A 72,089-nucleotide genomic window follows, 5' to 3' on the forward strand; every position below is an offset into this window, starting at 1 on the left:
GTGTCGCCAGATCAGAAGCACAGGCGTGCGGCTATGAACTCCTCCCCCATCCCCCTACTCTCCTGACCTTGCACCCTCTGATTTTCACCTCTTCCCAGCCATGAAGTTGTTTTTGAAAGGAAAGCGTTTCCCAGATGATGCAGCATTGATTTCTGAAGTCACGTCGTAGTTGGAGGACCAAGCTGGGGTCTTCTACTAAAACGGTCTCCAGAGCTGCATCAAACGATGGGAGAAATGCGTAACTCTGGGTGGCTCCTATGTAGAAAAAGACAGTGCCAAGTTTCGTTGCTCTACTGCTATGGGAAGTGGGTCAGGGGCATTACTTATTGAACGCCCCTCGTATATATGCGCGTGTGTGCGTGTGTGTGTATACATATATATTAATAATGATAAGGAGAACATAATTTAATCAAACAGTTATTTACATTATTCTTTTCTGGACCTACGTGCGTTTCAAATGCTTCGACTGCTTACCGTTAGATAAGCATCCTGGTGTCATTGTTGGTACAGTTTCACCAGGGCATCTGCACACTGCCGTTTATATGCATATATATATATATATATATATATATATATATATATTATATATATATATATATATATAATATATATATATATACATGTGTATATGTGTTTATAGCCGCATGTATATATATATACATACATTGTGATTTTCTCACATGCATGTATGTTATACATATATTTTACTCACGAAATACGCTCATAGAATCAAAAATAAATATACTTTTATAGTGCTATTCAAAAGCTTATACCTGTACTTAGAAAGGTATCAAATTTTTGACATCTCTACAGCGAAACCTAAATATATTTTTGAAAAACGGAAATCTTATCGATGTCCCTTCGCGGAGGCATTTTGAAAAACGTTTTAATTCCATTTTTTGCAACATTTCTATATTTTAATTCTTTTCATAATAGCAAAATAGAACGGATCAAAGATGTATTAGAAAAGAAAAGATAGAGGAGTAAAGAAGCAACTCAGAGCTACGGTTCCATTTATAAATAAGAAGAAACTAAAACTTGCTATTTTGTTTTCTGGTTCTATAACACCAGCCATCCAAACAAGTCAATATGAAAATATTCGTTTTATACTAAGTAATCTTTGCATATTAATTTACCAGTGAGTGTGAGCGTATACACACACACACATATATTTATATATATATATATATATATATATATTATATATATATATATATTATATATATATATTATATATATATATATATTGAAACAAAGAAAGATATTGATGGGATAATTATATGTATATGTGTGCATATATGTATATGTATATCTATCTATTAATCTCTCTCTCTCTCTCTCTCTCTCTATCTCTCTCTCTCTCTATATATATTATATATATATAGATATATATATATATATAACATTTTATCTGGTGAGTATGAGAATGTATATATATATATTTGCGTGTGTGTTTCTGAATGCGTTTACTTTTACTAATATCTAACATGTATATACATATAACTGCATTATTATATATATGGATATATAAGACTAAATATTTAGATAGTTATATACATAGGCACGCACACAATGCCTCCTAGACACGGATACACACTCACAGATGCACATTTACACACATCCACACACAAATATATATATAGTTTTACTACATATGTGGGAAATTGTCTCTGCATACTATGAATTGTTATTATCTCATATTTGATTAGCCTGTTATTACGTAAAATGCTTCACGATTTTAGTATACATATCCTATTAGTATTTCCTCCTATGTTCTATGTACTCTGGGAACGCACTAAATCCCTTTTCGGGGCCACTTCTTTTGAATTCTTACCATCGGGTAACTAATTTCATGCTGTTACATGACTAATTTCACAATTTGAGTATTCATAACTTATTGGAGGAATACTTAAAAATGAGATACTGTGTATGGCAGTTCGGTATTCTCTGTAAATGCACAAAATCCGTTTTAAGGGCTATATACTTTGTGTTGTTATTGGATCAGCGAAACAATTATGAGAAAGGAAGCAAGGGATAAGCCTCACTTTCCCGGGAATTATATATATATATATATAAATATCAGGTCATTAAGAATGAAGTGTCCAATTTTGAACTGATAGTTTATTTTACTTTATCTCAACAAAAAGCAATGCAGTTAATCAAAATATGCACCAAAATTATCAACACAGTTTTGCCATTTTATCGGTAGCTTATTTATGCTGACAGCGAAGAATTCTGGAGAGCAAAAGGTGATGAAATCATGAATATCTGTCTTTGAAACTTCTTTAGATTTGAAGTTTTTTCTTGCAAAATGGTGTCTAATGCCTGGAAAATGCGATAGTCAGTTGGTGCAAAGACTGGTGAATATCGTGGATAATAGAGTACTTCCGAGTTCAGTTCCTGTAACTTGAGCATTGTATTTTTGTGAAACATGTGATCGAGCATTGTCTTGCAAGAAAATAGCCCTGTCTCTGTTGATCAATCTTGGTTGTTTAAGTTCATTCATCATTTCCTCCACTTGGTTGATGCATACAACCGCTCTAATGGAGTTACTAGGTCTCATGAAGCTGTAGTGGATGATGCCAGCGCTGGACCACCAAAAAGATGCCATTAGCTTCTTTTGGTGAATATTCTATTTTGGATTGTGTTTTAGCACTTCCTCTCTAACCAATAACCGTGCAGAACGCCTGCTATTGTTGAAAATACGATACAAAAATGGTTCACTGTTATGCTGTGACAGCAGAGAACAGCAAGTTTCAAGACAACTGATGCTCGTTCAGGTCGTGTAGCGCCCACTTGTCCAGCTTCTTTACCTTGCTGATTTGTTTCAGATGGTCTGATACAGTTGGATGCTGCTAACTCATGCGTAGCATGAATATATCTGCTTCTACTACAGTTTCCAGCTCCTTATTCACCTTGTTCCCAGGTCTTCCTCGAGGCTGATTTTCAAGAGTAAAGTCATCTGACCGGAACTTCTCAAACCAACGACGTACAGCGCTCATTCGTCACATGTTCACCAAACACCTCATTGATGTTTCGAGATGTCTGGGATGCGTTCCACGTCGGAACTCATAGTCATAAACAACACGATATTTTTATCTCTGTGTCCACAAAAGAAAACGCACAATATAATCAGACACCTTGAATTTCATTTCGAAAAGTGATGATGTAAATCTTCAATGTTGTAAAACAAAGAATTGTGAGGATAAATCTTTAGATTGAACGACTATCAAATTTTATGCATGAGAAAATTGGGCATTTCATTCTTAATGACTTGATACACACACACACACACACACTCACATACACACACACACACACTCACATACACACGCACACACATACATATATATATATATATATATATATATATTATATATATATATATATATGAGTAGTGTGTATTTAGGTTTGAGATGTATGTGTATGTACATACGTATGTGTGTGTATCTATCTACAATGTATCTATCTATATTCTATAAATTTACAGAAAAACAAAAGTTGAAGACAGGTGTATGAACAACAAGCGGGTGTATTAGACTGACACTTGGGAAAGTGGGAAACTGTTTTTCGTTTAGAACCTACGCTCTTGAACAGAAAGGAATAAGATAAAATAAACAGAGAGAGAATAAAAAATAATTCTGGTGCGTTGTAGTTCGCTTGAAGCGTTGTGATACTGAAGAAGGAAAAGAAAATGCAAAAGAAGAAAGTTTGTTGGCAATTCAGAAATTTTTACAAAAACCTTGATATTTCAGGCGCAAAGTCCCGTTCTGAGACGGAAGATATGCATGTATATATATATATATATATATATATATATATAATTTATATATATATTATATATATATATATATATATGTATATGTATACATATATATATATATGTGTGTGTGTATATATATATATATATGTGTATATATATATATATATATACATGTGTGTGTATGTGCGTTTGTGTGTGCGAGAGAGCCCCCTGGTTATATATTTTGGGTAATTATTTTATAGATACGAGAATAATTTAGCACTTTTAGCACTTCCTATATTTCAAATATATTTCGAATGACAGTTCTTTGTGCTTTCCGGAAAACCCTCGTTTACCCTATATTTTGGAGGTTAACTACACACTTTCAAATGACTCTATTTTTTGATCCTGAGACATTGTCCCTAAGACGCTGAAGTACTTTCGAATTTCTATAAGAATTAAGTTTAGTCAATGGTACAGAATATCGAGAATGGTGTATCAGACGAAGAAAAGTTTGCCTCTCTTTGCTCAGTATTCTGCCAAAATTTTCCTCTTTACATTAAACTACTCCTGTGCCATTGACTAAGCTTAATGTCAAAAAGATGAACATTAAGACAATCTAAATAGAGCATTTGAAATATAAAATTCACAAGCAAGGTGATTCCCATATATTTCAAAATCTAATTTCATCAGCTGATGAGAGTTGCAGATTTTGATAAGCTTCAAGTGAACTGTCTCATGAATCAAGAGAATGTCATATTTATTAGTATCAGTGCGAGCATAATATTTGCTGACAAATATGGCGTTGAATCAATTTTGAAGGATCAGAAGTAGTCTGTTGTAATAAATTTACTCAGTCATAATTTCTGGGAGAGAAGTTCATGAAGTTAAACTTTTTCAAACACTTATACAAAATTGGATCTTTGTTTACAGTGGGTCAATTTAAAAGATATTTTCTGAATATACCTCCCGATTAGCTGAACAAAGTAGTAGATTGGGCTCTGTTCCGGATACCAGTGGCGATAGTTAGCGCATTTGGAAGTGTAGGTGGAGTGGAAAAAATAGGAAGAACTGTGTCTTCATTGCGATAAAGCGACAAAGGATAACAAAGAAAAAAAAAAAGAAAAGAAAAAAAAAAACTTGTGTGAGAGAAAAACTTAAAGACAATCTGTTGAAACATGTTTTAGATCAATTTTAATTGACTTTATCCTAATATTTCACAGATATGTCTGAGTATTTTTAGAAACACACTAATACACGATTTTTGCAGAGGAAATTATCCGTTGATTTTAAGATCTCTGCACATACGCGATGCTCAAGCTCGTACAAAACTTTAGAATCGAAAAGACGTGTTGTAACTAGCTTGCTTACCAACCACATGGTTCCGGGTTCAGTCCCACTGCGTGGCACCTTGGGCAGGTGTCTTCTAATATAGCCTAGAGCCGACCTGTTTGTATGTTTGTGTTTGTCCACCTAACATCGCTTGCCCGCCGATGTTGGTGTGTTTACGTCTCCGTAACTTAGGGCTTCGGCAAAAGAAACCGATAGAATAAGTACTAAGCTTACAAAATATAGGTACTGGGGTCGATTTGCTCGACTAAAGGCGATGCTCCAGCATGGCCGCAGTCAAATCACTAAATCAAGTAAAAGTATTACATTAATAGGCTAAAACAAAATAGTATCCGTCATTCATCTATTGTTTCCTTCTAGTTGGCAGAAACGTTAGCGCGCCGGGCGAAATGCTTAGCGGTATTTCGTCTGTCGTTACGTTCTGAGTTCAAATTTTGCCGAGGTCGACTTTGCCTTTCATCCTTTCGGGGTCGATAAATAAAGCACCAGTTTCGCACTGGGGTCGATGTAATCGACTTAATCCCTTTGTCTGTCCTTGTTTGTCCCCTCTGTGTCTAGCCCCTTGTGGGCACTAAAGAAATATATTTAATGACTTTTTGCATACCCTATATTTTAAAATACATAAGTGATAAGGTTGAAAATCATATAATTCTGCTTGTTATTCCATTAGTAAGATAAACCGTGTGTTACGATCTGCTAAACAGTTATCACTAAAATTATGTATTAGTATTAAGGCGGCGAGCTAGCAGAATCATTAGCGGTATGTCGTAATTCCTTACGGTCTGAGTTGTTGACTTTGCCTTTCATTCTTCCGGAGTCGATAAAATAAGTAACAGTTGAAGACTGGGGCCAATGCAATCGACTTACCGCCTCCCCAACAATTGCTAACCTTTTGCCAACATTTAAAACCATCATTAAGGTGGCGAGCAGGCAGAGTCGTTAGTAAGCCGGAGAAAATCCTTAGCGGTATTACGTCTCGTTTACGTTGTGGATTTATATCTCGTTGAATAGACTTTACGTTTCACGCATTCGTGACAGAGAAAATAGTACCAGTTTAGTACATGGAAGAGATGTAATGAATAAAATACCGGTTTTGTGCCTATATTAGAAATTATTATTATTATTATTTATTATTATTATTATTATTATTGAGTGAGAGAGCAGTGCATGCCATCAAAGTGACACTGGGGTAAAATATACGAAGCCCAATATACCCATCATGACTACCCGTCTGATAAGGGTACACCAGGCACATGCATCACAACCATATGTGCGCGACATGGTGATCTCATATCAAGATAAACAGCACATGACCTTGCAGGTGGGGCCCAGTTAGAATTTTCTTCAGGTTGAGTAGTCCATCCTGCTCAAAAGGTCCCTGAATAAGGGTTGTTTAAGGATGTTGAAAGAACCACCCATGTTTCCAGAGGTGAATTATTCAAACCCCAAAGAATCCCTGTCAACACATGGCTATGATGCTCCCTCCCCCACTACTTCTGCTCGTGATCAGAGATGCACATATCGTCAGCCACTAAGGGACATGCTCAAATGGTTAAGGTCAAACAACTGACAAGCAAATCTGTGGTATTGAGCAGAATATTTGCTGTAGCCCATCTTTTATACCAAGACAAAAAAAATTTACATGATAACACTTCCAATCTATTATTATTATTATTATTATTATTATTATTATTATTATTATTATTATTATTATTATTATTGTTGTTGTTGTTATTATTGTTGTTGTTGTTGAGTGAGAGAGCAGTGCATGTCATCAATGTGGCACTGGGATAAAATATACGGAGCTCAGTATACCCATCATGACTACACGTCTGATAAGGGTACACTAGGCACATGCATCACAACTAAATGTGCGTGACATGATGATCTCATATCAAGAATAACAGCTCGTGACCTTGCAGGTGGGGCCCAGTTAGAATTTTCTTCTGGTCGAGTAGCCCATCCCGATCAAAAGGTCACTGAATAAGAGTTGTTTAAGGATGTTGAGCGAAACACCCATGTTTCCAGAGGTGAACTATTCAAACCCCAAAGAATCCTTCTCAACACATGGCTATGATGCTCCCCCATTACTTCTGCTCGTGATCAGAGATATACATATCGTCAGCTGCTAAGGGACCTACTCAACTGGTTAAGGTCAAGAAACTGACAAGCAAATCTGTGGTATTGAGCAGAATATTTGCTGTAGCTCATCTTTTATACCAAGACAAAACAACGTACATGATAACACTGGCGCATGGCTCAGTGTTTAAAGCGTTGAGCTTACGATCTTGAGGTTGTGAGTTCGATTCCCGGACCGGGCTGCGTGTTGTGTTTTTGAGCAAGACACTTTATTTCACGTTGCTCCAGTTAACTCAGCTGTAGAAAGGAGTAGCGACGTCACTGGTACCAAGCTGTATCGGCCTTTGCCTTTCCCTTGGATAATATCGGTGGTGTGGAGAGGGGAGACTGATATGCATGGGCGAATGCTGGCCTTCCATAAATAACCTTGCCCAGACTTGTACCTCGAATGATAACTTTCTAGGTGCAATACCATGGTCATTCATGACTGAAGTGGGTCTCTATTATTATATTATTATTATTATTATTATTATTATTACTATTATTATTATTATTATTATCATCATCATCATCATCATCATTACTTGCAAGAATACCACCCTCTGGGTGGTTTTCTGCTGGTGTATGGTTCCATGCTAAGTGAAATATATATCGTTGATTAGAAACCACTACCTCCTGAAATACTACCAAATAAAAGAAAATCTGTAATAGCATCTCTCTGATAGTGAATTAACCTTTTAAATTCCTCTAAAATAAATTACTTCATGTATTAGTTTAGGTTCAGTGGATCTACGCACATTAATGAGATGATCACAACTTATTCCTGTTTATAGCAGTGAGGGTGAAAGAGGATACAGATAGATGAAATCAATAATGAAAATAGAACGATTAAGAATTCTCAAACAACATATATCAGCACTTCTGACAGATTTGTCCTGCACACAACCGATTCTGAATTTACATTTGAAATACCGGTTTCTTTTTATAACATCTCGATTCGAATTACGGCATCAAAAAGAAGAACGCTGATTATTTTTTAAAAATGCTCAAAGCTATTTCATTTAATTCTGGACAGTATTACCCGTATAATTGCAACTTTAAAATATTCTCAAATCCGAATCTATAACATCAATTAGACAGTATAAAAGCGACTACTTAGTGCGAATGATCGTTTTAGCGTTGGCGATATTGCGAAGTTAAATTGGTATGTGCATGTATGTGTGTGTGTGTGTGTGTGTGTGAGTGTGTATGTGTGTGCTTGTGTGCATGCGTGCGTGCGTGTGTGTGTGTGTGTTCGTTTGTGTGCGTATAAATTTCAGACATCACTTTCAATTTCCCGATCCTCAAACAACGAGAAATTGGACATCATTTCACTTAATATAATGGAGTAATTGAAAAAAAAAAATCCGCACCTCACAAAAAAGAATATAGAATAAAATAAAATAATATCAGTCCAAAGTGCACGCAGGTGTGTCAAAAAACAATAAATATATAAAATAATGTGATAATGAATGAAATACATGAATATAACAGGATAAAATGTAATAAAGCATCAGAAAATTTATACAAACTAACAATTGGAAATAGACACAAGAATAAACTATAATAATGTTTTAACATTGCAGTTAAGTACCAATTCTATAGTGTTTTGATTTGTATAGAAAAATCCTTTATTTCAAGTGGCATTCATATGATAATACAATTTGCTTTGAGAGAATATTTTAAGTGTAGTTTTACGCGTGTAATGTATGCACTTTTCATCAGAGAGAACACCTCTTCTCTCTCTTTCATTTAGCTGTTCATTTGGATGTTTATATAGTTTCGTTTTTATATTTGCTTTCATTTTTATCTTGTTTAGCAAGCAAACAAATCAACCATATATCAGGTTTGTGTGATTAGTGAATACCCAGATTAGACAGATAAGTATAAAAAAGATATATGGCAGACAAAACAATTCAGCACTATATCAAAACTATAAGTAAATTCACAAGAAAAGAACACACAGGCATACATATAAGCGCACACACATTTCATAACTGTATGTATATGCATATATACGTTGTATGTGTGTCCATGTGTATGTATATATATATATATACACTTAAAAAGATAAACACCCTCTAGATTTTGGCTGTTGGAATGTGCGCACCCTTATTGATGACAAATTGTGGAAGAGGCCAGAAAGGTGTACTGCCCTTATTGCATGTGGGCTTTAAAAATATTCCCTTGATGTAGCTGAGAATCTTGTGTTGGGTTTACTCTCAAGAATTCATTAGTATCCTCCATTGCAAAATTTGGTATATCTGAACGAACCATGTCATTCTGTATAAAACTGACAAAGGCTAGCTTTCTGTTGTCAGTATTTATGCACCAACAATGTCTCATTCTGATAAAATTTAGGATAATTTTATGACGATCTAGCACGATTATTGAGGTAAGTGACATTTTCTGACAAACTGGTCATATTGGGAGATCTCAACGCAAGAATTGGACTACGTTTCATAGCCTGTTTTAGGCCGGAATGGGACAGGAAAATGTAATAAAAATGGAGTAGCTCTTTTGACGATTTGTACTGGGAATAATCTGTTTGTTACCAACACTCTATTGAAACAGAAAAAATAAATATAAAATTACCTGGATGCAACCAAGATCTAAGGATTGGCATCTCATAGATTATATTTTCATCAGAAAACGTGATATGACAGATGTTTTTAGTGTTCAAGTCATGAGGGGAGCAGAGAGCATCTACTGCATGGAGAAATAAAATTTTCGGTAATGCCTAAAAGTCGACAGTCTGGTCCTAAGGTACCCAAAAAGTTAAATGTTGCAAACTTCCAATTACCAAGCAACTTGCAAAGATTCCACGATGCTATAGAATGTATCCAAGTAGTCTATGGGAAGATTTCAAAACAGAAGTATTTCAGGCTGCAAGTTCGTCAGCGGGATTTAAATCGCGTAAGTTCAGTTCTCAGGCAAATCAGCAGACATTCATGATCTATTTTAAGAAAATCAAAACTTAGGCAATCAATACGCTTCTTTCTCATTCCTTGAACCCCAACTCAAACGACGTTTACAGAAAGCTGCAAGGGAAAGTGCAGACTATTAAGGAAAATTAAACAGGAATAGTGGAATGATAGAGTAAAAGGGGCACAAGAAGCAGCTGATAGAAATGATACCAAGGGTTTGTACTCTTATGTTAAGGAGGTATATAGCCCCAAATCCTCTTCAATAGTTCCAGTGAGAACATCAGATGGACGTTCGATTCTGACTGATACCACTTCTAAATTATAAGCGCTGAGTAGAACATTTGTCTGCAATTTTGAATAGACCATCATCCGCTGACATGAGGATGATATGAAAAAATCGAACTCCTTCCAATTATAGAGGAGATGGCATTTGAACCAACTCTAAATGACATTTATTTAGCTGTGAATAAGCTGAATGTCAAGTCTCCAGGGTGAGATGGAATCTGGGCAGAGGTCTTGAAATATGGGGTGAAAAAATGTTTGAACTCTAAATATATTAAATTGTCCTTGTTAGAGAACTGAGAAAGTGCCTCAAGAGTAGATTGATGCCATTTTAGTCTCCTTGTATAAATCGTGGACAAAGGATCTGTGCGGTATTTTTCGTGGAATTTCGTTTTTGTCTATGGTTGGAAAAGTACTTGCCCGCATTGTGTTAGAACATTTAAATACCTTCATAGTTCCAAATATGGTGTTTGTGTCTCAATGTGGTTTTCGCTCCTCCAGGGACACAGTTGATTGTATCTTAACTATCAGGCAATTTCAGGAAACGTGCCTTGAACAGAATCTTGCCCTATACCATTGCTTTGTTGATTTGAGAAAAGCATTCTCTACTGTTAATCGAAATGCTCTACTGTTAATTCTAAGGAAAATAGGTTGCACAGAAAAATTTGTAAACATGATCAGGGCTTTGCATCAATATATGAAATCTAGATTTAATTTTGGTGGTAGGGACTATGATTATTTTGCCGTGGAAAATGGAGTAAGGCAAGGAAAACTTGATGCACCCACCCTTTTTGCAATATATTTTGCTGTTGTGCGGTCACACAATTTTCAAGACTCCGAAGAGGGAATTTACATAAGATATCGAACAATAGGGGATGTTTTTAATCTGACCAGACTGAAACTCAAAACTAAGCTTTTTACTTCACTCATTAGGGAACTTTGTATGCTGACGATTGCGATCTTGTCAGGCATTCTGAAACAGGTCTGCAATCTCTTTTATCTGCATTTGAGTCAGCTTGTGATAATTGGCATTACCATCAACCTGAAAAAAACAAAACAAAAACAGTTGTAATGTATCAACCTGCATGTGGGGCTGTTTGTAACCCCACTGACATTTTTGTTAATGGTACGTTACTTGAGGTTGTTGATTCACCTACTTCGGAAGCTCTGTACAAAATGATGAATATCTGAACACAAAGATGCATCTGCAAGATCAAAGGGCAGCACAAGCTTTTGGTGGTTTGCAGTCACGCGTTTGGCGCCAACAACATATAAATAGCAACACAGAATTGGCTCTTTACGAATCATTTGTCTTACCATATCTGTTGTATTCTGTTGAATGATGGACATGTTATGAAAGACATTTCAAATTGTTAGAACAATTCCACCAGAAATGCCTTCATCGCATTTTAAACGTTAAATGGAGTTCTTTTATTCCGATGACCTTGCGTCAGCAGGCATCACTTCAATTAAAACAATGATTCTAAAAAACCAAATGAGTTGGTGTGGCCATATTGCTCGAATGGCGGATGAACGCACATCCAAAAAGCTGTTATATGGTGAGCTTGCAGAGGGGAAACACTATCAGTGTAAACCTAAAAAGAGTTTTAAGGACGGCATATAGACTACCATGAAATCCCTTAGAATGGATCCTTTGCTTTGGATCGAGTTGGAGTGAAAAACGTGTGAAGTGATAGCGTTTGAAGAGGCGAGGATAAAACATACATTACTCAGAAGAGATTTAAAGAAGAATGTTACCATCCAGAAAGTAAATCACAATGACATGTTTGTGTGCAGATTGTGACAGACCATGCCTTTCTTTTTCTAGGTTCAAATATAATTTACGGACCCATGAAAAACAAACCTCCACCAACTATTCTGCTTAATTGTCTGTGCACGCATTTCAATGCCATGCATGCCATAAGGTCTGTAAATCTAACGGAGACCTCAAAAGTCATATCCTGATCCACAAAGATCAGAATTTAACAGCAGATCTTAGTGGGGAAGATCGGATATGCTAACTATGTGGGTGTCTTCAAAATATTGTCTACTTTAAAAGCAACATCAGACGCCATGATGGATCTAATGTGTAGGTATGGGAGGTGGTCAGATTCTGCATAAGGTGTAGACAACCACCATTTATATATATATATATATATATGTGTGTGTGTGTGTGTGTGTGTTCGCGTGCGCGTATATGTGTGTGTATGTCTCTATATATACACACACATAAAAATTCATGAATATTTGTCCATAAATATATGCATATCTAGAAATAGTCAATCTCCACCGGCAATAGATATGACAGAAAAGCACATACTGTTCATTATGTAAATATAATAGGCGAAATCTTTCTGACTCCATGATACAAAATTTAATGAAAGTGTGTTATCTATCTATCTATCTATCTATCTATCTATCTATCTATCTATCTATCTATCTATCTATCTATCTATCTGTCTGTCTGTCTGTCTGTCTAAATGCATCTGCGGGTTATACATATATGTCTATACACAGAATTATGCGAGCATATATATGTATATATATATGTTTCAGTATGTGTGCGTGTGTGTGTAAACGCAAGCGTGTATATGCAAATATAGATACATGCATATATACATATATATATACGTATATTTTATATATATACATATATATTATATATATAAATATACATATACACAAATGTGTGGTAATTAGCTTGCCTACCAAACACATGGTTTCCGGGTTCTGTCCCTCGGGCCGACCCAAGCCTTGTGAGTAGATTTGGTAGAAGCCCGTCGTATATATGTATATGTATATATATGTGTGTGTTCGTGTGCCTGTGTTTATCCCGCCAATATCGCTTGACAACCGATGCTGGTGTGTTTACTTCCCCGTAAGTTAGCGGTTCGGCAAAAGAAAACGATAGAATAAATACTAGACTTACAAAGAATAAGTCCTGGCCTCGATTTGCTCGACTAAAGGCGGTACTCCAACATGGCCGCAGTCAAATGACTGAAACAATTAAACCAGTAAAAGAGTAAAAGAGTAAAAGGGATATGTATTATATATATATATTAAAAAGAATTAATTATATATATATACTAGCAGTATCGCCCGGCGTTGATCGGGTTTGTAAGGGAAATAACTATAAAGCATTTTTAGAGAGTTATAGCCAAAAAATAGCAAAAAAATGGGAAAAAAAATGATGGTAAATTTTTTTTTTTGATAGTTAAAAAGGTCGAGTTGCGTCCCCTAGAATATCTGTGGTTTGTGTTTCTGATTGTCGACCCCATGTCGAATTTATCGATCTTTTTCAGAACTGGGGGAACTTTTCAAAATTTTCGCTGCGTTAGTTTTGAATTATGACATTGGGCTATGTGTGTGTCAAGTTTCATCAGAATCGGTTGAAAGCCGTGGTCAGAGTGAGGGTACAACCAAACAAACACACAGAAACACACACAGACAAACTGCCGCTTTTATATAGATATATATATATATATGTGTGTGTGTGTAAATATATATGCATGTATATGTACATATACATACATGTACATACACATACATACACATATACAGACACACGTATTTATATCTGAGCGCGAGTGTGTGTGTATAATTGCGTATGTATGAGTTGCGATTTATAATATGTTAAATGAGATAAGGTCTTTCTTCATGAAATTAGCTCCCACCGTTTTCTATAATTTCCAAGATATTTTGCCTGTAACACCATCGATCTACCTACAAATATACGTCTTATATCAATACTGAGAACATCTTTTGTACCTTATACTGGACTGCAATGATTTACACCCCATCTTTCAAAAGTTTTTATATTCCGGACTCCTCCTGTCTTCGTACTATGAATATTCCTTTATGCATATTTACTTTTCTTTTATATACTGATTTGATATCTGTTAACTCCCAGGTTATGTTTTGGCTTTTCTCTCCTTTTCCTTCTCTTTCCCACTCTCCCTTTCCTTTCTCTTTCCCTTTCTTATTCTCTCTCCCTCTCTAAGTGCATCTGTTTCGCACGAGATGATGCATTGTTACGAGTAAAAGGAAGATAATATTTGCAAACTTGTCATAATATGTTACCGGTTTCAGTTGTTAATAATTATTTAATAATGCAAAACGAAAAGGAGAAAACTTAAAATTTAATTCAAAGAAATTTTCATGGGAGCTGCTTTGAAATTTCACATGGTATTCTTACAAAATGCACATGCTGGTGGTTGTTTCTTTCCCCCGTGAAGCTGCTTGGTTACTATAGTGGTAATAACACTTTTAGCTGTGGCACTGATCAATTGTTCCTTTTTGTTGATGCTGTGGTAGTGGTCTACTGTTCCTTACTGGGAATTTGATATTAACCGCTGGTTCGTAAATATGGTCCAGACGTCACTTGTGGTAGTAAGAATGCCATTATTTGCAGCATCAGAAACTCTGTCTCCCTTATTATCAAAAGTAGTAGCAGCAGTAGTACTTTAAGTAGTTTTTGTAGTAGTAGTAGCGGTGGATATGGCAAAAGATGTAGGTGTTGCGGGAGTATTTAATTACTCTCCTTCAATAGCAGGAATGGGAGAAGTAACTTTAGTGACAGTAGTAACATCCGAAGAACCAGTGGCAGCAGTAGTAGCAGCAGCAGTAGCATCAACAACAGCAGCAGTTGTAGGGGTAGTAGTAGTAGTAGTAGTAGTAGTAGTAGTAGTTGTTGTTGTTGTTTTAGTAGTCATTTATTTCCATCAGTGGTTAAGAAGTGGTCGATATTTCGTTATGAATGTAGTTTCTTTGTTGACAGGTCGTGGTTGCGATTTGCCATCGGCAAATTGATATGAGAGGAAGATCGTAAAATTAGGTTACTTTATGTCTGACACACATTCCTGATTCTTATTTGGCTCGAATATTCGGTTATCCGAATTTTATTGTATAAATTTATACGTCCTGTTTAGGTTTTTATGTTGGTTTGAGTTAGAAGACGTTGGCTCATCCTGGAGGCCCTTTTCTGTGTCTGTACATTTTGAAAAATTAGGTAGGCGTTATCGATTTTAGGATTGTTGGTAGAAATTTATCGTAACACTTTCAATGTCAGTATCTTCCTTTGCTTGCTTTGTGTTGGTACCCAGACATTAATAGTTTTGGCTCGTTGTGCTTCGTCATCTATTAAATATTGTTAATATTCTTTTCAATGAGTGTATCCTTATACCCTCGAAAATTCATTATACAAAAATTTTCTCCGGATACTATTGTACCAATCATTTGGGATAGATTATGAAAGAGATTTATTTTGATATCTGGGATGATAGGAGCTGAAAATATATATATATTACTTTGAGTCTGTAAGTTTATAAGGAATATCGCTTTCTATTCGGTTGTTGACTTCTTTATTAGGATGTCTAAATTTGGGAGTTAGACTATATTCCAATGTGAAATTCATATTTTTGTTAATTCCATTGACTACAGTTTAGAATTCATTTGGTTCCATTCAGCTTTTGTTCCCAGACATTTGGCAATCATGGGCGTATGTTTTCCAGTTTCTTCTATATATTTAAAAGAATTTTTCCTATACTCTTGAATAAGTTTTAGGAAATCGTTGTTTTCTTCCCCATCACGGTCCCACATATTTGATAAAGTTCTCATTAAACACATAATAGTTATCCTTTGAAATGATTAATCCATTTTCTAGGCCTTGTGACAGATTAACTGTCCAGTTATCTCCCCAGATTTTAATGGCTTGAATTCAGTTATGAGGGATGTTTGTGCAAAGATTCATTACAGTGAAAGCTACAATCTGAGTTTATCGGGGATTTCTTCATTTAGCACAGTTTTTGACTGCCACCACGACCACACGCCTTGTCCTATCTTTATTAATCAATCATTCCTTGATATCAACATTGCCAGTAACGAAAAAACAAAAACACAAAAAAAAAACAACGAAAAAACCACTACTGCTATAACAACAAAAATATACAAATCGATCTCTGCCACTCCAAACTGTAATGACCTCGCAGCTATGATAGAGAACCAACGATCGTTACTGTGTGAATTTTGGAGAAAACCATATCAACATTCACACTGCTTTCAAGAATAATTAATTGAATTAATTTTACCGTATTTCTCTAATTTCTTATTGCATGATAAGATAGTCTTCATTAATTGCAACCGGTAGCAATTGAAATAAAACATTGTCTTCCTTGCCTTCATGATAACTTTCTTAAAGCATTTTCTCACTTTCTTTGATATATATTGTTTTATTGTTTTATTCATTTATTCTTTTACTTGTCTCAGTCATTTGACTGGAGCACCGCCTTAAGGGTTTTAGTCGAAGAAATCGACCTTAAGACTTATTCCTCGGGAGCCTAGCACGTATTCTATCGGTCTCTTTTGCCGAACCTCTAAGTTACGGTGACATAAACACAACAGCGTCGATTTGTTAAACGATAGCGGGGAGAAATACACAGACACACATAAACACACACACACACAACCATAAACACACACACACACACACACGCACACACACACACTATCGCACGCACACATATATAGATACAGATAGATAGATAGATAGTTACAACGGGCTTCTTTCAGTTTCCGTCTACCAAATCCACTGGTCCGAGGCTATAGTTGAAGACACTTACCCAAGGTGCCACGCATTAAGAGAGTATCCAAATCCATGTGGTTGGGAAGCAAGCTTCTTACCACCCAGCCAATACTGTGTCTATATGTGTGTGTGTGTGTGTGTGTATATATATTTATATATATATATATATATATGTATATATTAATGTCAGTCACTACATCAAAATGGCTGTTTCATGCTACTATCATTGTAACTCCAGTCAGGTTCTCCGCCAGCTGGTCATCAGTGCGACTCTGCACACTTTATATACAATATAATGATAGCAGAGGTAGCGACCCCCACCCTCTAGAGGTTGGCGGAGATTCGCTCCCCCAATTAACAATATATTGTATATGAAGGGTACAAAGTTGCACTGATAACTAGCTGGTGGAGAATCTGCCTGGGGTTAAACTAGCAGTAACACGAAATATTCATTTTCATGTGGCGAGTAACTTTACTTTTTAGTACAGTTACTAATCGATTTGTTTTTGAGATTTTACAACTAGCTATATTGCTGATATATAAGTAAATATATGCATTTCTATATATGTATACATACATATATATATATATATATATATATATATATATATATATATATATATATATATATATATATGTAAATGCATATATTTACACACACACACACACACACACACACATATATATATATATATATTTACGTGTATGTATACACACACACACTCACGAACACCCACACATTTACGTATATGTATGGATATATATATATATATAAATTAAAATAATTCATATATATTTCCGAATTAGACGAATGTAATAAGTTCATGTGAACACATATTCAGGAGAGGCTAATATAGTCCATATTTGATTGTATTCTCTTCTCATTCATGAATAACATATCAACAGCCTAGCTATTCATAGGTGACAACTTATATTTGATTACATTTTAGCTAGCTCTAGACTTTACTCATTTAAATTTACTAAATATAATAGGACTTTGTTATGCTTCATTTATATTACCTCATTTCTTCAAAACTGGCTGAAAGAATGCACATCTGCTCGTGGATTAGCTTGTTAATGGATTGTTCTGCTGGAGTCATTGTCTAGTACATTTTGTTAAGGCGGGAGTGCTTAGAAAACCATAGCTAACACCATTTTACTTGTTTCATAGCACTTCTTTTACTTCTACACCTCCATGTATTTAATGCTTATGTACGATATTTTTCTGTGTGCTTTGATGTTATATAATGTCATCTATCTCTTAGATCTGTCTCATCTAACATCAATTTCCACCAACTCTTTGTTCATTATGATGCATTGATTTGCATTAAAAATACATGTAAAGACATTTTCGCGTGCTTTTCACTACCTCAAAGGTATATCATATCTTAAAACGACCACGTAACAGATCTATCATATAATCGGTATATGACATGACAGATCTATGTCTATATAGACCTAGTATATCACATATCTATAATATCATATATTTGTTATAAAATATCCATTGTATATCCATCACACACTATATCGATATCATGAGAGTCCATCACATGAACATCCATCTTATTACAGGTTCATTGTCATCACTACCATCAGTTTAATCAATTGATAGTTTAATCATAGTTTCTTTCTATTACATTGTTTAAAGAGAAAGGAAAAGAACATACACATAATTTACGACGATACCAAATTTATAATTTCAGTGTTGTGTATATACAATTTGGTCAGTTGTGAAGTAATGGGAAAAAACTGTGTGAAAGATCAGAAAATTTTCTTCTTAGAGCAAAGTAATCGAAAATATTTCGTCACCGTAAAATTAAGAGAATGAAATAGAAGGCTGACACATCAGTCGGCTAATAAGGATAGTCATTTGGTTCAAAAATTTACGAATATATCTGACGAATAAATCTGTAGCATTTTTCATGACACACTAGAGTACCAAATAAATTACAATTTTGCCTTTTAAACGATATGAGTACATATAGCTGAAAGCGAAACATAAAATTAACATAGATTCTTGGCTGTTGTTGACAGCTGAGTAAGTATATTTCTTTGTCACGCATGATGAAATATTACGAACCATAAATATACGCACAAGCACACGCGCGCATGCATACATTTATGCATATATGACGACGACATATAGGCTTCAAGTCACTGTCTATCTTTTCATTATACAAATATATATATATACGTTATTAAAAAGTGATCCTTCATTTAATGTTATAGCTCTGTTTAATTATTAATCTAATGCATCTTAAATATTCTATCCTCACATTTTCTTCCATTTGTGTGCTTAATACTCTATCGAGATTATTAGTTTCTTAGTTTTAGTAAGTATATAATTCCTGTAATTCACATTATTTAAATATAATAGCACCAATTTATGTATGTATAAATATGTATATGTACGTATGTATGTATTAATACATACATACATACATACATACATACATACATACATACATACATACATACATACATACATACATACATACATACATACATATATACATACATATATACATACATATATACATACATGCATTCATACATGTCCACACATATCCGTCACTCGGTTCTTGAGAGCGTATAAGGAAATCATTGTTTTTGCAAAGAAGCATAGCAAACCTCCGCATCTTTGATACCATTTTCCTTCCTTGCAGCTAGTCTTGGCGTTCTGGAAAATGGTGAAATGTTTAGGGGTGCATTCTCTCCTGATTAAAAGATAAAATCACATGCACCTGATTACGTTATTCATTGGACTTTAATTGATTGATTGAAGCTGAAGCCGTATCGTTTAAATTCCAAACTTAATTGAAAATGTAGATGGTAACATAGAAACGACATATTGAACATCTGATATGAAAATAAACATCCTTGTAACGGGTGAACTCAGTTTACATCATTGCCTAGCAACCTACTGTTAAAAGTCTAACATCCCAATCTTTTGTAACTATTGATATAACTCTTAATTAGACAGTTTGACACAAGCTATTGATAAATTCCCACATCATGTTAGTCAATACGATTCTTGGGAGAACTGGTTGAGAAAGGTTGCTAAACTATTGTGCGTGGTATAAACATGAGAAGTGACGGAACCCAACACTATCGCAGCCAAATCAATAAGGTTTATGTTCGGTTTCAACATCTATAAATCGATGGCCATCTGCAATGATTTAACCAAGAAAGGATGCAGCTGAACGTTAGCGAATAAAAAGTAAATAGTAGCTATATTAATCAGATATAACGACATCTAAATGAGTGTTTGTAGGATGGACAAAGTTAACTGTACTCACTGATAAAAAATATACCAGAAGAGTATACTACAATATTCTACAGAATTCACAATAAATTAACAGAGATAATAAGAAGCCATTTATGTAATTACAACAATACTAACAACTCTTAACAAATTACTGCACACTGAAGGCATTAGTATTGACTAGCAGTATCGCCCAGCATTGCTCGGGTTTGTAAGGGAAATAACTATATAAGCATTTTTAGAGAGTTATAGCCAAAAAATAGCAACAAAATACATTAAAAATGGAAAAAAATGATGGTAATTTTTAAAAATCGTTGATTCATCGTAGAAATTTTTAGAGAGTTACTTCCCTTATATAATAGCGAAAAAATGCATTAAAATGGAAAACATGATGGTAAATTATTTTTAAAATCGTAGACTCATCGTAGACGCGCGCTAATACCCAGAAGCGCTCGATATGAATCACGACTATAAGGTACCCGGTTTTGGTTAAACTGCACCGCCAAATGTGGGAGTAGTTAGGAATCTAAATCGTAGGAGACATACACACTTCACTTTTATATATAAAGATTACCACCAACACCGCCGCCGCCACCACCACCACCACCACCACCACCACCACCACCACCACCACCACCACCACCACCACCACTACTACTACTACTACTACTACTACTACTACTACTACTACTACTTCAGATAAATTGTTGCAAAAGTAAACGATATTATTCTAAAACTGTAATAAGGCAATTAATTGGGGAAGATTTATCATATATATTTCAGTGGTCTAATTTTTATTGCATATATTCCTTGCACAGCCCAACCGAACCTACTCTATGTAACTAGGTTTCATGCTGTATTTATTTTGCTTCGTGTTTTTCCTTTGTATTAAAAGTATTTCATGTAATATGGGTGCAGAATTTAGCAATACATACAATATATATGGAAGACCTAATTGTTTGGATATATCTAACTTGATTTCTTGCCTCCCAGTAATTGCAAATATAATTTGTCAGATATTTTGTGTGTATTTTGCATGTAGTCATTATATTACTTTCAACACTTGCTAAGTTACTTAACGTCCAATTAAGAATATTATAACTATCTTATTATTGAGACAACTGGTTATAATGATGCCTATTAATTTTGTTCTTTTTATTTGCATTCAGCTCTGTTTAATTATTAATCTAATGCATCTAAAATATTCTATCCTAACATTTTCTTCCATTTGTGTGCTTAATACTCTATCGAGATTATTAGTTTCTTAGTTTTAGTAAGTATATAATTCCTGTAATTCATACTTTTTCTCTTATCTAACTTGACATTAGTTTTAATTAATTTTCCTCTCTTCAAGGTTGGTAAGTGTATGCTTCTTACACTAATTTCATATCAATTCTTGACAAAACACGATTAACCACAAGAATAAAAAGATATGAATAAGATAAGACACAGACATTCGCATAGACATTGGACGCTTCAACAGAAGTGAAAGCAAGAACCTAAGTTTATGAGGTTTCAGCAAAAGAAGAAATTATCTCGGTCTTTTAAATTATGTTCTTCGTTCAAGGTGTCCACGCCAAAGAAAAGAGGTAAGACGATCCGTGTATATAAAGAGATATACACCAGCGAGTAGCTGTTCGACACAAATGTACATGTCAGCAACGCTTGGAAATTGAATGAATGCGAACATAATGGGTTGATGGTGAGTCTATCAAAAGTAGGGAATACACTCTTTCCCATTAGTGCTGTCACAACAGGGATTTCTGGATGTTGTCCTTAGTTCATGTGTAGGATTTCCTTAAGAAGAACTGTTCAGTTGACCCTCATTAATGCAGAGATTCTTCGTGAAGATCTCGTTACTTTTGCACTTCATTCTTCTATACAACTCAGGATTGTCCGACTAGGAACAGACTGTAAGATTTTGAAAACATTCCAGATGCCAGGGATCCAGTTTTCTTCGCTTTACACTCTCCCTTGTAATTGCTAGTCTTCTGCAAAAATGTTAAATCAATATTTCACAGCAATATATGGAAATGAAGCGGACAAAGTCTTTAACATGTCGGATAAAATGCCTAGCGGTAGTTCTTCTAACTATTTACGCCCTCAGTTAAAATACTACCCAAATCAATTTTGCCTTCATTATCCCAGGGTCAATAAAACAAATAGCAATTGTGTAGTGCAGTGAATGAAATCGAGCAAACCTTTCGCCCTAATTTGCCAGACTAGTGCAAAAAACAAATGTAAAATATGCGGTGTGCTGGTAGAATAGAATGCTTAGTGGCATTTCATTGATCTTTACGTTCCGTGTTCAAATTTCGCCGAGGTCGGATGTGCGTTCCATTCTTTCGAGATCGTTGAAATAAGTACTTGTGGCGTACTGGGGATGATGTAACCAACAAGACCCCCTCCCCCAGAGTCTGAGACCTTGTGCATAGGGTACAAAGGATTATTATTACGACAGACAGAAAGAAAGAAAGAAGAAAGAAAGAAAGAAAGAAAGAAAGAAAGAAAGAAAGTATAGTAGTAGTAGTAGTAGTAGTAGTAGTAGTAGTAGTAGTAGTAGTGGTGGTGGTGGTGGTAGTAATGAGCATATTCTCCTCCATATAGATATTGTTATTAACTTATCTATCATTCCTCGTAACTGTTGAAAGCATCATGCATTTACATTGTTGCTATAGATTGAGGGATTTAGAATGAACGGATGAATCAGTGAGTAAGATGGAGAGAGGGAGAGAGAGAGAGAGAGGGAGAGAGAGAGGGAGAGAGAGGGGAGAGAATGATAAAATGGAAATAGAAAAACTTGAAACACGATTTCTATGTCAGACAGAAATTTTGGACATGGAATTGTTTGCAACTTCTTTAGAACTGGCAATCTTCCATTCAGGCAGCGAAAAATAGAAGAAAGTGCATCTCTGTTGAAATTAAATTTGTATTTGACACCTGTCTTATATTTGAAATTCTTTAAAGTTTCTTTTGTTGGCTCTTGGACATATAGATTCTCCTCATCTTTAGAAAAACAAGGAATGGCAGAGCATTTTCATATTCAATGTTTTTTTTTTTGTATTTAAAAGACGTTCCATAAATATAAAAACTGTAACTGGGAATATTATTTTAAAAACTCATTAGGAACGCAGAGTGTTTATGTTTGCGCCTTTGTGTCCACATGTGTAAGTATATCTCCATATACATACGTACATTTAGAGAAAGATACATACATACATACAGACAGACAGACTCACACACACATTCACACACACGCACACATAAATATATATTATTCTGCATATCTCAACGTGGATATACAGTAGAAAGATAAAAATCTATGATACTCGTCTCAACGTGACATCATCTATAGGAGTATAGCACTAATAAGGATATCTATCTATCTATCTATCTATCTATCTATCTATCTATCTATCTATCTATCTATCTATCTATCTATCTATCTATCTATCTATCTATCGATGCGTGTGTATGTATTATATAGTTCAAATTTAGAGAAAAACAAATACGAAGACAGGTGTAGTAACCAGAAAAAGGGTATAGAGGTGGGTGGTATGCAGACTTGTGGGTGGAGGGTGTGGGATGGGAATGGGAATCTGTCTGAGATTGGTGTCAAATGAAGAGAGGTGAGGTTTGTGTTAGATGAAGAGAAGGGGTTGAGCCCATGTAACGCAAAGGATCGAAGAGAGAGTATTAAATTCTGTCCACGGCGAAGGCGGTAGTCCAGATGGCCCCTGTGCAGAGAAAGACCGAAAACAGACAAATGTTGTGGCGAATGACTTGTAGAACGGAAATGGCGCGAGACCAGGGTGTCATTGCTGAGTTTGATATCATTGCGTCCCGTTTAACCAATGTACAGGGAAGGACAGAGAGAGTGATGGGTGCCTGTGGGGACGGTGGAGCAGGAGAGGTACGGGAAGGTGCTACAACGTGGGCGGGATCAAGGGAAGGAGCCAGATTGGGAGGCAGGAGAAACGAAGAAACTGTAGACCAGATCACGCAGTTTATGGGCTCAATTCAAGGAGGGGAAGGAGAGGTTAGGGAAGATGTGAGAGGTGGAGGAGATCGACTGGAGTTACGGGAGGGCTCGGAGTCTGGTGCATTGGAGGGGTAGGGTGGAGGGATGTAGGCGAGGGGAAACGGGAGACGGGTACAAGGAGGAAGAGCAGATGTGACTGGATATCCACATAAGATGAAGCGGAAAGCCATGAATTGAGACTGTGTCTCGAAATTGCGGTCTTCATTGTAGAGCCTGCGTAGACGGAAGAGTTGGGAGTAGGGGGTGGAGAGCATGGTTTGGGTAAGGTGAGAAGAAGAAACGTTATGGTATGAGTGTGAGTCAGTGTGTTTGTAGTGAACGATAAATGCGGGTTCAGAAAATTAAAGTGGTAATCATGTTCTATGGATAAAAATGTATCTCTTGAGGCATGCCGGTGCCTTGAAAACCTTTTGGCGGTACTCAGTTTGCTCGAGTACTTGTGGATCATTTACTGTGTGTTTTCTTGAGTGGACGGTAGGGCTTGCTTTGTTTCGTACCTCAAAATCACAATGACTGTTAAGGTTTCAATTTAGAAGAACAGAGTTTTGCTACCGTGCCTTCAAAGCCTGCACGAAGTTACTCCAGCTGTTGGAGTCGACTTTGCTCAATTTGAAATGAGGAGAAACAGAACTGGCGCCAGGTCCTGCGTTTTGATGCATTGCTTTCCCAAGAAGAAAAAGGAATGTTGTATTGCTTCATATTGTATATCAGTTCTTTTGGTTCTTTCAGTCATTTGACTGCGGCCATGCTGGAGTACCGTCTTAAAGGGTTTCTAGCCGAAGAATTCGACCCCAAGATTTATTCTTTGCAAGCTTAGTTCTTATTTTATCAATCTCTTTTGCTGAAATGCTAAGTTACAGCGACGTAAATACTCCAACATCAATTGTCAAGCGATGGCAGGGGACAAACGTTGACACACACACACACACACACACGTGCACACAAATACATATATATATATATATATATATATATGTATGTATGTATATACGACAAGCTTCTTTAGATTTCCGCCTATCAAATCAACTGAGAGGGCCTTGAGCACCCGAAGCTATAATAGAAGACGGGTACCCAAGGTGCTACGCAGTAGGACTGAACCCGGAAGAATTTGGTTGAGAAGCAAGCATATTACTACACACACTATATATATTTATTATTAATGTATAAATAGATAGATACTCACACACACACGAACACATGTTCACACACACTCACACACGCACACACACACACACACACATATATATATATAGTGTTTACTTGCTTCCGTTTAAAATGGTCTCCGAGATATAAAGTGAATCACTTTTTAATGGAGGATCTAGGAGTCGAAAGAACTATAAATTATATCGAGTAGAATATTGGGTTAGACATTCCTTCGGTAAAAATGGCGAAAACGTATTTCACTCGTACATACATACGAACACATACATGCACATTCACATGCACACACATGGATGTGTATGTGTGTGTATATGGATGTGTATGCGTGTGTGTATACATATATATATACGTGTGTCACGCTTGTGGATGTATATATATATATATATATATATATATATACATGTATAATTAGTTAAAAGTCGCTATTGGAAATCCTAAAATTATATGTAGGTAAGTAATTAGAAAGCAATATTTTTAAGAGACACTCTCACATTAGTGAGGCTAAATATAAATATTCGCATTCACATCCCGAACTAAAATCTGTTACAAAGAGCAAAAGCAGCATTTGTTTAAAATAACCAGTTATGAAGTGAATCTACTGTTACACTTCTCCCTCATTGGACTTAACTGGTAGATTTTAATCACTGCTAATTGCATGCTTATATATATTCCGTCACTGCTGAAAATAGCGATTAAAATATCACTGATGTTGGAATTAGTTGCCCAGCTGAAGAAAAATGCTTTATAGGCAGCATAAGCAGTATCGGATTACAAAAGCCATCCGTGCACCACACTCAACGTAGATACATCTCTAAGCAGCAAATTTGCTGCGGTATTCTAGATGTAATGTAATTCTAACTTCCTCACCGCAGCTAAAAGATAATTTCCGTCTGTTATTGATATATAGTTGCTATTTTTGCGTTTATAAACATAGTGGTATTAAGGACATTATAGCTGAACCTATAGTGAGGTAAATTTCCATTTCGCGGTGTAGTAGCATTAACTATGAGACGGGGATAGCTATTTGTATTTAATACTCCTTATGTTGCATATAGCAGATTCTTATTCAACGCGTCAGTTAATCCCAGCTGCAGCGATATTTGAATCACGATTTTCCTACACTACTGGTGACTGATTTTCTCTTAGAATCCGTTTGTGAGTGAGTAAATGCTACTAAGAAAGCCCAAAGAGGCAGAAATGTACATCCACCATTTTCAACGCCGTTGTTGTAATAGTTTCGTTTGCTAGAGTGTTTTATAGGCACAGTGTATTCATAAGAGTATTATCCCTGGATATGTACCGTTGTACTATAGTAAATTTCAATTTTTGCTGTGTATTCACATTAACTATGATATACAGACGGCTACATCCTAATTTTCTTTTATTTCAATTCATGGATTTAGAGGAAATCTTTCAACTGGAAATGAAGTGAAAAGACACACTGAATTGATTCAAGTGAAAGAGAGCTTTTTAAAAAGAGATAAGGAGATAAATGAAGTGTGCTGATAATGTGAATAACTGCTGTTTCCTATTTTACAGTAACATGACCATATATTAATACACTCACACATACGTATATATATATACATACACACACACATACACATATATATATCTATGTATATCTATATATCTATCTATCTATTCATATATATATATATATATATATATATATATATATATATATATATATAAATATATATGAATATATAGATAGATTGATAGATAGATAGATACATATATATGTATGTATATATATATATATATATATATATATATATAATATATATATATATATATATGTATATATATATGCATACATATATGCATATATGTATATATATATATATATATATATATATATATATATATATATATATATATATATATATAGCTATAGGCATATATATATTTGTGTGTGTATGTGTGTGAGAGAGTATGTGTGTGTATGTGTGTGAGAGAGTATGTGTGTGTATGTTTGTGCTTGTGTATGTCCCTGTATATGTCTATGTATGCAATCAGAATATTAAAATTTAAGAACTTGAAGCTGAATGTAATGCTTCTTTTGAATAAATCGGAAAAACATCTTTCACAAGACTAATTCACTGGTGACAGTATATCTTCTCGGAAGATGCCATCTTTGAATTAAAAATAAGCCTTTCACATGTGAGCTCACTAATCATCTATCTATACTTAACTTGGAGATCTGCTCAATATCATATTCAGCAGGATTCCAAACATTTCCAAACAATCCCCTATCTACGAATGAGGAGTCAACGTATTATTTCAAATTTTGTAGTCTCTAAGTTCGATTTACACGTTTTGCATTCGTTTTGCGTGTTTAATTCCCTTGCATCATCACTTGTACCCTTTTTGCACTTCCATTAGCATGCAGTCCATGAACTCTTACATTGCACCTACTAGTACACTGGTTCGGCAGATAGGATGTTAGCCTGAGGTTAGCAACAGTGTTTCCTCTTGATAATTCTTTCTTGCATCTTTCCGCTTCTGGTCAACCAACCCGGGATTTTCGATTATCATTTCACGAGATACAGTAAATTTCTTCATCCAATAGCCCTGAAATGTATCTGGGTTGGCAGTTTTCAGTTACTTGTGTTTCTACTTATGCGTTGAACACTTCCTTTGTTTATTTTAATATCTTCTTCCAGAGGATTTATATGGTTTTAATTTTTTTCCTGTTGCATAGCCATCCTGCGTTAGTGTTTTATTCCTCCTTCCCAAATATCTTGTTGCAAAATCGTTTAGTTTCCCCTGCATTTGGAATGCATATAGCATGTCTGCTTCTTTCTTTCCTAAGAATATATATTTTTCTCTGCCTTGAAAGACTATGTTGGTGATACTATTTGATTATTTTATCATGTAAAGTGATTTTTCGCTCCCTTGGTTTACACAAAATTAGTTCCTTGATTACAGCAGACAACCCTTTGAAATCAGTGGCATGCATGTCTTCTTTCCTTCTTCCATCTAGTACTAACAGAACACTGTGCACACTTTTAAAGTCTCTAACGCTCCTTCATTTCCACCATGTTGCATTGTTCATCCTTCTTTTTTGTCTATTTCTGTTTGTTATTGGACACCTCAAGCCATACACATATTTTCTGTTAACACTGTATATAATGTTTGACTTTATAAATCTATTACTTTCCATGATATTTTTTGTGTGTATATACTTTAAGTTCTTGCTTACTTTTCCTGTTCCTACATCACTTTCTATTGGTATACTTTCTCAAAATCAAGTACCACACCAAAGCTGTCCGTCTTCAATAACTCTGCGACTTTTCTCTTAATCTGTGACAGCTTTGTCCGTTACCGATGGCTATTTGAGCAGACTGATTTGCATCTTCTGCAATCTGAGGTGCTGTACTGACCTCGGTCACCTCTTCTTTATTACCACTGCAATTGTCTTCTGCAATGACGCTCTCTTAGGATGCTATGTTCTGAATTATTTCCAGTTTTATATCAGTTAACCAACTCTTTTCGCTTATCCTTTTGTCCTGGACGTATATCCTTTGCTCTGAGTTTCGGTTGTCCTTTTTCCTGTATCCTTTTATTGGTACTCCATTTTTATCAGTGGTTTGTTTCATATAATAATGCTCTACAACGATCCCCGGAACTTTTCCTTCACCTTTTTTATTCAATACTTGCAAGCTAGCAATCGTATGAGAGGGAGATACTACGGCATTAAATGATATAACAGAGGATATATAATAGAAAGTAGAGAAATTATAATAGATAGAATCCCCAATAGCGGAGCAGTCTACTCAGTGTAAATCGCAGTAAACCCCAAACAAAAATTTCGCATTACATGGGAAAGTGCCCTCTTTCAGTTTGTTTCCTTCTGCTTTGAAAAACATATTCAGACTAGATCCATTCAGTCTCAAGAGTCTTGCAACTGTCGACCACCTATCGATAGACACACTACAAGGCTCCCTCTACCCTCACCTTATCTTCAAATGAAACTTGAAGAAATTGATAAGGACTTGACCAGATAAGAATAGGCCTGTCTTCAAACCTTTCAGACGGGTCAACCACACAGCCTATTTTGCCACAGCCACTAACCAGAGAAAGGTCTGCCTTCTTTCTCTGCTAAGGAAAGGTGGTGCGTCAATCTTCAATATGCACTCGGCAGACAGCTGAATTAGTTTTACACGCGATAACAGCTGCTCTACACAATCTCACAACTTCCTAATTTATGGACACAGAATTATTGCATGCACGACAGTTTCGTCCCCCAGCAAGCATCTCAAGCAGGTTCGGCTTTTGGCACTTCCAAGCCTGACTCGAACGGGCAATGCCCCTCCGTAACACTCCCCAGCCAAAGACTTTTGGAAATTGACCATGATTTTCGAACCGAAGGTCCTCTGAAAGATACTATTTAGATGTTCTAAACTGTCGGGCAACTGGTTTACGCTTGACCCATGACTGTAGCAACGGTGACTTCCAAACAGTATCACTCTTTAGCATTTGAAAGTAAACAATGAGAGCCTGAAACTGACAAATTTTGGAACAAGATAGCGATAGCTAGAGCCAATGACCTATGTAATAAATGCAGTAAAAGCGTAAACCATTAAAAAGATCGTTGAGGTTTTTGTTAGCTTCCACCATTTGTTTCTACACATCACCTTGGGGAATCATATGCGCATTGACTAACCCCAATTCATTAACACTCGACAACGTACATAAAATTAAACACTTCATTGTTATCTTTAAAATTCGCTGAGTGATGGTACTTTCCGAAACTAAAACCTTATCTAATTAACTGGTAATACTTGCCGACAAAACAGTTGTGTAGAAAAATCTAAATTGATACTTAATCTTCAAAAAGAAAAAAAAATCTAGTTTGGGACAGAAATTTAGGAGGTGGAATATGTGCAGAAAGCTATTATCTACTCATTAATTTATACATTTATCTATGTATCTATCCATTTATCTGTATGTGTATGTACATATGCATGTGTTTATTTTTACGCATGTATATAATAAACCCCAAAAAGTGATGTTTATCTCGTGTATCCTGTGTTTCATTTTTAAACATCATGCAGTGATTCAGAAACCTGGTCAGCAAAATAAATACCGAATCAAATTAGTTGGGTCAATATGACTACCTAAACCCTTCAAACGCGGGTTACAAAATATTTTCTGTATAACCATTATAAGAATGATATCGATGGAATAGCTACATTCAGTTTGATGCTAAACTATGAATAAGATATTAATGCAATTTTTTTGTTTTTGCATTTGCTTTTGACTTATCCTTGTACATACTATTGTGAGTCAAATTGTAATGAAAATTTTAAAAACTGCATTACTTTCTGACTCATCCTCTTATATCCTTGGTGCAAAAATCTATATAGTGATGATCTTACTTAAATGTTAAACCAGAACACTTGAACGTGGAAATATATTCTGAATACTTGCCATCGTTCTTTCTCAAATACAATGACGCTGATATATTTCTTTAAAATCTTAATTATTGATTACAACACACACACACACACACACACACATGCAGACACGCACATACATCGCGCGCACACGTACATAGACACACACGCTCTCTATCTCTCATCTCTCTTACACGCGCACTCATATGCACACAATCAATCACAAACACATACAACTATTTGATGTTTCCATTTAACTGTCATAACTTAGAGCTTCTCATGAGACAGATATCTAAAGATTGAAAAATATACACAGATCCACGGTTATTTGAATTTGCACTAGTATAAACACACGTAAACAACTACCTGCTATAATTTTCTACCCAACACGCAATCACTCACCGGTATACAGGTTATTGCGAGTGGGTGTGAGTATTTCTGCGTGTGTGTACGTTCCTCTATGAAAATAAGTATAAATTAATAATTCAATACTATGTATTCGTTCTTCGTCATAAACGGCTGAATATTTCTAACCTTATTTATGTTTCACTCTAAATCATAACAAATTCTAATATAGCAATCATATATTCGCAAATGTTTTTGTTATTGATATCAGTAATACTCCTGCTTTTGTTAATAGTGGAACAAAATGAAGATGGCAATGATGATGATAATGATGATGATGATGATGATGATGAGGAGGAGGAGGAGGAGGAGGAGGAGGAGGAGGACGACGACGACGACGACGACGACAACGACGATGATTTTGATAATTATATTATTATTGCCAATGATATGTGACGTCGTTGTCATTGTTATTAATGGTCTTGTAGATTTTGTTGTTGTTGTTATTATTATTTTGAATATTATTACTATTGTTGTTGTCATTATTATTAACAGTAGTGATAGTAGTGGTGATGGTAATAGTAGTAGCTGCAGTAGTAGTAGAACTACGTTGTTGTTGTATGTTTCATATAATGTTTATAACTCCAGTCAGTTATATATAAATTTCAGTGCAGTTAACTTTGTATAAATCTATCAATATCTAAATGAAAAGTAAGAAATATTTAAATTTGAAAGCTGTAAATGTCAGAATGAATATTCATGAATTAAATGATTCCAAACAAACACCATTTCTCCATTCAAAATTTATATCTCAAAGGCATTTATGGAAAAGCAAAGAGCTATATAGAAATAACTGTTTTGTTTAGTTATTGATGGAAGTTAAAATGGCTGCCATCTTTGCTATATTTAAAAATCTTTTGTTAATGAAGATTAAATATTTCTTCTGGAATATTTACAAACCTTTGTTGGCATTTGAACTTAAGCAGTGTGATAACTTCTATTTCTGACTTGGAGTAAATGTACCAATGAATATTATTCAGTATAATTCTCTATACTAGAGTATTAAACATACTGTACCAAAAGAATGTTCAATTGCCATTTAGAGATATTTATCTCTGAGTAATGTATAGCAGGCTTGCAAAGGGAACTCATAATAATCTCTTTTCTTTTGTATCGTGAAGCTGCTATAATAATAATAATAACAATAATAATAATAATAATGATAATAATAATAATAATAATAATAATAATAATAATAATAATAATAATAATAATAATAATAATTATTATTATTATTATTATTATTATTATTATTATTATTATTATTATTATTATTATTATTATTATTATTATTATTATATTATTATTATTATAACAACAACAACATCAACGATAATTTATTTTATTGCCACCTGAGTCCATTCATTTATGCGAAAAATACCAAGCATGTTGCCAAAACTGTAGGGATATACAGAGTAAATTATATAAAAGTGAGGGAAGGAAATACATTATACGATATATTGAGAAGAAATACTTTTTTCACTTCTACAAAATAGTTGATTGAATATATAAACATGAGAGAAGAATAAGAATATAGATATATAAACATAATATAATCAATAAGATTGAAATGAAAAATACATGACACAAATATGGCCAGCCATCCACCATAGATGAAATGACGGCATCTAGACTAGGTGCGTGCATCATACGACTCTGCTCCTCCCAAACTTCTCATATTGCAAACTGGCGCAATAAGTGTCACATGTAATATTGCATGTTTTTTCAAGATGGTAGGTAATTTTCACCTATAATTTTTAATCGGGGTGGATATCACACTTGCCCCTTATTTCGATTCCATGTCTTTTATAATTTGCATGAGGGTTTATTTCTTTTTTAGTTTGTGCTATATTATGTGGTTTAAAGATGATTCTCAGAACATGTGCTGTGTTTTTTGATTTGGTGGTTATTATATCGGGTGTGTACTATGTGCAGTACGAGCAGTGCTTCTCAACTAAAAGTGAAAGTATGTGAGCTAAGCCTCACAAGTCAACTTTTCAAAAGTGCGTAATTTTTATTCACAATTTGTTTCATACAGAGTGTCACAGTTATTATTGATATTGTTTTAATTGCATATCAACCCCCTCTTTATTTCCATTTTCAAAAATTCTCCATTTCCACTATGGAAAAAATTTAGTTTAAAAGAATCTAAACATTCTTCAGGGAGCATATTTTTTTTTATTCCAGGTGTTGATTGGCGTAGACAGATTTGTTGAGTTGATCTTGAGATTTTGACCGATTTCAACTGGTTGTGAGCGAGTTCAGTGCTGATGAGTCAACATGTTTGTTTTCACTTTGAAACGCATGCACTGTTTTATATACGTAGTTCGTGGCTTCACGTTTGTCCTATTCTGCAAAATCTGGGCATAAAGTTCTGTTATTTTTGCCCAAACACCAATGATTACTAGTTTTAACTTTGGATTGATATCTTTGTTTCGTCTTACAGTATATTGAACACAGAAACGTTTTTCGCTTTAAATTTGGTTTAGTTAGGATTGCTGTTTTTAGTTGATGTTTATAAGAAATTTTTAGCTGTATTCTTTAATCTAAATATATTGTAATGTATTCATATCCTAGTTTGTAATTTAGAAGTTACTTTTAAGCAAAAGAGTGTTTTTCTTTTCGCTTGTTCCAAACAGCTTTCTTAATCTTACGGTTGCTTTTTAAATTTTGTTTTCTATTTGTACTTTACAATATCTTTGTTGTGTGCATGCATGAACTTTCGATAGCTTCTGATCGGTGGTTTCAGAACGCTTTTAATATTTTTCTGGTTCTTCTGTCCCTACGCTTCAATTTATTTAAATTCCATTTCATTTTTTACTCAAGCTGTAGTTTATAATTGTGGATGCTATTGTATTTTTGCCTATTTTCTATTTTCTAATGTTGAATTGAGTTATAAATATTAATGTGAATTCTCTGAAGTAGTCTTTCCTAAGTTTTCCTTCTTTTCTATATGTTCTGTTAGAGTAGGTTCTTCTGTTTCCATGTATTTGCATGAGTCGTTCTGGACTAATTTCCCGATCGAGCTTAATACTTTCAGTTTTAGTTAATTTCCTTCTTCCAGTAGATTTATCTAATTTGCCTAATTCTTTTTATGAATTCATGGAAAGTTCTTAATCTTTTACATATTTCAATATATTTCCTGAAGTTAAGTACGATTCATTACAATAATACGCATGAATATGTGGTATGATATTTCCTTCCCAGGCCAGTACCTGACACCTTGGACAGGCTTCTACTATAGTCTCGGACCAACCAATGTCTTGTAGTTGGATTTGGTGGACGGAAACAGTCGTACATATATAAACATTATCAACGGTATATTCTTAAGCAACACATAGCGTATATCTGCCGGTAAGGCTGATGTTTGGTTTTATGAAGAATACTCTATCAAAGTGTCGGGTGTTCACTCACCTGAAAGTCTAGGACAGGCGAGATAACTTATCACTAATCCCATTCAGAAGTGATGCACATCAACGTTTCACCATTTTTATGACTTATCAATACCATGTAGCCGAACAGTTTCAGAGATAAATCATATCGCCTGTCCCGACTTACATGCATATAGCGGGCAAACTATGTGCGGACATTCCCGGGCAATGTCTACGTAAGAATAAATTCAAATATGAAATAGAAGCAGTGTTTTAACACCCGGCGCTTTGAGAGAGTATTCTCCGCCACCCAAATAACAGTCTTTCAGGTAAATATGAGACTATATACTTTAAGTATAGTTGTATGTAATAATTTTAGTGTTTTCTCTTGTTTAGAAGCCGATATAAGAGACTAACCGATCAAATTTGTTACTCGTCCCAAGGGCAAAATTTTGAAAGAAAAACTTTTTGGCAGCATTTTCAAAGTGACTTCCATACTTTCGTTTTCCTGGCCAGTTAGCAAGAGTGGAAGATGGAAGGGAATTTTGACTATGGAATTTTCCTTCGCAGTCAACACCTCTAACACCATACAACATCACATGCGTAGTAATGATCAATAGCATTATCAGTTAGAATCTACAGCAACAACAACAGCAGCAACAATACGATCAGTGGCAACAACAGCAACATTGAAAACAACAGCAGCAAGAGCAACAGCAAGAGCAACAGCAAAAAGAACCCCCCCGCTAAATCCCAACAGTTGTGGCAGCAGTAATGCGTGTGATAGACAAACATTAATCGCAGGAGAGAGAAAGTCAGTGCTACCGCTACTATCACTGTAACAACAAACCCTAGTTATGCCAACATAGCTTCTACTAATACGCTAGAAATTATCGTTAACCGTAGTAGCTACATTCACAAAGGTAAAAACGCTAACAGTGGAAGGACAGAAAAACCGTACGTTTGCTAGCATTTCAAAAGTTTAATTTACTGTTAAGCCTCAACAGACTAAGATGGAAAGTTACACTCATGATACCACAGTAGACCCTGCAGCGAACAGAGGGAAGAACGAAGGTGGTCAAATGAATGTTAATGAGACATAGAATTACGCGAAACTCTCCAGAACAAACTGAACTATGCTTCGAAAGCATGTGGGGAGATATGAAGTTAGTTACAGGTGTCAGCTTGTATGGTTTTAAAGAAAGGAACTTTAACTCGGGGACCCTCATGCTGAAGCAGTTCACCAACTCACGCTAAAATCATTTTATACAGATACCAATTTACCTGCGACGGAGAATGAGGACATTGAAACTTATAGAAATACCACCAGGTGTGGTGTGCGAAATGTGTTTTGTTGAAGAACTTTAGCATATTGCCAAAAATGAAAGGGTTCCGAGAGAAATATAAGGTCGGAAAGGACAGTATCAATGTTCTAACAGAAATCTCAGGATGGTGGCAACTGCAGTTTTAGAAGAGTCGAGAAGTCAGAGATGCTTCAAATCTAGAAATACTGATTTTCTCAAGGTTTTCTGAGTCAACAATAGAATGTGACAGCTGGATGAAAGGTTCTATTACTGTTAATATTACAAAATCAACAGCGACCTCAACTGTAACAATTGCATCAACTACAACACCAGCAGCAGTAATTGCAATACCAGCAAAAGTAACTGCAACACTAGCTGCAAGAACAGATGCAACACCTACAACAGCAATAACAGCATCGACAACAAACACAACAAAAATACTGCAATCAACTGCCACCTTATTGACAGTAACAGAGACAATAACCACGAAAGCCCAACCCGTACAAACATCAATAAAAAGAACAACAAACAACAATCCCACCAAAAACAGGCATCTCGTAATCCGGAAACACGAACAAATGTCCTGTGATGAAGTGTGACAAAGCATACTATAAATGGTAAAACGTGCACAGTAGAAATGGAAGAATAAACTTATTTTACAATTTGAATGAGCCTGGGAGATGAATTTGAGCGTCGATGTACCAAGACTAACTACAACAGCATCACAATCACTATCATCCCACACTAACAGCAAGAACACCATCCTCAACATAAAAAGAAAAAAACAATTTATCAACATGACCACGGGCAGAAACAATGAAAAAGGAGCGAATTAAATATATCAACGTACAAACATTATACGCGATAAATATACCGTAAGGACAAATAACATAGACAAACCCAGAATATGTAGAAACGTTTCAAAAACAACAATGTTGCTGGAATACAAGGTTTCTGAAGAAATATTAACAAATCACTATAAAACACATCCTCGAGAAAGCGTTCACAATTAGCTGAAAGGAGGGTACGTTTATCCTTCTGCACGAATAAGGTAAGTGATTCGTTTCACTTGACCCTACACAAAATGGGTAATGCAAATACATGTAGCCTGAAGTCCACTAAGAAATAGGGCTACAATAGTGGATGATGGAAGGGAATTTTTATCTCACGCCGATCGACATAGATATGGAGGCTATCAGTGAGGCAAGAATTTCGTCAGGCAAGTATCTTCACGTCCAATTTTGGGATCTGCGAGTTGTACGTATATACACGTCTGCCGGAAAAATGTTCTGCTTTTTTTTAAATTTATTTTTGGCGGGTGGGTGGAAGGTATGGCTCCTGCAATATAATCCATCTTCCTGTATTCAGAAAGTAAACTATTTCTGAAGGTGTGACAAGCAGCAAAGACCATGCATTTGGGTTTATGGCCCAGGAGACACAGGTTTATGTCTGCGACTAGAGATCATCGGAACGTCCGATCTTTTCCCTCATTTTCAGGGGTTGTTTCGCTGCATTGGACTGCGTCATCTGCTCGATCGTCAGACTAAATAGGCGCCTATCAGATTATCAATTTTGTATCTGTCGTACCCTGTACATATACTGGCTACAGAATCAATGCAGCGGAAACTACAGACATTGAGGAGCACCCCACATGAATACGGATGTAAAAGATTTGAATCGGTATATGTGAATGAGTTACCGTAATAATGTCCCACTGTAGGGAAATAATATGTTATAGGAACCAAAATTAGTGCGGAATAGTATTGCCAGTACAAGGTATAAACTCTACAGGCATTGAATTGTCGTCAACTTTGTTTGTATGAGATGCATTTGAACGGCGAAACTGTTCTGTAGCTACTCGTCCTTTGCCAGAGCAGTGATCGAGTGCCTGTAGAACCTGTTCACGTAGGATGATATAATTTCACTATCTTGTGGCGTTTGGTAGGACAGATCCTGTTAGTCGTTCAGTCCATGATCAGTCAAGGCTGTCAATCTACTTTGGCCGCAACGGCTAAACACTTTTATCTCTTTGGTGGTTATGGCAAAGGACGTTATATGGTGGACAAGATTGAAATGATTAAATACAGATACATTAGCTTCTGGCCCAGCCCTCATAATCCTTTTAAAGTTTCACATGAAAAAGGTGGGGAGAGAAGCGCTATATTCCCTCAAATCTTCGCATAAATTTTTGACTGTGATGCCTTTGATTTTGTGTGACGTGTGTTGACTAATAAATTAATCAGTAGCATTTTTATGTTTATTATTTTGGCTTGATTTGCCTTAAGTTCGGTTGTATTCCTGGTAGGATTAATGTGGGCGCGGGTTACCACCTGTAACCTTAAGGATCCTTAAGATTTCAGCTGCCTTTCAAGTGCTCAGAACCCCCTGATAGTTCTTACTGTCCGTAAGAGACAAACTTTCTGTAGGAACTCTCCTTCCAATCTCTTTCAGCCATTTTGTCTATAACTTTGCGTACTATTCCCAACGTATCAATTGTTTTAGACACGAACTTAACTGTTCTAATGCACCAAATTCTTTTTATTTCGAATTTTAAGGAATTGTACTTTTTCTTTTTCGTCCTCTAATCATTATTATTATTATTATTATTATTATTATTATTATTATTATTATTATTATTATTATTATTATTATTATTATTATTATTATTATTATAATCATTATTATATTATTATTATTATTATTATTATTATTATTATTATTATTATTATTATTATTATTATTGCCTTTGCACAGCTTCTAACACTGGCGATGTACTACAGCGTCAGCTGTTCACTACCAGTGAACTAAGGTAACACCTCTTATTTTTCGAGCACCTTCCGGAGTATTCGAGCGGTTCCAGCAGTGCTGCAAGTGCTCCACTCTTTATTGCAGCCCCTATTTGTTCCACGTATATCTCGAGAGTTTTTCTCTCTGTTTCCAGGGCTCCGACAATTATTGGTACTACTGCAACCATTTTCATCGACCACAACTGCTTAAATTCCCAAGTTAAACCGTCATATCTCTCGACTTTTCTTTCTTCCTTATCGCATACCTTGTTGTCAGCTGGGCATGCTATGGCTATGATCCAGCAAAAAATGGTAGTTTATTATTATTATTATTATTATTATTATTATTATTATTATTATTATTATTATTATTATTATTATTATTTTTATTATTTTTATTATTATCATCTCAAGTTTTGTTGGAAATCCTGGAGCCTTGCATGCGTAACGGGCTTGCTATTTGAAGCCACCCCATCTATTCTTTTCAATTATCTATTGCTTTCTGACTATTCTTGCCGTGATATGGGGGCAAGCGTTGTGTAATATAATAAAGTGTTCAACAAGGTATTATATTCTGATTTTCTTTATTTTCTTGATGCCTTCTGATACTGTCCCCAAGGACATAACATAAAATTGGCACAATCTTCACTTCTTCATTTTCCATAGCTAGGCTCTTTCATACATAAGAGGACTGGACATGTCTAATTTTTCACCTTCCTTCTTGACTAATCGTGGGTCAAAGGGGCGCGAAACAACAATTATAGAGGTTCACTTTGTCCATACCCACTAGGTCCAGCTTGTCCTCCGGCACCCACGCTGTTTGGACTGGGAAATCCCAGAGGATTTTGCAAGTCTCCGACTTTGCTATTCTCAGTGGTTTATGTTTATACCACGTATTGCTTCTCTCTAGACTCTACTCGCATTGTTTCCATTGTAGTACTTTCACTACCTCATCGTGTCGCCACAATCTATGATGGTTTGGAGCATTCATTCACGATATGTACGTAGCCTTCCGCACTTAGTTCTCTTCTTACATTTCCTCTCGTCATGTATAGACGATCTGTGCCTGCACAAGGAAGATGTGCTCCTTGCACTGTTGCAAGCTCTCTTGTCTTCCTATCCAGCTTCTTTGAATGCTTTATATTTTTTATGGTTATTGGTGCTACCTTGTTCATGGTTAGTGTAGTGTAGTATCTGACAAGCACATTTGTAGTACTGAGCAGAATATTTGCTGTAGCCCATTTTTTACACCAAGACATGAACATTATAACACTTCCAATCAGTTACGATGAGTGCCACTACCTGATATTGCATCACGGCATTTATCATCATCATCATCATCATCATTATTATTATTATTATTATTATTATTATTATTATTATTATTATTATTATTATTATTTTTATTATTATTATCGAGTGAGAGAGCAGTGCATGCCATCAAAGTGGCACTGGGGTAAAATATACAAAGCCCAGTATACCCATCATGACTACCTGTCTGATAAGGGTACGCTAGGCACATGCATCACAACTGTATGTGCGCGACATGGTGATCTCATATTAAGATAAACAAGGCATGACCTTGCAGGTGGGGCCCAGTTAGAATTTTCTTCTGGTCGAGTAACCCATCCTGTTCAAAAGGTCCCTAATAAGGGTTGTTTAAGGATGTTGAACGAAACACACATGTTTCCAGAGGTGAACTATTCAAACCACAAAGAATCCCTCTCAATACATGGCTATGACGCTCCCCCACTACTCCTGCTCATGATCAGAGATGCACATATCGTCAGCTGCTAAGGGACATGCTCAATTGGTTAAGGTCAAATAACTGACAAGCAAATCTGTGGTATTGAGCAGAATATTTGCTGTAGCCCATCTTTTATACCAAGACAAAACAATGTACATGATAACACTTACAATCAGTTAAGATGAGAAACCATGAAAGCCACTATCTGGTACTGCATCAGGGTATTTTATTATTATTATTATTATTATTATTATTATTATTATTATTATTATTATTATTATTATTATTATTATTATTATCATCATCATCATCATCATCAACAGATTAGCTTCCCTGCGGATGAAATGTCAACCAGTATTTATTCCCTCCCGCCGTTGTGAGTTCAAATCCCACTGGTGTCGACATAGCTTTTTCTCTTTTCAGGAGTTGATGAACTAATTACAGTGGTGAAGATTAAATCGACCAACTTCCTCTCCCAAAATCTCAGGCCTTGTGCCTGTAGCTGAAATGCTTAATGTTAATAGTTTTGACTTTTGTTCTTGAGTAGTGTTATTTTTTAGTTTTAAGATTTATGATCTTGCCATGTCGTATTAAGAATTTTCTGCTGAAAAGATTGAGAATGAGAAGGGAGATAGTGAAAGTTCCTATATCCCACTCTTTCTTTTCCCACTCACGTATAACAAGGTATTTAGCAACTTGTTAAAAAAAAAAATGATAATAATAATAATCCCTGAAGAATTTTTAGATAAATTACGTGTTCACATTTGTGTTCATGTGAATGTATGTTTGTGTATGAAATCGCCATGTCTTTATGGCTATATTTAGAAATGAGGTGAAGACTCCAGAAGAATGAATGAAAATATCACCCTTGCAAACTCTGGGCGACTCAAATATGTAACCTATCTAATTAAAAAAAAGACATAATATATAAAAAAAAATTTAAATGAAGATTATGACAATTTCGCGGCGAAGCCTGCCTACCTTTCTCATTTTTTTTACACCAAGAACGATGCCAAGAAAAGGAAGACAATCAATAATCTCCATAATTACCCCAAAACTATGCCAAGTTGGTTTCTCACCGTTTGCATGTAAAAATGTTAAAGATGGAGAGATTTTAGCTAAAAATGAAGTTGCAAGCCATTTATGTACATATAAGTGTGAATATTACACTCACACGAACACGCGCACGCACACATACACACCCATACGCACGCACGCACACATGCATATATATATATATATATACACACACACACAAACACACACACATACATATCTATATAAATGCACACCCTCCACACACATACACGCATACACACTGAAGCAGACACACACACAATTGTATAGGAGATAAATTAATAAAAAAAAGCATATATGCTTATTCGAGTGATTCGTATTTATGAATGCAAATACAAGGATGCATATTTGTATAGATCAAGTACTTACAGATTTTCAGACTGTTGCGCACAACGCATATATAAGCACGCGAATACACTCACACGCACACGCATACGCACACACACACATACACTCACGCGCACATACGTACACACATATACACACATAGACACACACTCACACACACATACACACACACAGAAACATACACATACATTCAAAATTACACTAACTTAGACACTCATATACATATGCGAACATACAGACACTCGCAGAAGATATATACTAATTCAAGTCTTGAAACACGTAGACGCTTACACTTAAGGATCCTAACATATGACTAAATATATTCATATCGTACAAGCACACATTTATACTGATTTACATAAAAGTATACACAATGAGGCGCACACGTATATGTACAGACTTATTTGATTGAGACAACTCCGATGCAGTCACGTAAAATCATACACATGCGCACGCACTGCGACTAATCATACCAATGAATTTACGCATTCAGAAAATGACACATACCTCCATCTTTGCACACGATGACCCTCATATACATACACTCTCATGTCTGCACAAGCACACATTTAGACTATATGTCTTTTCCTCATTTCTTCTCTCTCTCTTTTTCTCTCTCTTTCTCTCACTCCTCCCTTTCACTCAGTGTATCTAAATTCTTCTGAAATGGCTCCAGAAAACTATTTACTCTATCTGAAATTGAAATTAAAAGGTTACTTCTGTAACATTCCTAACACTGTGGCTGTCAGGAATTAAATGCCATTACAAGAGAGGAGACTTTCGAAGAATGCTTGATTTTTTTTTCTATTTTATATATTTGTTTGCTTTTGTTTTATTCAGTTTTGCCCAAAATCTAATACAGAAGTTATAATTAGTAAGTTCCAGATTATTTTAAGAGAAATTCCTCACGTGTTTGGTGCTGTTGTTGTCGGTGTTGCTATTCGTTGTCGCTGTCGTTGCCATTGTTTTTGATGTTGCTCTGGTTGGTTTGATCAGTCTGGCCGAGCAGACTATGCCCAACTTCTCTGAGGAGATGATCCGCCTGTATTAGTAAGGAAATAAGTTATAATTATTAAATTATCCTTTATAATTAGCTTCTTTATGTGCTTTTCGGGGCTGTTTCTTTGCTATGTCTAGCAGTTCCAGCGACCAGGTAAAATTCTCCTGTATTGGCTCCGTATTGATGATGTTGTGGTGCTTTTGTAACTATATAATAATATTTATTATTAAAAGTATTTGACTCTCTTTGACATAACCAAGTCATATTCTAGGTATACTTGCCCAAAATCTACTAAAACAATAACACTCCCACACATACACTCACATACACTCACATATAGATACAAATAGGCACATACACAAACGTTTGAATATACTGTCGTACATACACACACATGTATATACACATATATGCATATATACATATATATATACATAAATAAATACATACACACACACACACACTCACACACACACACACACATATATATATATATGTATATGTATAAGCTTGTACATATGCATGTAAGTTTCGTATAAAGATATTTCAAAAATGTATTCTCTGCATAAGCATACCCACAAGTCCAAACCAAACACACATTTGCACATGCACACACATTCACATTCGCACACATACATACACATCGCACACCCCACATTCACACACACACACACACACACACACACACACATGATCTTCTTTCTTTCTAAAACTATTTCAGGAAAGAAACGTGCGGAGCGTGATGTAGATGTAATTATACTTTAGACACGTATACAATGAAAAACATATCATGATTTAATGCTCGTATTCCGGTGAATATAAATCCAAGAAGAATTCACCTTCGACCCCTCGTATCCACCTATTGTTTATATCCAACCAGATACCGAGAAGAAACCAGGGTTTGGGTTTATCAGTAACTGAAACATAAATTCTCATACACCTGCGTGTGTTTGTGTGTATGTACGCGCTCGCAGACGTACGTACAAATACGTGTATGTGTACACACAGACACATACGTACATATACGTGTATGTGCACACACACGCACACACACAGAGACATATATCAAGAACGAAAAAGGGAACACTTTATCGATGTACACATAATCTGTCTCTCATAAAGCCACACATTCACTCGCGCACATATATAGTCATGTGGCTTAGACCATTTTATTACTAAAATCATCCTTTTCCACTGATAAATCTCTTAAATATGCCAGTTGGTCAAAACATGTATTGATCATTCCCATTCTTCTATAGATGTAATACACTAGTTGTCAAGGCAGCTAAGATGTTTTTCTTCTTTTTTAGTATGCTTCATGCGGAGAAAGGTGATATTCCCATGAATTTCGAATTCGCTCTGAGACCGGCAATATCGAAACGAATAATATTCCATTAAGGATTTTCAATTCGTCTGTAGAAAAGTATAAATAAACATGTACAGTTAGAAAATTCCAGAATAGTATAATCTGTAGAGGAAGATTTTGTATTAATCACTTCGGTGTCTGGGGTTGGTGACAGGATGAGCAACTTCAGCTAGTAGGAAATACTTGATCAGAAGTAAAACGAAATCGGTTATCTCCTTGGAGCAAGATGATACTCTACCAGAGAGCGAGATGGTTAATCACTTCTATTGTGATTCTATCCTTGTACAATTGCGGGGGTGGGGTGGGAACAATTACCATGATTAAGTATATTTCCGTGATATCTGTTCATGGATTGCATCTGAAAGAGGTGTAGAGAGAGAGAGAAACAACAGACCAATAAAGGGAGGTGTTACTTGGATAAGTATAGAAAGAATTGTAGACAACGAGACATACGTTGTTCTTGATTTAAAAGAAGAGTGTATATATGTGTGGTGAGGGACCTTCATTGTGTATCGCACTAGATTTGATAGAGATTCGAGTAACACAGGATAAAATGATAGGTTCTGGAAGAAGCTGCTGGCCCATAAGATGAAAGACGGATAGTACTCGAGTCACCGTTTTCCTGCTTATATGATTGTCTGTTAAAAACGCAAGTGTTAACGATATTGAGGGTATCAACAGTGTGTTTATGAATTTCTGGAGAATTTCGTAAACATACTCTTTTGATTGCCATTGTAGATTTGGCATAGAGCTGATTATACGAAAGTCGTAATGCCAGTTACTAAGTAGTGAAGGAATTTCGATGATGGAGACGGTTGATGTTATTGATTATCCCCCTCAACTTTCAGATGTTTCAAATGGAAGTGATAAAACAAAATAGCTTTTTTTGATAAGGTCATAAAGATTGCTCTTCTCAGGAATTCGGATACGTTATGGTATATTTCCAGGTCTCATGATAAATCTCAACAGAACGAAAGAGAAATACATGGAAAGAGAAAGAGAGGGAGAGAGGGAGAGAGAGAGAGACAAAGAGAGGTGAGTACGAGCCTATATCTGGGAAGTTCAGTTGGATGGTTGGGTGGTAATGAGATGGCTATTGGCAGACCCAATGCCGTCATTTCACATATGGCTTATATGTTTGTGTAGTAGTAAATTAGAATGCGTGTAGAGTGTTTTGATGAGGGTTTACGCATTATCTGCAATGTGGAGTTAGATACAAGGCAAGGGCCAAATGTGGAAACGTTCTGCGCGGTGGTACTGTTTACAAAAACATCCCTTGAAAGGTGGATTACACAATGAAGACAGAGCTGCTTGGTAGACAAGGAAAGGTAGAATTGTGGATAGTGGGAAGACTGCAGTACATGCAGACAGGCTTGAGAAATCGAATGATGAGCTTACATTAAATGAAAAATGGGGACAATTGATTGATTTTTCTTATTAACTTTTGTCCGTGTGTACAGGTATCCAAGTATTAGAATTTAAGTTTTATTTTGAGCTGTTTGCAGTAATGGCATTCCATTCACTGATGCATAATTCCCTTTTCCCACAGCGTTGTGCACCGAGCATTCGGGGACTCCACTCACACTTCATCTACCACTTGTAGGATCGTGACCCCTTCGACCTCTTATTGCTGCAACACCACGTTCGGGTGTCTCCATTTGTCCATTGCGGAACTGACCCTTGGGTTTGCCCTACCCCAGATGACTGCCTCCATGTAAGAGATTCCTCCCCTCGCAGCCATTGCTTTGAGGGTACGATGGCGCCGTTCCAAAATCCCGTTTCAACCAGACCTGTATGCAGGCCTGAATAAGCGTCTTATACTCCTCAGTTCGAGCATCTCCCTCAGCTGCTCTGAGCGAAAACATTTTGCTATTGTCCAACAGTAGCTTTCAGAGAACATTGCATTCATCACTTACACGATTTCGGCAGCAGTCTTCACCCTGGTCTCTCTCAAAATAGTCATCCGCCCTGGCCCACCGTCGAATATTGAGAGGTATACCCTTCTTCGATAGTGCGTCATGTATGGTCTTGCTGCTTCTAGGCTTCCTCCACCCGAAATTTACCTTTTTTCGTATTCACTCGGTGTAGGGTCGATGGATTGTCCCCACTACATTCCGAACACTCTCCCTGGTGACATCGGAGACGAACGTCTTAAGCTAAAATAACATCTTATCAACTCCAGTCTGATGCGTGTTGTGCATCTCTCAATTCTGTGCCCTCCAGCCGACAAACTGCAGCTACTTCACTCAGAATTTCTTCTGCTCTTTTCAACCAGAGTATTTTTTTACTCTGATTAGAACGTCCGCTTTATTTTTTTCTGAGGGCACGAATAGTACATGCAACTCCAGGCCGAACTCAGCGGCTAACTCCCTCGCTTAATCACCATCTCGGCCAATCATCTAGTTGGTGATCATTTTTGAGCAAATCGTCTTCTAGTTGGTGATCACTGATACCACCCATCCACGAACCGTGACAGAATCAATCCGAATCTCGAAGGTCGCAGTCCTGATCTCAGGCGTGTTTATGCACGCCCTTTAATACATCATCCGGTTCAGCTACATTGATGTGGTTGTAGTCGTCCTTCTTCCCGAGCCACATCGCATCTTCCACCTCAAAACCACGTATTTCCAGAATGACACCCAACGCTATACTGCTCGCGCCACACCGCACAATCCCAATTTTGTATCAGGAACATGCCAGCTGTTCTTCATTGGATCTTTCGCTCGCACTCTCCATGACATCTCGCGTCATCACATTTGCCTTCTCTCCCATTTTATCACTCCAGCTCACTCCTTTTGCTCACATTTTGATATAGCTACATGTCATCCTGGGTCGTCTTGCAACAGGGTAGTGATCCACCAGATTGTCACATGAAGCACAACACTGGCCTATTCATATCCTGATTTAGGCTCGTTTCCTCTGCGAAACACATACCTACCCGCTTTATCCTTATCGAGCCAAAGCGCCATACCTTCTTCTAGAGCCTCTGGCTGCTTTGTCACTAATCTGAACTTCCTAGAATTATTCACGATTTCCACTGTCAATGCCACGCTCTCATCTACCAGGATGTCATCAATGTATGAATTTCCAAAACTGCTTTGAGGATCTTCACCATGAGCTTTATTGAAATCAGGCCGAAGCCCAGTCGAGTTAGGCAGTATGTTTTTCCCTTTTACCTCTCTAGTTGGCACACCCACAAATTCTCGGACACGTGTGGCTGCAGATAAGTTGACTTGAGGTTGACGATCGTAGTTGCCGCTGCCAATCACCTAGCTTCCCGTAAGGTTTCCTCACACACATCCGCTACCTTGCAGTCCATATGACAGGACACGTGCTCATTTAACTCCCTAAAGTCCAGCACCAGTCGGTCCTTCTTCATTGTCGGCTCAACTACAGCCATCAACACCGCTCATCGCCTCTTCTCTCCATGGTATCAAAATTCATCGCTCTATCCATTTGTTCCTCTCTCTCTCAAACCCGAACCTGGTTTCTCCTTTCAAGGTGTGCCTTTAGTACGGGACTGGGTGGGATGTTCTTTCCAATATTACTCCTACGTCCATCTTTCACCGTCGAGCACTCAACATGGGAGAGAGAGGGGATACCATAGGCACAACTGAAGATGAAGACTTCCGTGCTGTCACACCTACAGCCTTCTTCCTCCGTTCCTCGCTCATAGCACGCAGCGCACCGATCACCAAATGTTACTCCTGCTTTGTCACTCCACCCAAACGTTTGATCGACGCCGTCCACCACCTCATCAACTACAGTCACATGTAGCTTCAACACTGACTCCTATATCTCCAGTCCCACTTCACTGCCTTCTACCCCACTGGGGTTGATGTTTCCTCTCCAGCTCTCGACCATTCTTGTGTTTTCCTCACCACAAGGGATCGTGCTTCCCTCACCACGTCCCCAGAAACGTCATTACAGGCAACGATATGTAGTGCGCCTTCAATTTGTCGTGGTGATGATGGGGTCGTGGGTGGTTTAACTAGCGGCACTGCAATTCCCCTCTCCGTGTTTCCTTGCTTGCTATAGTTTCCTACGTGCCCAGGCTGGGCACATCGGTAATACACCACCATTGGTTTTTGTTCTGTACATTCCCTCGCCATGTGCGTAACGCAGCATCTAAAATATTGTCCCTTTGCCGTTTGTCTCACCATACTCTTGTTGCCACTGTTCGCCGCCGATCTGCTCTCACTGCTACCGATAAGTCGTGTGCGTTGTTTTGCGTCAACCCTCACGTCTTATCTAATACTTCTCCCACCGACATCGTTTCGAATTCCAGTATCTGCTGCAGACGTACTGAGATATGATCGAGGAAGCTGGCTTTTGTGACCGGACACACACGCGCGCGCGCGCGCGCACACACACACACACACAGACACAAACACACACACACACCCACACACATCTATATGTGTGTGTGTGTGAATGGATGCAGCTGCATATGTAGGCGTCTGTGCGCGCAAATATCAAAGTCTCTACATATTTCTTTCGTTTTCTCTTCTCTCAACATTGTTTTTCATTATTATATTCCCTAAGAATTAACTTACATGCTATATCTCCTCACCTTTCTCTTTTTCTTTATCAACATTTTGATTTCTTCGTTTTACTCTTTGTTGTTCTTCCTCTTCTCTTTACCTTCTCTTTTAATTTCTATCTTTTCATCTCTCACTGTGTCTATTTTACTCTTTACAATTCTCTATTACTCAGCCACGTCTTAATATATCTGTGTCTATATATGTCTCTCCACATCGCACTTTCTATCTATTTACATCTTACTCTTTATCTCTCTATAGCTTTCTTTACCATTCACTCTCTCCAATTCTAATTTGTCTCATATATATGGAAATATCGGTATCCATCTACGAGGAATTTATTTAACTACGTTTTACAAAGTTCTTATTCCAGCTGTGTACGCTATGAAGCTGCAAATGATTAGCGGGTATTTCCTTTTGAAACAGCTAAACGTACCATTTATTGTTTGACGTGAACTGATAGACCTTTACAAATACTATCCTATTGTTCTTCACTTGTATCCCTCCATCTTCAATGTATGACAATTATTACAAACAACATTCTACTCTGTTCAGTCAGCTGTAAAACTGTTTCCATCCTCAACGAACCTCGATCAATAGGAGCCTTGTGAAAGACAAGATTGACAGATGACCTTCTGTCTAAATATAACAAGCAACTAATTCCAAATCCTCTAGAAGTACTTGATGGAGAATAAATATTAAACGAATATATAAAAAAAGATCATAAAAACAATAAACTCTATTTAAGTACATAGCATCACGAAACAGTAGTAATGTTTTGCTACAGGAATGTCAAATTAGTTTAAGATCTTGTATTAAGGAATCAAATGTCTTTCTCTGCCATTATTCACACTATCAAAAGAATTGCGTCCTTATTCGCTATTCTTCTGATAGATTATTATTTTTTTGTTTGTTTTTCTGAACTATTACAATAGTTTCCATCTCTGGAGAAATAACCTCATGTGGGGAAGTCAATAAATTTGATTTATTCCAAACAATATTTGTTTCATTTTTTTGCGAGGGTTTAAGTTGATTGCATCGTCAATGGAATCCTTTTGGTATTTATTTTATGGATGAAAGGAAAATTCGACCTCCATGGAATCTGAACCGAAGTCGACTTTGCCGAAACAATATGACATAAGTGAAGCTGGATTTTGGACGTGAGCCAGTTAGGAAACATACGAATAATCATCCAAAGCATGATAAGTGGAGACAGAAATACTGAAGACGGCCAATTAAACAACATACCAAAATTTTACATGTCAAAATGATTTACTATGGTGAAAAGAGACAAAGGAGGACATTTTGAAATCTAAATTAGTAAAGAATAGAATGGGAGAGATTTATAATAAACAAGTACGGTGACCATTACTAGATTTCTCCGATACATAGTTTTTTCAGTATGTGTCTGAAAAATATAAAGATTTTGAATCAATGTATATGGACGTCATGACACTATAAAATATAGCTGGATATTTTCACCCAGAAACGACGTTTATATGAAAAACATCTAGTTATGTGGGAGCTAACGTATTCAATAAATTGAGTCAAATAAGTAAGTCTACAAGAGGGTAAGAAATTCGCGTGAAATTTGAACGATGCTTGTCAGTTAATAAAAATCTTATATCCAATTTTGCATTCCTTTCGATGTAACCCCCTCATATAAGAAACTACTTATAAAAAATGGCAGAAAATCACCTATCATCTCTATAGTTTAAAAGAAGTTGACAAGTCTAAATATTTAAATGTTTAAATAAATATTTAAATGTTTAAATAAATACGTTGACAATGTTTAAATACCAAATTTGAAACATTCGTCGATAAAAAAAATCTGCTTATTCAAAGATGATTTGAAAATTAAAAGTATCATGCCGACCCCCTAATATCTTTCGCATGAACTACATCTGTCACCAAAATTTCCCCGACTTTTTCAAATTCTAAAAATTTAACAACCATTCTTACCATTATTGCATGATCTCCACCTTTAAACTTTTAGAAATCACCTACACAAGCAATGGTGCCAGAAGTACTATCATCTCTAACAACACCAACATATACGACAGTATCCACGTCATAATGTTCTTCAATTCTCCCGGTTACCAACACTCTCTTTCCATTGTCATCACTAACCATGACCACCACTCCCTATTTCCGTGTCAACTCGTTCTTCCATTGTCCTCTATCAACCAACATCACTATTATTCATATATACATCATCATTACTACCACTACATATCACATACATAAATACACTATTTATTTTCCTACCATCCACTTACCATCATTGTAATCACCATCATGGAATCACAACCAGCAGCATGGTCATTAATATTGCAGCTACCACCACCACTAGCACCACTGACACCGCTGCCTGTTTCGAAAAGATATCATTATCATAACTTCACTCTCCATCACCTCTATATTCAAGCAAAACAAAAACAACTATCGCCATCACAAATGCTGTATCCCTACAAAGATCTCCATCCCGAGAGCCATCTATTCCCTAACATTATTCCGCTATATCCATAGGAATGCCCTCCTCCTCCCTTCATGCTGCAAGACACTATACGTCTGGTGAAAGAAATTAATTGGAGAAGAATAAAGAAGCGTTAAGAATGGGGAAAACGATTATTGTTCTCTCCGCTCAATTATATCTCCTAAGATTAGCACACTAACCTGGGAAATTACTAATCAACGAAATCTACAAATTTTCAGATGTATTAAGCAAATATAAGAAACTTGTTTAGGATTTAACATAGTTGTTTCTATTTGCAGTCTGTTCAATGGAGGCAATGGAATTTCTGTTTTGCTGTGGAATAATGTAGAGTTTAGTTGATACAAATATTGATTGTACACGTTGTAGAGGGAGTGCTAAAATAGTGAATCATATTGGCAGAGCAACAGATCAAGAAGTTTCATGGATTTAGAACTAAAGGTGATTGGGTCTGGTGAGGAGTGTGGAAATGGAAAGAAATTAATATGTATTGCAGCAGAAACAGTGTCATTTGTAGGGAAGGAGGATGTGTAGTTCTGTGACAAATTGGTCATGGTTGGTGATGACAATGGAAAGAGAGTGTTGTTAACAAGAATAATTGTAGAAAATTATGACGTGGTTACTGTCGAATATGGTAGTGTTGGTAGAGATGATAGTACCTCTGGCACCATTGTTTGTGTAGGTGATTTCTAAAAGTTTAAAGTTGAACGAGAGAAGGGTTATGTTGATACAGAAATAGAAGTAGTACAAATATATCAAATTATGCATATACATACATATCTGCAAACACACACACACACGCACACACATACATATACATATTCTCTCTCCGCATATTTCTCGTGTCCCTTTCTGTTGAAGAGCGTAGGGTCTAAACCTGCCTCCGTCTTTTGTTTTCTCTCTCTCTCTATATATATATATAACAACAAAGTAAGAATTTAATTGTCACTAATTATGTCTGACGGTGCCGTGCAGCACCTATATTGCTAGAAATAATAGTTAAAAACCCCTTGGTGGCGCAGGAAGGCACGTTTTCATATACCGACAGGGGAAATAACCGCCCAGAGCGTAGTTACTGTCTGTATATACAATATGAATTCACCCCCTGAATTTATGGCTGTTTCAGCTAAGTGCTAACATGAAAATTATAAAATAACGAAGTGAGCTATACACAATGTAAAATCATTTTGTCGTCGCTAGTATAATACATATATATATATATATATATATATATAATATATATATATATATATATAATATATATATATATATATATATATATATATGTATATAATGGTGCCACTTTAGCACGGTTATAGATTTGACAAATCTTTTGCTTTTTTCAATTTATGGATACAAAATCAAAAACAGTTTGGTCGTTTCTGTTTTAGTTTATCTCTCTTTCTCTTTTTTTTCTCTTTTTCTCTCAAAAACAAACTCACATATATGTATAAAAAAAATATGAAAGACACATTTGTATGCGTTGTCATTTGTTTTTCAATAATCAATCTTTTGGTGTGACAGTTCCTGAACATAAAATAAGCATACACATCAAATTATGTGCTGAAAAAAAGGAAGAGTGGATATCATTGAAACCGGAAGCAGTTTTGAATGGGCAGACTACCTTTCGTTTCCAACGACAATGAACATGAATTATATCTTACACCAGAGCATTCCTTATGTCAAGGCTAAATTGTTTTGTATATATTTTTAAATTTAATTAACTGTATATGTGGCTGATACTAACATTCATAACCTCCGTGTAATGAAAAATAAACAAGCTAATATTTAATCAGCAACACGTGCTTTAAAATTTTGCTACACTATTTCGCTTTTCACAAGCGTGAATTAAAACTATTTGGGACTGTTAATCCTCTATAATGACAGTTTGCTATTAGCTCCAGTTTCGTAGTGTCATACAAACGATAATATAATCTACCACACGGCTTTCTCCGTCCGGGTTGCGGATCCGAGGAACAAGCTGCCAGACGAGATGGTGAAGATGCCGACGACCGCTTTGTTCAAAGTCTCCCTTGACCTCAAGTGGCCTAAACTCTTTACATGAACACCACCCTGTACATAACTCCATGTACCCCTACATGACCTTGCTTTTTGCTTTTTGAGCCAAAAAATTAACTAATTAACATTGTTAATGAAGGTACAAATCCCAGAAGATATACACCGATTCCAAAGAATTGTCTATTAAATATAAAAAAAACCCCAGAAAGATTTCTAGGGTGTCCCACGTTTTAGTAGCTGATTGGTTTGACTATCCCTTAAATGGTGTGTACACTGTTGATGGATAAAATTCTAGAGGCGTTCGGTTCAGTGGAGAACGGTATGAAGAGTTTGGTTTGTACTCATCTTTGGGAGACACACTGGGTATTGCCGCAAAGGCAGAAATGCGTGTGTCGAATGGATTTTTCAATACCAATAGACGAGGAGTGAGACAGCATTTCTGCGGACCAAAGCTGCAAAGTATTGGTAGACGAGCAGTAGTCATTTGGGATGCCATGTTTCTGGATGCAGTCTGCGATGTGGAGTGTAGAAAAAGCAACGTCGTTACGGAGAGGAAAGTATTATTTCACTGTGTGTTTTAAGTATTCTAGGTGATCCACATAAAACATATATCTTTACCTCGGATATCTTTGGGTATTTTGTGTCCATCTGATGCATATGGGAATTACAACGTAAATTTCTAGCTACATTATCAGTAGCAACTTCAAGTATTCTAAATGTGCATTGTAACAAACGGATAAATTACATTCAAATATGTTTGTTCATATTAGCTGTGACTGTGCTTCTGTGCTGTGTATGTTCACAGATTATGGAACTCAAAACCTTTGTGTTTTATAACTTTCCCTCTGCAATTTACAATATTGTCAATTCATTTATTTGTTCACAAACAATAGCCGAATAAAATACAAGCGTAACATAAAAATTAAATACTTTCGAGAAATACGCAAAAGGAAAATGTAAATTATTTAGCTAAATCTATGCATTACATGCAAAATACTCATATTATTTGCATAAATGTGTGTTTAATACATTAAGAAGTCCCTGATAACAACTTTGAGGAGAAGAAAACAATCTCTGAGGAATGAAGTTTCTCGTTCTTGCCTTTGATTTATTGTAATAGGAATCAAGATAATGATGATGACATTAAGGACGAAATGTGGTGGGGTTGAATATTCGGAGGAGCAGCGAAATAAAGAAAATTAAAGGGAAAAAATCAAAATGAAGTATAGTTTCTGGAGATAAAGTGTGATGTAGCAAATAGGTCTTGTTTTAAGACAAACACTCACTGCGTAATCGCCAATGTTCAATGATTTGATCAACCACCACCACCACCACCACCACCACCACCACACCATCACCATCACCATCACCACTACCACCATTCTCATGGTCGTCGTCACCATCGTTATCTTTATAGTTGTTGTTGTCGAAGTCATGGTGGTGGTGGGGGGCGGTAATGATTGTCAGCCTCCTTCTTCCCCTCCTTCTTCCCCTCCTCCTTCTCTTCCTGCTCTTCCTCCTCCTTCTTCTTCTTCTTCTTCTTCTTCGTCGTCGTCGTCGTCATCATCCTCATCATTCATCATTCATATAGTATTTTAAATTTGAAGTCCTAAATCATTTCAATCAGTCTTCTTTAGGGATGTATAATGATGAAAGAATAACATCCTGAATAGCAAAATGTGTTGCGAAAAAGAAGAAATGTTATCGCAACACATTTCGCTGTAGTAACTTTCACAATATTAACTGATCACAGTTTGTGGAAACATAGAATCAAGAATGCGCTGATCGAAATATTGCTTCAGTATTTTCTTTTTATGACTAAGATCTGATTCCAAAAAACAAGTACCAATGTGACGATAAGTATCTTGTATTAAGAGATATTGATTAAATATCCACGCGCATATACAGAATATTTGTCTGCTTTAATTGAATTAACTAATTACATTTGTTTGTTTAATTTTTGTTATCCAATACAACCCCGACCCATCCCTATTTGAGCAGATCTATGATCAAAGGCATTTTAGCTTTGACCATCAGAAATGTTTGTCATTTCTTTTATTTTCGAAACAGACTGAATGTTATATTAGTGACAAATCGAATGATTTCGTTGAGCTCCCGAAGGATATAAGTCGTTATGTATATATCTAGGTTTATAATGTAGCAAATGATATACAGAAGTGTTGTTGATTGTAGCATCCCCAAAGACAAACTATTGATTCGTTTAAGAGCACTGGGCTTTCGGTTTGCTCGCTGATTAGAATGCTGGACGCGCGTTAAAAACAGACACACTGTCATATATATCATATATATATGTATATGACTGATTTCCTGTCTATTTGTGTGTATGTGTGTGTCTGTCTTCCTGCATATCAATGTACTCTCAACTTGGCAAACCAGAAATAAACTCTCTAAGTACTTAAAAAACATTATTAGAAGGAAAATATCCGACTAGTTTAATCAAAATCGGTATAGAACGTGCAAAGACGACACACATCCAAGAGTTATGAAAAACAAGAAAACATGACACACTTTAAAACTTTAATTTACGTATCAACATACAATCCGAGGAACATTAAAGCATACAATATCATCCATCGATGAACGACTTGCTGGTACAAAACGCACCGAAAAGACAATAATTAAAAATGACAATCGCAATCCCTAAAGGGGTTACTTACCAGCTGCAAATTACCCACCAGAAATACAACTCTACAATTCAAAATATTCAACCGCCCTAACTGCGGGACTTGCATCTACCCCCTGGAGGGTTCAACATATAAATTTAAGTCAGGTCAAATTTTCACTATAAAATAATGATTTTACATGTGCATTGAAGAACTTAATCTATGTCCTCAAATGTGGTGGGATGTGATGGAAAATTCACAGTTCAAACTAGTTTGTCCTTGTTCACGGTACACAGGCAACAAATCCGGGGCCCCACGACGAGGAAAATTCCCGTCAGCAAACACCTATCAATGCCTCTCTATCAATGCACCGGAAACACTTCAACCCAATTCCAATTGAATAAAGAAATCACGCTCATAAAAAATGAAAACTACAACGAAATATCCTTTAATAACATACTAAAAAGATGAAAGAAACTCAGTTTTTCCACAAAATAAAAATGCCAAGTACAACAGACATAATTTTAAAACTTTCGGAACTGGGTCCCCTCTGTGTTCTGAAACCCCAACTCCAAATCACTATACAATAACACCATACACATTCTCAAACATCATTTCTCTTGTTCCCTTCTCACTAGACCAAAGAAATTTTACCTCCGATCAGAACCGAACCCTCAGAAAAACTGATTCCTTAAGAAAATCAGCCAACTGGAAAGGTTGATAACTATTAGGCAAAAACTAATGATCGAGATCCTAAAGGAAATTCAGCCAAGCAGAACGCTAAACTTGACCAAAAGAAAAACAGGTTCATTATCAAAATTATCAAAATAAGGTGATGTCACGAAATCTACTATCAATAAAAAAAACCAACCCACCAGCCAACCAAACAACCAACGAACCAGCCAACTAACCAACCATTAGTGCTAAAGCACTAATGCCAAAATCAAATCTATTTTCTGACCTAAAATCACCAGAAAGATGTCATCAAAATTATAACGAAACACATACACACACACACACACACACACACACACACACACACATACATACACACACACACATACACACGCATACACTTCTTTCTTTTCTCCTGGACTTTCCTCTGTCTCCTGTTTCTGAAGAAGAGCTTTGCTCGAAACGTAAAACCGCATTTCTTTCCTTCCCTGAGCGCCTGGTAAAACTTTGCGTGTACCACGATCTCGCGTTGCTGTTTTTCTTGTGTTTTTGTTCGTTTTTATTGTTGGGGGGGTTACATACACACACGTATATACCTACATACAAACATACCTATATACATAGACACACACACACACACACACACATATATGCATATATATATATATATATAATATATATATATATATATATATATATATATATATAATATATATATATATAAATTCTACCAAAATTGTCGCGTATATAAACATCTATTCGCCTGTTACTTATTATACTTACACCGTCCAACAGCTCACTGAGGAATAACTGGACTTCAGAATTTTCTCGCAACAATATCCATCAGATAGAATATATGTTTATGCCGGTGGAGAATCTCACTGTGGTGTTAGTCTATCTACCTATTTGCTTGTACCTTACACATCCATGTGCCACGAGCGTTAATGAATCGTTTGAAATGATAAATATATAAACATAGACACACAGACATACACACACCGGTGATTGTCGTACGCTGATGACGGGTCAAGACCCAGAAACTGCAGTCCGTGCGTATCACTTAGGTTGACGAGGGAAGGATGACCTCCTTTTGGATGACCGATAGGGCACAGAATATGTGTCAATACCCGGCTGGAGACGATGTTCTCCTGGGGCTACAAGCTACAGTAATACCCACCCTTAGTGGCTAGCCATATTGAGATGGCAAGTATACCTCACACACACACACACACACATATATATATATAATATATAATATATATTATATATATATATATATATATATATATATTATATATATATATATATATATATATATATATAAATAGAGAGAGAGAGAGAGACATATTTCAATATGTGATCGCGTGTGTATCGTTGGCGATTTTCTTTCTCCGTCTTCCCTTCCTTGAACCCTTCCTATTTCTATGTTTCTGACGAAGTGATCCGCTCGAAACGTTAAATCCTCTTTCTTTCCTTTCTTTCCTGAGCGTCCAATAATACTATACTTGTTCCACGTCCTCGCATTGTTGTGTTTTCTCTTTGTTCATGTTTGGATTAACTATATATACATACATACATACATACATACAAACATATATATTATATATATATATATATATATATATATATATATATGAATATACACACACGCTCACAGACACGCACATACACACACATACACACACACCACATATATATATATATATATGCATAGCGTGAGAGATAAATAAATAGATAGATTGATAGATGCATACATACATGGTTATAGATTTTGAAGCGCTATCAGTTAGAGATATGTGACTTATTTTTCCCGATGTGGATCCGTGGATCCCATTTTTAATAAAAGGAATGACTGCATATGCATTCGAATATCTATATCTGAAAGTCTGGTCAAATGAAAAACATAGAGACAAATATGAAGATCAAAACTCACTATGACAGAAACAATGGGAAAAACAATAACATGTATATTAATAATTATTGAAGCATCAGCTGCTACAGAAATTCACATGTCTCTGCAGACGGAAAATGCATGTAAGGGCAGCTGTTTCAAAAATATGTGAGAAATATGACTTAATTTTGCCTGTTCGGAATCTATACAAGCACACACACACACACATTTATAAGTATTTATGTAGGTATGTGCAACCGTATCCGTGTGTATTTATATATACGTCTAAATAGATAACATACTTAACAATTAGATTATTACAATTATGGAATGAAGTCAGTTCAGGGCAGTAGAGAATAAAATGTAAACTTGAATGAAATCGAAGTTTCGTATACCTTTACAAGAGAGGAGAAAATATAGGTCATCAATTAATGTCTCACATGTTGGAGAAAATAGTTAAAAGAACCTCGAAGTTATTTCTAAAAACTGAAAGTAGAATGGCACAGCTGGGTTTTAGATAATATTTTTATTCTACGTTCTTCTGACATCACACACAGACACACACGCACGCGCGCACCGCTACACGCAAACAATCAAATAAACAAACATATACACAAACACTCATATGTTATATATATATATATATATATATATACGCATGCACACACATACACTCACACACACACACAACACATTTTGTGGTGCGTAATTAAACGAAGACTTAGGAAGATTAAGCAATGCTTCAGTTAAATACTTTAACGAATATAAACAAAAAATATCCTTTCTAATCAACTGAAAGTACAGTTGAAGCATACGAATTATTACATTATGTATTGACTTTTATGTTTATATATATCATCTCCCTTTCTCTGATTATAGATCACTCGCTGGTAAAACAATCTTTAATTAGGAATAGTATAACAATGTTTGAATATTTTTTTTGACAGTTTATCACTAGTTAAACTTTATTTACTTCAAGATAACGTAGCAGTAATCACAAAAAAATAGTGAAAGTATGAATATAACGCCTAACAATGGTTTAAATTCAGCAGTAACTATTCTTTGAGAAGCATTGAAAGGATTGTGAAACGTTCAGTAAAGAGATTCCATTTCCCTTCATATCAAAAGCATGAAGCAAATGTGCCTATATACTCTTATCTTATTTCATCCAAAGCTGTATAATAAATAAATTTACGAGTGATATATTTAGTGCACAAACAGCTAATGTTTAATCAGTGACGAGTCGTCAAAAGCACAAGTACCCAAACCAGGCTACCTTCTCCAATGTGCTAACCGTTTGTGGTACTGATTGTATACAGAATCTGAGTAATTCCTACTGCCATTCCCACATAATTATAATAGAAAGTCTCTTCACATTCTTATTTTTACTCAACACTTATTGATGTTTCATAAAATATACACGCAGGTATATATTTCTATAGATATAGATGTAAACGCACATACAAATCATTCAAATACAGATCTTCTTACTCATCTTGCTCTTAAAATAGGAAACAACAATGGCCATCATATCCAAGACGCAAGCTAAGCATCTTCCTTAAGGAGCACATTACCGGAAATTAAAAAGGATGTTATATAAATTCCTTCTGTCACGTAAAAGTTTAATTTACCCATTTGCACACAACTTACTCCCTCATCATATAATCCAGGGTTGCTACTTTGTATGCAAGTCATTTGGATTTAGCATTCAGTATATAAAATGCAGTAACTATAGAACAAGGAAAATAGCATACTTTTATACATGTACATCCCCACTTAAACACGTATGTGTGTACACACGCTCGCGTACAGCCACACATTTTAATATATAATTGTATGTGTGTGTATGTGTTTGTATGAATGAGTATTTGAGTGTAAGATGTATGCATATATAGATACATATATCACAGAGCATATATATACGAGTGTATGCTTGTATAAAGTTATTCATATGCATATGCATACATCATACACACACACACACACACACACATATATATATATATATTATATATATATATATATATATATATATATATATATATATATATACATATATATATATATATACATATGTATAAATTGTTTGCATCATATATATTTATATCTCTCCATAAATGTATGCTTTTTGTGTGTATATATATGCATGCAGGGAGCATAAGCAGGAAGACAGTAATTGTATAGTATATAGCAAGATACATGCATGTTTAAGAAAATTATGGTCAAGATAAGCCGGGATAATAGTATTATGAACACACCTATTACATGAGGTACACCATCACCTAAAGAAACATCTGAGTAAAATTGAAATGTTAAGCCAAGTTTAGAGCTGCTAAATTGAGTGAGATAATAAACTTATTAAATTACAGGGTTTACGATATCTTCTATTGATCTCCAGTTTTAGCGTTGTTTCTCAAACATACCTTTTTTCTTTCCTCTTTTCGCTTATTTTCTGTTTCACTTTCTCTTTCATTTTCGCTCAATGTGTCTGACACTGTTTAGTTTGTTGTTTATTGTTTGAGTCGATTTGACTTACGTTAGTGTGTGATTGTGCATTGATCTTAAGATTATATGGTATACTGACTTTACAGGAAAACATTAGATGCAGGCTGATATGATGCATTCATGTCTAGACATTACAACATGAAATAAGATTTAGGCAGATACAAAAGGAGTTATTTGAAATAGCTATATAAGCATATAAGAAGATGAAACAAAAGAAGACAAAGGATAACAATAAATTAATTTTACTTTCATTTACTTTAGCTACATTACTAATTCTGGTTCCGTTATCTACGATGACAGACATTTGCGTGCTCGCAGCTAATCACGTCTGTGTGCATATCTGTGTGTGAGAGAGCGCGAGAGAATACATACACGCAAATATATGTGTGTGTACAGGTCAGTAGGCATGCATGGATGTATGTGCGTATGTATGTATATGCGTATGTAAGTATGTGTGTGTATATATATATATATATATATATATATATATATATACATATATATATAAATACACACATACACACATACGCATACATATATATAAGCATATGTCTATGTATATACATATATTACACATATGCATATACCTAAGCATACACATGTATATAATTTTATCACAATTTCCTTATCTGCGATGACATCCACATGCTCTCTGTATCGGTCTATCTTTCCGTCTCCCTCTTTCTCTCTCTCTCTCCTCTCTCTCTCTCTCTCTATATATATATATATATATATATATGTGTGTGTGTGTGTGTGTGTTTGTATGTGTGAGTGTGCGCGCGCGCGCGTGCGTGTGTGTCCAAATATTTGAATGTATATATCTACACATATATATTTACACACTTGCATATATACATATATGCGTAACATAATACTTCGCTTCTGTATTTGGTTTGCAAGATCCTTGATGTGAACTCGTATTATGAAACAAATCTTTTTGTATTTCAGTTGGGTCATTATGCCAATAATAAGCGCTCGTACTGGTTTAACAATTACTATTAAATCTGTATACTTATATGTATTTGTGGCAGGTATATACATTTGATACCTCAGGTTTAAACTAATCAGTGTAACACTAGTTGCCCTTCCGTCTGTATATTTGCGTAGAAGAGGCTGTGTGATAAGTAGCTTGCTTACGAACCACATGGATCCGGGTTCAGTCCCACTGCGTAGCATCTTGGGTAAGTGTCTTCTACTATAGCCTTGAGCCAACCAAAGTCTTGTGAGTGGATTTGGTAGACGAAAACGGAAAGAAGCCCGTGGTATATATGTACATATATATGCGCGTCTGTATTTGTCCCCCCCCCAACATCGCTTAGGGTTTTATTGACAGCATTACCTCTCATAACCTCTGTCTGTCTGTCTGTCTATCCGTCTCTCTCTCTCCCTCTCTCTCTTTCTTTCTCTCTCTCTCTCCCCCTATATATATATATATATATATATATATGAATACGATGTGCTTCTTGCAGTTTCCGTCCACCAAATCTTGCCCAAGGTGCAATGCAGTTGGACTGAACCGGGCACCATGTGGTTGGTAAGCAAGCTACTTACCTTACAGCCACTCATGCGCCTATATATATATATATATATATATATATATATATATATATATACATATGTGTGTGTGTGCGCACGCGCACACACAGACACATACTTACACAAACATATATGTAAACACTCGTATACTTGTATATGAGTATTATTTATCAATATAGATTTTGCTTTCGAGAAGTTTCCCATGTTATCAACATGACCCAATTGACTTCTTTTATGACTACCCTCAATATCATAAACAACATTCAATAAATATAGATAGTTATTATTCTTTGACAGAAAAATATATTCCATGTTTCAATATTGGTATGTGAAATACCAACTATCTCTATGAATTGATCATATTTTCTTTTAATGCTTTCAGAGCCCGACATCTGAACAAGATGGACCGAAATCAAATTCCCGATAGAATTCGTCTGAATCTGCTTATTTGTTGGTGAAAATCTTTTATGAGAATTACATTGACAAGTCTACTAGTAAAATATTCTCTGAACCAGCAAGAATAATACACACTGACAAAAATGTGCATGATTTCAAACCATCATGTAAGTCATCGTATGTTTCTACTAATGTCAAAAGAACGTTAATATGCTTGCCTCAATCTCTTTAGCTGAAGATAGATGCAGTCCAAGCTAGTTAAATAGTTACTAACAAATGAATGTTATATATAGAATATATACTTTGAGCTGTTTTTATGTAATTTTGAGAATATAAATTATTTTACAACAATGCTGAAAATATTTTATGTAAGTTTGATTTATGTTTTACTTCGTCGTATATCATTTTCCTCCTAGAACTACTAGATGATTTATTCGTATTAGTAACTAGTATATAGACAGAGAGCTTGAGAGTAATAGCATTGTACTGGAAGTATTGAGGTTGAGCGAAGATTTCAACGTTAGGTCCAAATGTTCAGTCCACGAATTACGAGCCTAGACTTATTCAGGAACAATACTAGATATTTATTCCAGAACAATGCTAGTCATTTATTCGTGTATGAAAATGATAATCGATTTATTTATTGATACGCTTTGTGGTATTATCTAATTAGCATTGATTAGGCTATATTTCATCGATATGTCCTTTTCTATATTCTTTTATTATTCATTTCTTGTTCAAGCACACTGATAGATACATGTATAATTAAACACACGCATCCAGGTTTTCATTCACTGGAAACAAAGAGGAGTAAGGCCTAAGATATGTGATAGCTCCTTTTGTGTGTCACATACTATCCCTCAGAAAGCATTAGTTAAACAGCTTCAACAAAATTAAGTGCCTTACCCACGTGGTCCAAAGGGATCTCAGCAATATCTTATCAGGTTCATTGAATTTCCGATGATTTCCCGAGCATTCCTACTGGACATCTCCTATTGCATTATCGGTGGAAATCATTCCTCATAATCTTCATAACAAATTTTGCATTCTGAGTAGCAGCTTCAGAAGGATGCCAATGTGCAGAGAACTGTAACATATACTGCTTTTGTGATTCTCACATCACGTGGCACTTGGAATGCAAACACAGCAGGCATGTTTGAAAACGTAGCTATCGCTGTGGAATCCTATACCTCTCAGTAATAGTATTATATTAAAATTATTTGAAATGAGAACATATATACTTTACTTTTTCCAAACATACAAATTACCTTACAAGATGAATATTTACATGGGCACATTTGATTATATTAAGTAACAGCCTGGAAAATTTGAGCTTTTCTTCAAAGAAGGAGAACTTGTAACTCATATTCTGAGAGTTCAGTATTTATTGGTATTATTGAGATGTGTATTTTCAGGAGTTTAGAAACCAACACATTTTATAGAAAAGGTTTTTAAAAAATACAAAGAAAAGCACAAATCCCTTCATGTCCCACAAATGTATATATTTAATATATATACTTTAGAAAGCATATTAAATTCAAGTATGGCCACATGGGCCTTAAAGGGAAAAGAACCAGAGTCAATACTGACGGCCAGTTCCAAAATTAGAAAATTTTTGCTTAAACCAGCTTCGTAGCGATTTCTAAATAAGCGACCAATATTCCAAATTGCATACGTGCAAATTTGCAGTTACATACTTCCAGCTGGTCAAGCCTGTATGTTCCACTACTCTCCGCAAGATCTGTGGAAGATTCAAAATGTAGTTTTCAAGTAGATATTGTTCATGGCATTGATTCTAGTGGATAAAGCACGCACAAAAATTCGCTCACATTTCAGATAGAATAGTTTTCTCATGGTGGTGGGGTATTCACTGTGACTACCAGAAGCGAATCCATCTTCACTCCGCCGCATTAAAGAAATAAGTAGTGGTGGTCTTGCAGAAAGTACATTTTATGTTATTCCTGCTTTATCAGAGCTGACCTGAGGCTGAGGAAAGAAAAGGTGAATTTAAGACCATTCATGGCCGGGTTAATGGTCACCAGAATAGTGGTCACCAGAATACGACAAACCGTCTAGCAAATGTTACTCGATTACAAGTTGTATGTGAATACCCTACACAGTACTTAATTAATTTACAGACTGTAAAGTAAGCTAAATACTGGCATATATATTCTTTCATCATAAAAGCTGAAAGTTTGACAGAAAGGGATAAATTGGTCTAAAACTGAATTTTTGGGAAAACAGGCTATTGTAGAATATATGAAAAAGATGTAAAATTAGCATGGCATGTATGGTTTACTGAAACCCCATTTGATATCGAAACTCTTGAATAATGCAAACATTCCAAGTGACTAAAATATCATCAATACAAATATGGCGCATTAATCATGGCAGGCAATGGAAAGGTGAGCAAAACAAGCCCTTTATCCACACAAGTGTGAATCTATCTAGAAAAATCTCTTATATCTTCTACATCTGCCTAGCTCTGATAACAACGGCTAATCAACATTAATGTTTATGAATCTTAAACTCTAATTAATAATACATCTTTTCCGTATACATAACTTACAACTGTTTATAAAGCACGCTGTAGGTGTCCTGTTGAAGTTGTTTATGTATTCAACTTGATATGAAAATTATCGTAAAACTAGAATAATAAAGACAAATTAAATAAGACTGAATACATTTTCAGCTAGACACAGATATTTGAAAATTAGAACAGAACTGCTGATTCAAATATTTCAGATTACATGAATCTAAGAAATTACAACCCATAGAAATGTAAAAGTCTACATAAGAGTTAGGATAATGCTGAAGGCGAAAAGCTATAAATACAGTAGCAATCATGTTTTAAACAACAGATTCAGCATGACATATTCGAAGTTAAGTGAAATGAAGAACACAGAAGAACAAGGAAATTATGAAGAATGAATGTCTCACGATAGTAAAGCCTATATAGTAAAAATATATCTGTGCAGCATGCTTAGAGTACGGAGCTTCATAAAAATAAAGTATTATTGCTGGGGATGACAAGATCTCTTCGAAGCAAGGAAATCTAAACTGATTAGTATAATAAAGAAACAAAATAAAACAAAGACTTTTGGGTATCCATAAAACTAGGAACCAATATAAAAGACAATTCTTTTGAAAAGCTAAGGAAATCATAAGACGAACCCAAAATTGAAAATGTAGTAAAGACAAAGAAACTGAAGAAAATCCCGCCGGAGAGGAAAAGCCGTGGATATCGACAAAGAAAAAAGTTCGTCGGCGTAAAAGCCATCATTAGATGATACTCTTTGAAGTAAGATCAGAAACGGATCAACTCACGGATAAAACAAAAATGAAAAATAATGCTATTTTTCTACTCCAATGCGCTCGATACCTTTTGTCCATATATTAACTATGAGGAAGTCGAGAAACTAGTAATATGTGACGAATTTGAAAAGCAAAATAATCGAATGAAGCTCCTACCTTCAGCACCTGATTTGCAACCAAATCCACACTGAGTAAACTTTGCAGAGTCCCTCCAAATCTATCCTCTTCCACACTATAAGGTGTTTCATTGAATACACAAACGCCAATTACACAGTTTATTCTGGTGGCCTCAAACTAACAAGAGCAGTGACAAAATATGTTCCATTAGGCAAATACATTGCACCACAGAACTACTCCTGATTCTCACCTATTTGTTTTATTGCACCATTTTTGCAAGGATCTGCATCGGTCATTGTTAACGTATCTCAGTGTGTCTCATTCCCAATAAAGTCAACTTTTTTGAACAAGCAATATATCGTTATATTGGATTCACTTCCTATAATCTCTACGTTCATGCACATAGACTATAACAAAGATATCTAACAGCTTGAATTACCTTTAGACCTAAAGAGTATCTTATGGATCCCGAATGCATTGATCACCTGGTGATGTGCCATACTATGTCAATAGCTTGCTATCGATTTAGAAAAATATAGTGAAAGCCACATTGCTGTCCTTGACAGTAGGAAAGCGTTCAGTAGTGTCTGGCATGGAAATATCATATTGAAGCTATCTACCAATGACCTTCAACTGATTTTAATCTAATGGACCGAAAGCTGTCAATCAGATCGCACTATTGTTGAGTAACTTGACACTAACACACCTCTCATTCGCTTCTCAGGTCTTCTCTAGTGATTAGGGTTTGTACCCCACACTCATATATATCAATATTCGTCACTCACCGAAATCACAAAAATCTTTAACCCTCCTACAACCTCACAATGCCAAGCTTACGTTGTGAAATAAGCTGAATTGTGAATATTACTATCACATATGTGAGGCTGCTGAGTCTGCACATAAATATATTGATGTCACACAGGACAAACTTAATATAATTTACATTATAGGCAGTGCTCCAACACGGCCACATCTTTCGGGCCGAAACATGTAAAAGAATGAAAGAATGCTCTTATACATTTTTACTCTGTATGTTTTTCGCCCCACACCTAGAATGGCTTCTATCCTACATATACACACATAATACATACATACATACATATGCACACAAACATACCTACATTCATACATACATACATACATACATACATACATACATACATGCATACATACATACATACATACATACATACATACATACACATATATACACACATACGTGCATACATACATATATGAATACTTACATGTATGCATACACACCCATCACTGATGGCATAAAAAAAATAATTTTCTACGTTAACGCATATTCATTTCTGAAGCTCTATGCAATTTGAACATTATTGTTTCCTTCTAGCTAAGTTAGCAGAAATAACATTTGTTGATTTATGTTAAATACACCTGAACGATGTTTTCTAATAATTTAAGCAAAAGCGAAAAAATGTAACAGAGACGCAAATTATCAAAGATTTATATTCTGTTTAAATTTATTTACGCGATCGTAATTTCTTTTGTGGTATTTTAGATAGTATCTTATTTCGATTTATTGATTATTTAGCATACAACAATGATTTTAAAGCGTTGACAGATTTGAAAAACTGTTTGTTACATTTTAGAATTTTGTCTACATGCATATAAATAACTCTCCATATCCTACTTAAAACGCTGATATACTCAGTTTTTACGCACACAATCACACACGCACATCTTTCACACATACATATATACGTGTGTATAAAAGCATGTATATATACATGTATACACATATAAATATACACATACATACAAACTACATATCTGCTAGCCTCACAAACACACATATAAATACACTGAGCACACCTCACTCCATATAGCGCACGTACTGTTTACTTATACACATATACACACGCTCCTATACGCACACAAAGAGGCTCAAATCATCTTATGTTCACCCACTCATAGAGACAAACGCGTTCGACGATGCACATCGTCCTGAGATATACACACATGCTTGCGCGCTCTACTTTAGTCACATCACAGTTATCTTCCCTTCCAATGATGGGCATATTAGTTGAACAGTGGGCTTGCTTTCAAAACTCCGACCTTGGTAGAATAAGTAAATCTATTATTGGTAGGGGGTTCTCACTTGCGTAAAGAGTAATGTCATTTTACCACTTTGGAGTAGTACAGGTGGCGCGATCACTTGGTTCTGCTCATTAAATAAAAGAAGAAAAGCATATTTCCTACAATTTGATATAAGTAATTATTATCTCTCTATGTCACCGAATGTGTTGGTTAAATCAATTGCATTTGCTCAAATGTTTGAAGATATCTCCCCATTGGAGAAAGACATAATAACTGCCAGGAAAACATTGATATCTTTTAGGGATAAGAACTGGACTCGAGATGGCCTTCAAGATATCTTTGATGTAAGCATGGGATCATCGAACTCAACACAGGTTACAGATTTGGTCGGCTTATTTCTGCTTTCAAAAATAAAGGAAACGTTCCCTAACATTAAAGGAGGGTTATATAGTGATGATGTATTATTTGCATTAACTGGCTACCCTTTCCGAACTGAGGATAGGACTAAAAAACTTTGATAATTTTTTTAAAGGAATTTAATTTACATAGCAGACGAATATATTAGAAAGGGAGTAAACTTTCTGGATGTTACCTTAAATTTCAATAGTGGTTTATTCTAAACCAAATAAAACAGTGTCTTAACAGTGTCAAATCACCCCCGAAGTGTTACAAATGGGATAATTAAAAGTGTGCCTATAAGAATATCTAATCTTTCAGCTAATGAAAGAATTTTCAATAATCACGCATTATTATGTAACACAGCACTAAAGAATAGTGGTTTCCATGAGAACATTTTATATAAGAGATCCAATATTTGAAACTAAACTTGGTAGACTCTATCCATGCTTAACTAAATTAGATATTGATATTCTGTCAGTAAGTGACCCTGTTAAATAACGGACTCCCCATATAATAAAATATTTTATCAACCTTTTAGTTATAACTTTACAATATCAGAAATAGGCAGGTTCTGAATAACCATACTTGTAAACTGCAAAAAATTTGGTTTACCCCACCTTTTTCACTATAAGTTAAAAATCTCCTCGAATTATTCTTCAAAAATAATTGAAATCAACTCACATCACGAATATAAATATCACTCCACCATTAACAAATCTAGTTTAAAGTTGTCATATTCAACACCACCTAATTAAGGCTAATAATGGATTTAAACTTAAAAATAATACTCGGGAAAGTAGTCCATGGAACGAAGTCAATTGAGTAGTAATCTGAATTGCATTAAAAAAATTGTAATTGCCAATCCCCAAAATTTTGCCCGTTAAAAGGGCTGTGTTTGAAAATAAAAATGTAGTTTACAGGTATGAAGTAAGTACGTCAAAATAACACAAGAAACTTCAGAAATACATTTCCAGAAACACAAGAAAATTGTGAAATAAGTCTCCCGAAACGGCCGTAGGATATCTATGAAATTGTTCTCTGGATTATGTATGAATTTAAGCACTGGATCACTTTTTTCAGCTACCCATACATCTTCAGTTAGCCATACATCTTCTAACATGACAGTATCATTTTCTAACATGATACTATCATGTTCTTAAGAATGAAATCAACCTCTCTGTCTGTACATCTACCCTCTTTGTGATGTTGGCAAACGAAATAGGGATAAGAATATGCATTGTCCGTTTGATTGGAAAATCTGAAAAGGTGGCTGAAGATTGCTCGACATTTTAAAACTGATGTAATGCTTACAGTGTTTAATAAAATGAAGTAGCACGAAACGATCGTACCATATTACCTCGGATATACTTGTTGCTTATTTTGATTGTAATCACCCCATGAATTTATATGGATATTAACATACGAAATTCTGGTGCCTTTGACTTAAGTAGTACCATATTCATCTGAATCTAAATTTTGCTGTATATATATACACACATATATATTCTTTCCTTTGTTTTTGTTTTGAGCTTTTACGTCTAGTTATGAAAATAAAAACAATTTTACATGAAGTGAATCAGATAGGCTCACTATACTCTCGTGGAATGCAAATTATTATTCTTTTCGTCAACAATAATGTTGTTTACACTGACTTAAAAGTCTCGGCTATTTAACCCACCGTGAAACTCGTGTGGCGATGTCTTAACCGGCCGAATCTTTGAAGTACTGCCAACAACATTAATGTTTAAGAAAAATGCACAGACACAAACACCTATATATATATATTTATATATGTGCATATATATATCTATATATCTATATACATATATATACATATATATATGTATATACGTATATATATATATATATATATATATAATATATATATATATATATATATATATGTGTGTGTGTGTGTGTGTGTGTGTGTGTGTGTGTATACATATATACATACATATATACATACATATATACATTAAATATATACAAGTGTATATATATATACATATGTTGTTGGTTGCGTATCGTGCTTCCGAGTTTGCAATCCAGTTCATTTTCCTGGGTGTTTGAACCGCAGATGGCTCCACAATCTAAGGGTTGCATGAAACATACGGGGACATTGTGGACAAGGGATAGAAGGGGCTGGTTTGGGAAGCGCTGCTTTCTCTCCAGGCTCTTGAGTTCAGCTCTTGCGACACGGGCTTTCTCGAAGTCCGTAGGAACCCTTTTGATGGTGTGTCTCCAGAGGGGTCTGTTTGCCGAGATATCTTCCCAGTGTGCGGGGTCGATGTTTGTGCTTTTCAGGGTTGATATGAGTTGGTCCTTGTACCGTCTCAAGGGACTCCACAAGGACATTTTTCTTAAGACAGTTCACCGTAGAGACTGATCTTGGGGCTGCGTTATCATCAGTGTATTGAAGCTCAGTGATCTTGTGCTCTCGACAGTGACGTCTTGATCGGGAAAATGTTGAAAAGTCCGTCATCAAATCTACATCTGAGTTCCACTCCGGGGTTGTCAGTTGGAATTTCGGAGAGCATGGCAGCCATGTAGAAAGAAAACAGGGTTGGAGCAAGAACACATTCCTGCTTCAGGCCATGTGATCTTGAATTCTTCAGAGATGTCAACCTGATAAAGAACTCTTACCCTCATGTCATCATGGAAACCCGTGATCAGAGAAATGAAACCTCCAAGGCAACCGTAACGATGCAGGATATCCCTCATGACATCTCTTGCGACACTGTCGAAATCTTTCTCCAAGTCGTAGAAGATGAAAAAGGCAGGTCTCTGCTGCGGTCGGCTCTTCTCCTGCATCTGACTATACAAAATATCATGTCGATGGTACCTCTTGACCTTCTGAAACCACACTCTGACTCAGGAAAGACTGACTCAGCTACTTGGAGACATTGTAACAAGATTCGAGCAATGATCTTGCCTGCGATTGAAAGCAGAGAGATGCCACGATTGTTACCACAAAGGCTCCTATCCCCTTTCTTGAAGATGGTGACAATGACTGCATCTTTGAGATCTTGAGGAATCTGTTTCTTCTCACAGATATGGAGAATCAGCATTGCCCGAAGAGCAGGTCCACTCGCTCTGACCAGTTCAAAGGGGATGTCGTCAGGCATGGGAGATTTGTCAGATTTCATTTGATTGAAAGCGGTCATGAATTCGATAAGGGAAGGGGGAAGTGAAAGTTCCGATCTGACAGGGTGTTGAGGAATGTTCTTCAGCGGG

This window comes from Octopus sinensis, linkage group LG5, assembly GCF_006345805.1.
Source record: "Octopus sinensis linkage group LG5, ASM634580v1, whole genome shotgun sequence".
Lineage (NCBI taxonomy): Eukaryota > Metazoa > Mollusca > Cephalopoda > Octopoda > Octopodidae > Octopus > Octopus sinensis.